The sequence below is a fragment of the Microtus oregoni genome, unplaced genomic scaffold (genome assembly GCF_018167655.1).
Source record: "Microtus oregoni isolate MIOR12 unplaced genomic scaffold, Mior012 000007F_ref0000211, whole genome shotgun sequence".
NCBI lineage: Eukaryota > Metazoa > Chordata > Mammalia > Rodentia > Cricetidae > Microtus > Microtus oregoni.
The window spans coordinates 37,401,515-37,473,603 of NW_024543066.1; the positions used below are offsets into that span (position 1 = coordinate 37,401,515).

At 36.5% G+C, this 72,089-nt stretch overlaps 1 protein-coding gene across 1 annotated transcript; it reads left to right on the top strand.

Moving 5' to 3' along the window:
- The first annotated feature begins 3,237 nt into the window (after positions 1-3,237).
- Positions 3,238-41,201, top strand: Crisp1 (cysteine rich secretory protein 1). The gene is made up of 9 exons (XM_041655115.1): positions 3,238-3,377; positions 4,911-4,972; positions 22,369-22,451; positions 24,343-24,477; positions 27,272-27,362; positions 29,195-29,343; positions 32,964-33,061; positions 34,829-34,917; positions 41,074-41,201. Exons 1-9 carry the CDS (start codon positions 3,238-3,240, stop codon positions 41,199-41,201), a joined length of 975 nt encoding a protein of 324 aa, XP_041511049.1.
- The last annotated feature ends 30,888 nt before the right edge of the window (positions 41,202-72,089 follow it).

The window sequence follows — 72,089 nt, forward strand, 5'->3', positions numbered from 1 at the left end:
ACCTGTAGAAGAATGAAAATAGACCCATATCTCTCACCATGCACAAAACTCAAGTCCAAATGGATTAAAGACCTCAATATCAGTCCGAACACACTGAACCTGATAGAAGAGAAAGTGGGAAATACCCTACAACAGATGGGCACAGGAGATCGCTTCCTATGTATAACCCCAGAAGCACAGGCATTAAGGGCAACATTGAATAAATGGGACCTACTTAAACTGAGAAGCTTCTGTAAAGCAAAGGACACTGTCACTAAGACACAAAGGCAACCTACTAATGGTTTCAAATCTTATATTATGGTCATTGACTCATATAAATTAATTTTTGCAGAGTATCAGATATAGTGTATGTTTGTGAGTTTTGTACCATATAAAAAGTACTGTGTGTGAGTTTCCTGTGATGTTTTCTTTCTTTTCATTTGTTGGGATTTTTGTTTGTTTTCTAAAGAGAGAAGAAGAACCTGGAGTTGTTTAGGTGGGGGAATGAGGAAGATCTAGAAGAACTTGGAGAAGGGACAGAGCATGACAAGAACACATTGTATGAAAAAATTTTCAATTATAAGGAAATAGAAATATAATTTCATTTTAATTGTGACTATCCAATTTTCCTAGCACCTTTAGTTGAAATATGTGATCCTTTCTCAACTATGTGGATTTGTTAGCTTTGTTAAAAGTCTTGTGACCATTGCAACATTTTTCTGAAAGTAGATATTGTGATGATTTCGGTATTGTGGCTTTTATGTGAAATTGCTTTAACTGTCCACTGTTATATGAACTACTTTATGAGTTAAAGAGCAATTTTTTCAATTGCTAGACCAACCTCACTTCTAATTGCTATAACAATTCCATGTTCCAAAAGATGATTTTTAGAATTATGTTCTTTAATATAATCCATCTTCCTAAAACTGGGTCTATATAAGCTAAAAGAAATACTAAATCTTTATAGGACTGAGGGAACTCTTACCAAAAATGACAAGTCTAGTAACTGACTGCCTCGAGTGATATTCTTTTTGACTAAAATACACCAAAAGGCAGTTTATACACAGGGCATTTGTTCTAGCCTTCACTTCTGTGTATTTACCATCAGAATCAGCTCATTAGCATAAATGGAGACTTGAAGACTTGCTTGCTTATGTGTTAATGAGGACTAGAGATTTTAGAGGGGATTTCTAGCCTAAGTCAAGGTTAACAAGCCTTGTTGCCAAGTCTAGTTGGGAATACGAACTGCCACTGTGCCATCACCTCACATCTGCTAGATGCTGACAATAACCCATTCTGGGGCTAAGCATCCTGACGAACAGTACTTTCTTGTGATTTATTTTTGGCATATCTTCAAGTATTCATGAACACTGCCAGAAAAATATCATTTGTTCCTACAGGAATTCTTAGAATAGAAATTAATTATTTCCTTAGTTATGGTTCTTGTATATAGATAAAAAGTAATGGAAAAAGAAATTTTGCAGGAGAATACACCCTTATTACTTGAAGAGCGTTGCAAATCACTGGCTTTAAATTTGCAGTGTTTTGTTCAAATCATCAGACAATAAAATCTTGGAAGAATTACATTAATGAGAGACAAAGGAACAAGTTACTATTCATGAGTGTGCACTATAGATAAAATTATACTTACTATTATAAGCAAACTGATTATATCATTGTTCTTCATTTAACCTTGTATAACAAAAGAGATTCAGGTCCTACTTTGCTAATTTGTAACTAATATGAACTTCAAATCTGGCTCTTCTTTCTTAGATTAGTGTTTTTGTTGATTAGAAGTTTCCTAGAAAATTTCTCACATGTACATAATGCAGGCTCACCACTCTTATCCCCAAACAATCTCCTATTTCCCACACTTCCCAATTACTCTCTAAATCCCTATGTTTTTACTCACATACAAAAGCTACACTCACTCATAATCAGAGAATTCTGGTACCTAAAAAGAACAGGGGGAAACTTCAACCCCCTGAATTAGCCGAATCAGTTGATTTTTTAGGTCAGGAATGTCAAAAACTCTTAATATTATGAAAAGGCAATATAATTTAGATATCTGTTTTCTTTATTTAAAAGGCTGTAAATGAGTGCTATTTAGAAAGTAATAATTCACGGGAGAACTGAAGCTGACGGGGAATTCAATCATATAGCCTAAAGATTCTTAAAAGTTGGCTTAGATTCTTTTCCCCAACAAAAATCTTTTGTAATTCTGTAATTATATGTAGATTTGACTCACTTTTTGGAATTGTACCATAGAAATCTTTCTCTTTTTAGTTTAGCTCAATATTTTATTATTTTCTATGTGTACATATCTGTGTATGAACATCAGCACATGCATTTGAGTGCCCACAGGTGCCAAGAGGGAATCAGGGGTGTCAGAGGAGTTACAGACACCTGTTAGGAGACACCTGAAACTAACATTGGATTCTAGTCTTCTCGAGAACCCGGTTCCTGAAAGCCAATCCCAGATCCTCTTCAAAGGCAGTAAGTAATTAACTAACAACTAAGCCATATCTCCAACCCAAAATTTACGTGTGATTATATTTTTATTACTGTTTTTTTCTGAGTATGAATATGTGTCTGTCTGTGTTAAATATACATGTTCTTACCTGTGGAATCCAGAAGAGGGTATCAGAACTCCTTGATCTGGAGTTGTAGGTAATTGTGAGCCACTAGGTTTGAGTGCTTGCAAAAGAAATTGTGTCCTCTGAAAGAGATTCACGTACTCTAAATTGTGGAGTCATTTCTTCAGTTCCTGGGTAAATGTTTAAATTAAAAACATTTTTCCTAAAGTCTCACACAATGCAAATTATATGCAAACCATTGTCAGACTGTACTCTGTAGGGAATCATGCTAAGCAAAAGGAGTTTGGACTTGTTCAGTGAGCTGTGTTTGTTGGGAGTATCACCCATCTGCAGTTAGCTGAATCCATAGTCGTGGAAACTGTATGTCTGAAATTCCAACTGTATGCATAAACCACACTCTAAATACACACAGCAAGAATACAAATGGAGTTATAAATGTCTACAGATGCAGGAGATCCTAGGAACCTTTGTCTGTAGCCCCACCAGGGAGCAGTAGTTATAGTGCAGTTGGTACTTTGAGTAGCTGCACCATGACCTGTTTCAAAAGGCCAGCACTGTGCTTCTGAAGGAAGAACAAAGGAGAGATGTGGAACAGGAATCCATTAATCAGAGGCTCTTCCATTTTTAGCTGGGTGATAGTTCTTAAGATGAAAATGTTATAATGTGCAACAGGGTAGGGACTCAAGATAGAGTAAAAAAGAAGCCAGTTGACAAGAAGACTGGAGAAACTTTCCCACCAAGACTACAAGTAAGAGACAGAGTATTCTGCAAAATAGACCTGAATCTACAAATAGGGAAGAGGTAAGCACTATGTAAATGACTCATTGAGGGTTAGGAATCTGATAGTTCAAGGTCTTTGAACTTCTAACCATTTCCAGCTCTCTGGCCAACATCTATCTTTGCAAATATTTTCTTAATGAATTGCCTCTATTTCTACCACGAGTGCCTGGCCCAATTCTTCATTTTAAATTGGAAGTATATGAAGGTCTCTACAGGTGCCCTCTTGACTCTAGTCCACACATATAAGGGCAAATCACAATAACTGAATAATTTTAATCTACAGAGGCTCTTCAATCAACTGCACAGTCCATGTAGTATATCAGGTGCACATCCTCATGATAGCAAGGCTGACTAGTACCATTGTTTACTGCAGGTGAACTACAGGACAGCATCCTCAGAGAGTATCATGGGGCAGCATGTTAAAAGTCCAGAAAAACATCAAACTTCAAAACTGGAAGTGCAGTCTTTATTTGATGTATATTATTTTTATATTCTTCTAAAACTGAAAGAACATTCTCGAGCCAAGCACAGCAATATCATGATTCTACCACACAGCTATGCTGTAGATGGAAACAGCTTCAAGAGTTAATAATGAAATGTCATACAAAAACTAGGAAGCCACGAGTTTTGAGTTTCTATTACTTCTGATTCAAGACAAAATTGAAACAGGACACAATGGTGTAAGTTTGTAACCCCATACCAGAACAGAATAATGAGTTTGAAACCAGCCTGAGAGAACAATGAAGATCCTGTCTCAAAGCAAACAGGAGATACGCTCTGTGATAGAACCCTTGCCTACCATGTGTAACCCTTGATTCAATTGTCAGTTGACAAATGAAATGAGCAAAACGTATAATGAAAATAAACAACTATAATAAAATTTAAATGAAGCTATAGTTTTACATATACTTAATGGTTTTTATAGTGGTGCTTTTCTTTCTCCTATTTGAGAATTTCCTTTATGCATATAATACAATTTGATCAAATTCACTACAATCCCTCCCCTTAAATGCCCCCACCACTCTTCCCGACTTCATATGCTTTTTTGCAAACACACTGAGTAGCAATACCGGTACCAGCATGAGTGTAGAGATGTTTTCTGGAGCATGGCAAAGTCAAACAGGATCTGCATCCTTGAAGAAAATTGACTCTTCCCACTTCTCCCCTCCAATGGCCACAATCAATGCTAGGATCTTGGCTAGTTAGGTATGAAGACAGGCCTACAGTGAGCAAAACCATTCCCTGAACAAGGGATGCTGGACTTTATAAAATGGAAAAGTGAGATGAAATGAATACTTTTTTATCTCTCTTTATTTGCTAACTGTGGATGTGGTGTGACCAGCTGCTTCAAGCTCCTTCTATCTTGACTTTTCCTCCATAATGGGTTATATTTTAAACTGTGAGCTAAAATAAACTCTTTATTAAAAAAAATCTGCAGCAGTAAGTTTCATGTCTATTTCATATAAAATTCTTTATTTTAGGCCCATCCCCACCTCAGTCAAGGCATGTTCTAATTTTTAGATTGTCACACTTATTTACTTCCCATTGCACTAGCTTCTTTATGAGGAACTTTTCTCTTGTGGTCCTGAGGATTCTTGTTTCCCATGAGCGGTCAGGTAAGCACAGGTTTCTTTTCAGAGATCACTTAAGATTTGTTTAGAGAATATACCCAGTCTCTAGAGAGAGGTAGTGAAGTAGCTAGAAACCACTGCATGGTGACAAACAGTAAGCATGTCAGAACCTGGATCCGGCTGTAGACAAAGCTTTAATCCTATTGTTTGACTTACCATATATAAAATCAAAGAAAACACAATTTCTCCCACTTGTAATTAAAATTATTCATACTGCTATTGTATTTTCTAAAAGTTTTCCTGACGCTATCTTCATGTGAGGACTCTAGTGTCTGTGGGTCCATAAAACCATTTTGTCAATAACATATTTCTGACTTAAGAGTTTAGGGAGTAAACTTAGAAATTTATACTTCTTAAAAGACATTCAATAGTATTGTCATGTGTCTGAACTTTAACATACCATAACAAAATCTGGATGCAAGGATTAAGATGTTATATGTTTTGGTAAAGTTTGACAGCATCAGTGCTAATGTATGATGTAGACCTTAGGTCTCCTTGTACTACCTACAAGATTACACACATTGAATAATACTTTACTAACCTAAATTATAGAAAATATAAAATCGTTGGCTATTCATTCAAGATATCCTCTTGCTTACCCAAGAGTTTGATTGTCTTTGGCTAACACTGAGCACCAGTGCACACTAACAAATGATCATTGAAATTAATGACCTCGTATTGTACTAGCTTCAGGACAGCTGTTCCAGAATCTTCTAACATGAACTTATTATACTTCTTGCTGCAAAGGTTGACGTGGCCTGTGCCATTGCACCATCTGCTCAGCTCTCACTCACCAGCATCTGCTATTCTTGCCTTGGCACCATCTGCCTGACCATCTCCATCCCCATCTGCACTGTTCAGTGGTACTGCCGAAATTACAACACATTTCACCTTCTCTTAAACAGAAGGATGCCTGAGTCCTGAGTCATTTCTCCTTTTAGACTTTAGGAGCCCTTTGTGAGATATCTATAAGGTTTACTTTAAGAATACCTTCATTCTCATGAGCACAAATTGTATACTATTTGTGACTTTTAAAAATTGGAAAAAGCTCTGTATGGTTGGCTATAGTAAGATACATAGAGTTTCAAATCACCACTATAAAATTACTTGGAATTCAGACAATGTGTTGCTTTAAAAATATTTTGCAATCAGGAAAAGTAGAACAAAGGCATGTGCTTGTCAGCAACATTAGATGTATAAACATGTCTGATGTAAGTTTGCCATATAATTGGTTAACAAACTAATAAGAAACATAATGTGAAAATTATTAAATGTAAAATACCTTTTTTATCCAAATTTGGTAATAGACAGATATATGAAGGGTTAAAATAGAAGACTTGCAGTCATTTGTTGAAAGTCTGTAAAGGTTTACCCTGCTACCTACATTCTTTAGTGACTTTTCTTTATATGCATGCACCAATGAATCCTGCCCTGCAGAAAAGAAGATCTGATGCAAGAAAAGGCTTTGAGTTCAGGAAAATGAAGCATGGGGCAATGAAAAATTGGCAAGGAAAAGGAAAAAGCCAGTGAGACTGAATTGTGTGACAATCTTTACACACTGGATTAGTATACTCAGTTTCTGCTTTTCACCCTCCTAGAAGACCACGCCAAAACTCGCTTCTTCACTGACATTTTTTCTGCAGTCACAAAGAGTGGAAATGCCCAATAATTTCCATTTGAAGTGTTTAGAATGTTAATAGAAAAAGAAATAATGCTTTTAGTACAGATCTAATATAAACTTGTCTCACATGGTTCCTGTAAATAAAAAATTGCAGGCTCACTAACTACACACTTTTATTGGAAGGATCATTGAAAGGCAGAAAAGGAGCCATAATAATCAGAAATAAAGATGAGAATGATGTCTGAGCTCAGTTACACCAAAGCGTAGGGCCACAGGGCTGCTGAAGGCTGGGGTGAAAAGTTGGAAAACATTAGGAAGTATCCAGAGAATGCTTGTCTTGTTAACTAGATTTATCCAAAACCAAATCAATCCTTCACATCTGTATAACAAAAGGCAATCAGAGCAAGAACCACAGAAACTAGAAGCAGAGTTGTTATTTTTTTAAAGTAGTCAGGAATAACACTGTGTAGAGAAAACCTTTTTTCATATAAGAATGTTACAGAGGGAAGGAGAAAAGAATAATCTTCCACATTGTTGGGACTGGAATAGGTCTACAGAGAGACTGTACTGGTAGGCCACAGCCTCATGACGAGACACAGATTAATAGAAATGGGTTGATTTAAGATGTAAGGGCTAGCTAGGAATATGCCTAAACTTTTGGTCAAACAGTGTTGTAATTAATATCATTTAATGTTATTATTTGGAACTCGGTGGCCAGGAAACTAAAGCTCAGTCTCCTTTTACAGATCACAGTTCCAGGCATGAAATTAAAGCTTTGAAATCTTCCTTTGGAAAGGAGAAAGACCTGGAGGATAGTGGTACCAACAATCTGAAAATGCCTTTTTAAAATGTGCTTGCCTGTGTTGAAGTTCTTTAACTAAAAACATTTAAAAGGCAAAATGAAACAAAATAATCAGTTTAATTAGAAATAAATTGGAAAAGGCCTATAGAATAAGGAATGTATTTTTTTCTTACAAGTTGTGAAATGTATTTGTGTTCTGATTGATCTATTACTTTAGAAAGTGTTAAAAATGCTCAAGAACCTTGAAATCATAAAGTAAAGCTATGATCATAAGTTAGGGTCAACTGATTTCTAAAGAAATAATTATAAATTTAGTGTCTTCCAAATTCCACTGCTTGTAAGCCTACATTAGATACAGTCATGGCGTGGGCCTTCCCTGTCACTGATTAGCTACAGTCATCCTGGGAAGATCCCTGTTCTGTGAACTCCATTCATAGTGCTCCTCTCTTATGGGTCTAATTGTTGTTTTCCCTCATTTACACAGCATATTTACTACCACTTTTCTATATTGAGTTAGGCAAATGCATTGTGTTACAGTTGCCTACTCTATTCAATACATTAGTGCACTGTTTTATAACACAGAATATAACACAGAGATGATGGAGTCCAGGGTGCGGGGGGGGGGGGGGTTGCAGGCTTCACCATCCTTATATAAGTGTCCTTTATCATGATCATACAGGAGAACCACTTAGTGATACATTTCTCAGGGGGTCTCTCCTTCACTAAATAATACATGACTGCATTCTGTTAATGAGATTATATGTGTTTATTCTCTTTCTCTTTCTTTCCCACCCTCTCTCTGTCTCTTTCTGTCTGTCTCTGTCTCTCTCACTGTGTGTGTGTGTGTGTGTGTGTGTGTGTGTGTGTGTGTGTGTGTGTTGGCGTGGCATGTGTTGAGAAATCAGAGGACATCTGACAGGAGTCAATCCTCTCTCTTTCCACCACATGTGTTCCTAGAATCTGACTGATCCCTCAGGCTTGTTAGCACACACTTTTACCCACTGAGCCATCTAGCGAGCCATAATGTAATTGCAGCTAACACATTGAGCAGCATTTAACTGAGTTACTGTTGCTAATATTCCAGACTATTTGAATCTGGTTTTTTTTCTTTTCTTTTTTTTTTGTTTGTTTTTTGAGACAGGGTTTCTCTGTGGCTTTGGAGCCTGTCCTGGAACTAGCTCTTCTAGACCAGGCTGGTCTCGAACTCACTGAGATCCGCCTGCCTCTGCCTCCCGAGTGCTGGGATTAAAGGCATGCGCCACCAAAAAAAATCTTTTTAAAAAAATCTTCTCAAACTTGGAAAAAAAATTTTATGGATCCATTCTCTATTCCTAGTGACCTACTTATAAATCAGTTAGACACATCCCCACCACTAAAAATATGTGAAAGAAATATTATTTTATTTAATTATTTTCTGTCTTTTTAAAAAATCATGTGAAGCCCTAGGGGATAATAGACACTAAATTATCTAAAATAAAGGGCCTGTATTATTATTTATCTACTTAAAGTTTCTGAGATTTGAAGTTAGCTGTCAGAACCATAATATTGCTGTGTGTAATATTTCAGTAATTGTAACTACTGTCATCAGAAAGTATTGGGGGAATTCCTTCTAAATTCAGAAGGAATGCAAACAGGCTATGGGCTAAAAGGGCATGATAACATTCTGGATTTTTTTTTTAAATGTACAATTCCTCATCATATATGTCTTTCACTTGCTTCGTTAAAGTTACCACAAGATACTTTATATTATTTGTGAGTTTCACAAATGGTATTGTTCCCTTGATTTCTTTCTCAGCCCATTTATCATTTGTATATAGGAGGGCTACTGATCTTTTTAGTTAATGTTGTACCCAGCCAGTTTGTGGAAGGTGTTTATCAGTTGTAGGAGTTCACTGGTAGAATTTTTGTGGTCACTTTTGTATATCATCTGCAAATAGTGAAAGTTTGATTTCTTCCTTTCCAATTTGTATACCTTGACCTCCTTTTCTTGTCTTATTATTCTACTTAGAACCCCGAGTACTATATTGATTAGATATGGAGGGAGTGGACAGCTTTGTCTTGTTCCTGATTTTAGTATAATCGCTTTGACTTTCTCTCCATTTAGTTTGATGTTGGCTGTCGACTTGTTGTATATTGTCTTTATCATGTTTAGGTATATTTCCTGCTTTCTCCAAGACCTTTATCATGAAGGGGTGTTATATTTTGTCAAAAACTTTTTCAACATATAATGAGATGATCATTTGTTTGTTTTTCCTTTTGATTAGTTAATACGGTGGATTACATTGACAGATTTTCAATGTTGAACTCTCCCTGCATCTCTGGGATAAAGACTACTTGATCATGATGGATGATTTTTTTTTGATATGTTCGTGGATTTAGTTTGCCAGTATTTATGTTTTGGATAGTTCTTGGAATTTTACACAGTACTTTTCACATGCTAAGGAGGAACTTTAAAGGCAAGCTACAGCTCCCAGTCTTAGAAATTTCTATAACTCTGATGCCCTGGCTAATCTCTAACAACTAGGTTGAAACATCTTTCTGCTTTAGCTTTCTATTTGGAAGGAGATACAAGTGTGTGCTGCTAGACTGTGAGGTTTTTCTTTTGTTAATATTTTCTGATCTGCAGCATGACCTGGGAGATGCTTCATGAGTCACGAGTCAAGCATTGTGTGAATATAATTACATCACTACTGATTCATGAACTTTGATTGTTTGGTTAGTTTTGTTTCAGGCTGTGCTGAAGGAGATGATTTAAAGTTGATATTATGCAGAATCTCTTTATTTTGTTTTTTATTTGAATTAAAATTTGCTCCCAATGACTTTACATTTGCATTTTCAAAGAAAACTTCACTCTACACAAAATAACTTTTGAAACTACCAGAAATTGAATGTTAAAATGATCTGGTATTCCAAGTTGCCATCTCTGCTTCTAAATTCTTTGGAATTTCTGAACCAGAAAATGCCATTGGACCTATTGTATGTAAAAGAATCACAGGCACACAGCAAGAACTTAGAGTTATACGGATTGTGTTTTTTTTTTAAAAAAAAAAATCAGTAATGACCAAAACCTAAGGAATGAGTTTAAAAGAGAGTTATACAATCTACACCACTTCTAGGTATATGCGTACTCTATGTGAGAAAAACACAAAGATCTATGCATATCACAGCATCCAGGAATATAATGAGCCAGTTACCTATCTGAAGATTATACATACACTCATGTACATACATACAAACAGACAGACATAAAGAAGAAAGAAATAATACTCTTTAGTGCTTAAAGAAAACTGTAGCCTGGGAGCATTATATTAAGTAAAATAATCCAAAGTGAAAGACAAAATAGTACAAGTTTTCTCTAATTTATGTATCACAGAGCTTATAGAGATATGTAAAACAATTTTTATTCATGGTCTGAAATAGGAGGGATGCTAAAGAGAGAAGTTTCTACTAGAAACTTCCTATATACATATACGTAAAAATAGTTTAAAATTGAGTTACTCTAAAACAGGGTAATGATAACCATTCTAGACACCACAGGAAAACAAATTAAAGACCGAGGACCAGAAATGGCTTTCCTTAGGTATTCATCTGGATGCTTTACTGGATGGCTTTTCATTGCTCTATAAGCTTCTATGTATAATTCTGGAAAAATAGTATTGAACAAACTATTTTTTTTTTTTGGTGTTTTTCAAGACAAGGTTTCTCTTAGCTTTGGAACCTGTCCTAGAACTACCTCTTGTAGACCAGGCTTGCCTTGAACTCACAAAGATCCGCCTGCCTCGGCCTCCCAAGTGCTGGGAATAAAGGCATGCGCCACAACCACCCGGTTTAAACAAACTCTTAATAACTTATTTTATACCCATAGATTAGGGCATCTCCTAATCCTTATCAGAGAAGTTTCTTTTGACAGTAGATTGTGATTAACACAAAGACTCACAATCCATTAAGGGGCCAGAAACAAGAGACCACAGAATGTTCAGCCCTAAACAGAACATCTGTATCATATCCCTTACCCCCAAGTCTCGGGCAGACAATAGGAAGAGAATAACAGCCAAAAGTGGTCAATGACAAAAGGAAACAGTGCTTTCTAGACACAGGAAGTCTCAAATGTGAAGCTTTCACATGAGTGGAAAGGTGGTAGCGTTCATCAAATCTGTGCAAACTCAAGACAGATGAAATCCCAGTATGGAGAAGGAAGATGAGCATAAAATCACATGCCTAACTAATAAGCTAACGGTGATTGCTGAGGAAGAGAGAGTCTATCTTTCCTGAAACTTCCAGTTCCTGATAGATTGACCATGCTCGAGTGAAGGCCACATGTCCAAGGGTTTATGCACAGTGTCAATTGTCCTTGATGAGCTTAATTTAAAGAAAAGTGAGAGAGTACACAAATTGAGTAAGAAGGGAATTCCCAGACAATGTATCTGGGAAGCATAGACTCAAATATGCCTAAAACACATTGTTGAAAATTCTCAAAGAACTCATAAAATGAAAAATAATAAATCTAGAATATATATATGACTTTTGATAATGACTAAAAGTTATGTATCATATTGATATCATTCACTACTTTAGATTAGTTGCCATTCACTAGATTTCCAGATTCTTAGGTCTAAGAACAAGAAACCTGACAATTGTTTACAGATAATTCTTAGGAATTGTACTGGTTTAGTTACTTAGTATTGGAGAGTCTCCTCCAATAACCACGATTTCATTAGTTTTGAAGTTATCTTGGTGTTCAGTATTAAACATCTAACTGGACTCAAGAGAAACATTTTGTGTGTACATATATAGGAGCATTGGAATCTCACAAGAGGAGATACTAACAATGTCAAATCCTGTCCTATGAGTCTTTTCAGCTAGAAAGTATGCAATTATTTTTGAAAAAAAAAACATTTTCTTTCATACTTAGCAAACAGATATTTGATTTTTGATTCATTTTGTATTATGCATTTATGCTTTCTAAAGTTTTGGTAGCTGATTTCTGAGTGAATGACTGATTTTAAAGTTTCTTTTAAATGCATTTATTTTAAGGAACAGGATGTGTTCACAAACACATTAGTCTTTATTTATCTCCCAAGGGAATTTTGGGATGGCTCCAATTTAAAATACTCTATCATGTTGTTGCATCATATGTTAGGCCAATGTGTCTTTATTCTTTGTTTCAGGAGAAAAGTCACTGCAGATCCCTCCCTACTATGCTAAAAATCTTAAGCAGAAAGAGAACAATTTATGGAAATAGAAGGGAGATGAGCAGAAGCAGCCAACTGGCACCATGTTTGGGGCTTGCATGCAAATCAGGTTCCTCTGTGCTTTCCAACACTTCGCAAAATCTTTTGAAACCATATTTAAAGCTGGATAGCAACTCTATATGAAGTCATCAGTGATATAAATACAGACAGCACTGTGTTGGGGAGAGCAATGCCAGGGATTGACAGGACCAACAGATAAAATGAAGGCAATTAAGTTTCCACAAACAGTTGACTTGGTGTTGAAACAACACTCTTCTTGTAGACAGCAGTGTAGTAAGAAATAAATGACAATCATTCATTTCCAATACATAAACGAGACTGGTCTACTGAAAAAAAAAAGAATTCTTTTCCAGTTTTCTTCTTTCAACATGTACAAATAAATTCTTCAGTAATCTGTGGTCGAGCAAAGGTTCTTGTCTACAAAGGGTTACACAACTTTAAATAACTTTTGATACTTTATCAACTTAGTATCATTCCCTCAAACTCTTCTGGCTACAGGTTTGCAAGTTTTGAAAAATACTTTTTTTGTTTGTTGCAGACTGTTTCCCAGGGATTCATTATAAATCCCTTACCAAGGACAGGAAATTAAATTCTACTTTAGAAGCATCAGTTTTTCTGTTAAATTTTATTTAACTCCCATGTGAGCACAAAATAATCTTCTACTACTTACATTTTATTTTCTCCCCTTCTAGAAACTCAAGTGACCTTACTTTTAAAAAGATGTGAAGAAATATTTTTTATTAAATAATGTTTTCAAATATACAAGGGAAAAAATATTATAAAGTAATGGGAGAAATCGTTCAATATAATTTTATACAAAGGTGTATATATAAATGGACATATATATATATATATTTGTGAATAAATATTATAAGCATGAAACATTATAGGTGATAGATATAAGGTAGTAAAATATGTAGGTATTAGGAAAAAAAACGTTGATTGATGGTCTGTAGATGATAGCTATGTTCCTTTCCAAAGCATCTGATTTTCATCATATGCATGTTAAATTATACATGGGCAAAAGAGAGTAAATAGGAGAAATTCCCTAAAATTCATTTGAGAGCACAGTTTGTTTTATTTGTATGCACTTATAACGAGCTCAAACAATTCATAATGCCCTCCTTTGATGTTTCTGAAAATAATAAAAGAAATTAAAACAATCGTAAGAGAAACTAAAAGTATCAGCCCCAGAGTGAGTTTTCTATTTCATGTGTGGTTTCTGTCTATTGGTGGGAACTGGCATTCTTTGTTTTCCAAAAATCTGTTTACTTCTTTGCCATAAACTCGAGAGATGTCTGGAGGCATAGTGTTTATTTATTGAATGTACAATACAAACCTACTTAAATTTCCAGAATTCTCAAGGCAGTTTGTTATCACTATATACTTCTGATTGTATGTCTGCCAAAACCTTGTCTTCTTGTAGATTTTTTTTCTGTAATAATTGAGATCTTATGTTAGTAGTTTTACTTACATCCTGAGAAACTCTAAACCTGTCTGGAATAATATAGTATCATCTCATAAATGCTTTGTAAGCACAACACTTCGGCCACTAAAAAACCAATATCGGTAGGTTGCATAGTTTGTATGTTTGTTTATGCTAAGCAGAGACATGCAGAAAAGAATCACTTCACATTAGTATTTTAATAGATTGGAGAAATGACTCAGTAGGTAAAGTCCTTTACAGACACACATCAGGAGCATAGTTCAATTCGATAACCAACACCCAAATAAAAAATTGGAACTGCTGGCACACTCTTTCAATCCTTGCATAGGGAAAAATTGATACAAGATGACTCCTGAAATTTGCTGACCAGTTAATATAAAAAAGAAATCCATATTTAAAAAATGAGGTTTTGAGTGATTGAGGAAGGTGCCTTACATTGATCATTAATCTCTGGTCTCCACACACATGTAAACATGAGTGCACACACGAGAACACAAGTGTACACATACATATTCATATCACACACACATACATGCGTATATTTAAATAAATATCTTTGAGCTACAGAAAGAAACTAACAAAGTACTTTCATTTTCGTTACCACTACTGAGCTTTTCAGGATTCTTGCTATTCCTCTTTGATTCTGCCTGATGATTCGCTGGATTTCTTCTGTGTCTGTTGTTATGTCCCCCTTTTCATTTCTGATTTTGCTAATTTGGATATTCTCTCTCTGCCTTTTGGTTAGTTTGGATAAAGGTTTGTCTATTTTGTTGATTTTTCTCAAAGAACCAACTCTTTGTCTCATTGATTCGACATATTGTTTTCTTTGTTTTTATTTTGTTGATTTCAGCCCTCAATTTGATTGTTTATTGCCATCTAATTCTCTTGGGTGAATTTGTTTCTTTTGGTTCTAAAGTTTTCAAATGTTTTGTTAATTCACTAGTGTGGGATTTTTTTCAGATTCTTTATGTATGTATTTAGTGCTATGAACTTTCCTCTTTACCCTGCTTTCATTGTGTCCCATAAATTTAGGTATGTTATGTGGGCAATTTCATTGAATTTTAGGAAGTCTTTAATTTTCCCTTTATTTCTTCCTTGACCCATTTATGATTCAGCCAAGTCTTACAACTAAGTCTTACAGTGTCTTCTCAGTGTAAGAATTTAATACTGGTAAATCATCTCTTGGTGATGTTGTCTAAGTCATTGTATAATACAGAAACATACCCTTCATCATGATTTGTAATCCGCAGGCTATGACTTTGCTCTGAACATGTTGTACTCATGAAACACTTGTTCATGCAGTTCCTGGATCTGTTGAAGTCATTCCCCTCATACTGACTGCCTCACTGAGTTGATGTTCTTTGTGAAGTGTCACTTAAAACCGTAGTATGCAGTGCAGACAAAGACGTGGTTCTTAGTAGCACACGGTTTTAAGAGCTACGTGAACCTGGGTAAGTTCTACACCACACATATTTTTAGTTCACTTAATTGTAAAGGAAATGCATATGTAACAGTTCAGTAGCATTGCTATAAAATAGAGTGCATGCAAAGTCTGCTAATATTGTTGTGATCTAAAAGCAAAGGTCTGCCATTTCCACACTTTCAAGAGGATTTTTGATCAATATATTTTGTACAAGATAATGTTACTTGTTGAGTTCACTCTCATGAACTATCATGGGAAGGAATCAGAAGAGAGACTTGTCATGTGGGACTAATTATCACAAGTTATAAAAAATCTGATAGTGCTGATTTAAACATCTTTACTTAAGTTTTAAGTTTTGCACATGTATATATTTTATGTTAAGTAGATTCCCCTCATACCTCCATTCCCTTCTTCTCTATCTTTTCTCCTTTATTTTCTTTTGTTACATTGGGCATTTTATTCCTCCCTATATGTCATGTATCCCTATATAATTTTGTGTTTATATTTAATCAAGGCACCATAAGTAAGTGAGAGAAGATATGAGACATTTGTCCTTATGAGATTGTGTTAGCTCACTTAAAATGATTATCTCCAGTTGAATTCATTCTCAAGTGAAAGACAAGATTGTGTTCATCTTAATGGATAAAAAAATGACTTATATACTTTTCTATCTTTATGTGTGCAAACAGCAGATAGAGGACATTTTTAAACCATTACTCTGTTGTTAGAAATCTAAGTTGATTCTATAATGTAGCTATTGTGAGGAATGCTGCAGTAAACATTGTCATGTGTCTCTTTGATGTGGAGTTGACTTGGAGGGTTTTTTTTTGGGGGGGAGGGGGTAAACCTGTTGTTAGATCTTTGAGATCCCTCCATACAGTCTTCCATAGAGGCTGAACTAGTTTGCATTCCAACTAGCATTGTAAAGCATCCAACTAAGGAATAAGTGGCGTCTGGGACACCTTTTATTTTATCTGAATCTGTTTGAAGCTGCCAACAATACAGCCAGCCAGCAGAAGAGTGTAACACTCCAACAAGTAGAAGTCCTACATATGTTTTACATCCGCTGTTTCCCTTGGGGACTCATTGTGTGAGTCCTTTTTGCTTTACCCAAGTAAAGCAACCTACAGAAGCAATTGCGGACTCGGGGGAGGAGGGCTGTTTTTAGCTGTCCAAACACCTCTCTGAGGCTGTTTTGATTGCTAGTCTCTGATCTTTCTCCCACTGTTCAATATCTTCATGTGAGATCTGGGATCCTGTAAAATCACATAACTGTGTGTCCCACTTGCCTACACACTTCCTCATCAGTGTCTCTCGTCTGTGCCCTTCTTCCTTTCTCATTCCCCTTGCGGTTTTTCTCTCTGTTCTACTTTTTTCCCCATTATGTGTGCCATTCTCCTGTGCTCTGATTCGGGAAAACATTACCTTCAGCATATATTTCATAGTGTACATGATGAGTGCATACTCATTTCTTCAGTGAGTGACCTTTAGTACAGAATTTAATAAATTAATCTAATGCAAAAATTAAAAAGGAAAAGCAAAAGGAGGACAATTTATTTAAAAAGTAATGATGAGATACTCATAAAATAAGTTTGGATTTATGTAAAACAAATGTAATCTGCAATAAGTCATGCAGTATTCATTTTTAAATTCATGGCACATTAAACATATTTTTGTTTAAGACATAAGATAGAGTTCAAATTCCTTATTTTATATTTTATATTCAAATGACGTTTCCTTATTCAATTTCATTTTAGACTTTATAATAAATCAGATGATAATTTCTGTAAATTTAAATTTACATATCATAATATTTCCTTGATGGTTTTTTTTGTATCTTATGTCACCAATGTCCTCCACGCCCCATTTTGCCACATTTTAATATGCTTTAATATCTATAAGGATAAGATTTCAAGTTTTCCTATTCTTCAATATTATCAAAGATGAATCACTGTCCAGAGGAAAAATACTTTCATGATTTGTCTACTCAGATAACCAGCAATTATCAAACACTCATATACACAGAGATACACAAACACAGCATTAGCTATAATAAGTGAAAACAAAACTAGACATCTACTTTTAAAACTTTAGTTAAATAAAATATACCGCTTTAAAATGGGCATCTATACCACATGTCCTCTTTCTAAGGCTTAGAGATCACTGAAGTAGGTGAAATAATTATAAGAACCAGGAGCATTGGGTGACTACAAGAATATTGTTTTCAGAATACAGCAGAGTGATTGTAGATATGAAATTACAACGACTGTAACAGACTGCACAGTCTTAGGTATTAGCAGCAAATCCAAGGCAGACAAAATCCCATTATGGACACAGAAAGTGGGCACAAAGGCCCATTCATTGTTGAGGCACTGTTGGCCAGTGATGGCTGCTGAAAAGGCACAGTCAGTCTTTTTTAAGGATGTGATCTCTGATCCAAGAATGGCAACACAAATCATATTTTATGAAATTAAATACAAACAATCAAAACAAAAATATGGGAGAAGTTGGGAAAGGAGGTAAATGTGATCAAAATACGGTGCATGAAATTCTCAAAAAACGAATAAAAAAAAACTGTGATCTATTTTGAAAACTTTCAAAGAACATAGATAATTCACACAAAACAAAAAGAAAAGTATAATCAGGTAATTATAACAACAGACAAAATATTGAGCAAAGACTAAACAAAAGACAGTACCTAATGTCTGCTAAAACATTAAATGTACTCAGTATTATTATTGACAGGATAAATATAAGTTAAAATTTTAATGATACATCAATATGTAAAATAAAAGATAATAACAAAAGCTTTAAAGTAGCAAGTACAAATAGAGGGTGAGGACAAGATGCATGGATGGCTCTTTTGAAAAGCATGAATTTGTTAAAAATTGAACTACTCTGGAAAATCATTTAAATTTCCTAAAGGAAAACACAAGTATTTCAATAGCCCAATAGTTTCTGTCTAAGGTAGACAGTACAGCTCTAAAAAGGGAATATAGTTTATACCAAAACATATATGAATAGCATGTTCATAAACACTATTGTTAAAATCCTAACTGAAATATATCAAAGTCTGTGAATAACAAAAAGGATATATATGTGTATATATATATACATATATATACATATATATGTACATGTATATATATACACATATATATCCTTTTATGATAGATAGATTGTGGACATCTGCATAACTATTAACAAGCACAAACTTCCTCATATGCACCATGAATGATTTACATAAGCTTAACAGTAGGTGTAGAAACTAGCACTGAAATATTTTATATATTTATGTCAGCAGCAGAAAGCTTATATTGATTATATTGACCAGTACCACCTATAGCCATGAAAATCAAGATGCTCTTTTATTTGGGGGCTATAGATTAAATGAGGTGTGAGGGACGTACATGGGTATTGGAAAGACTCAATGTTTGCATTGATTGCTCTAGAGGTAATACGTTTGTACACATACACACAAAGTGATCATTGGACCCCGGAGATTTGATTGCATTCCAGTAGTCTGTTGACTACTGCAGAGGTTAACATATTCACCGTGGAAAAGAAGATCAAATGTGAAATGTAGGCAGTTTGGTTATTGAGCCAAGGCAAGGAAGAGCTTGTTCTCCATTAACATTCACTAGGAAAGGTCATGGTCTAACAATTCCTGGACGGGAAAACTGTTCCAAAGGCTTACCACAGGGCACTGCTTGATCTTCCTCAACCTTTTCCCACATCCTTAATCTTTCCTCCCACGAAATATTAACTTTTAATTGTTCGTGTGAACCATCTGTCCAAGCTGAAAGTTTGGAAAATAAGTTTATATAACCAGTTTCTCAAGACTGAGGTATTATTATTTATTTTTTAAGAGTATTGACTGAAAGTTGCATGTTTGGAGTAAAATAAATGATTCAAAGGGAACTGCTGAGTTTTTTTTCTCCTTTGTCTCTGTTTTATCTGAGTTCAGACAACTAACTGGCATCTCAGATGAAAGGTCAACATGGTTTTGAGGTTTGAAGGATCTCTCAACACACACTGGATGTTCAGCCGTGACTAGTCTGTGGGTTTCATTATGTCCCAGTGATTCTGTGAACAAGGCTCAGTCCTGAGACCATTTCCTCCTCCAAGCCTCATTCCGTCATGCTCTCTGATCCCCTCTTTAGGTCAGCATCCTTGCTGATGTCAGGCTTTGCTTGCTGCAGAAACCTCAAGCTTTTGTCTGCCGCTTTCCACTCCTTCACTCTCTCCATTGACTCCTGATTTTGAGTTGTGTCGACAAGCACAGCCCAAGAGACCAGAGTCTGCAATCCCTTATGCTCATACCTTGACTAACAGCAATCCTTGGGTTCCATTTTCATCCTAAAATCCTTAATGCACCGCTGATGCTTGCATATCAAATAGTATCTTCCTGTTTGAACTTAGTCATTTCAAGCACTATTTGAGCTTTAACCAACTTACTGACTTTGTACTTTCAAATCTCTAAGGAATATTAGTATGAATGGAGACGTTCTGCCTGTCCACAACGCTAAAGCCAAAGTGGACGTTGGGGTATGAGATGTCTTTCATAGCAGGTTTTCTTCTTTCAGTCCAGTTACCTTAATCTTTGCTAATCTAAACTTCTGGGTATGAGCTAAATATACTAAAGTAACTAAAATCCTAAGAGAAACTAGTCATCCCATAATCACTTTCAAGATGTCAGGGTAAGTGTATTTGTGGTTTATGTCTGTTTTTCACGGGTTTATCCCATAGTGTTCAATCCCTCATGCATGTTGCATGAAACAATTGTTTTCATCCATTTGTGACAGCTTTCTTTGTATCTGAAATGCTTACCTGAGCATTCATGCATACATATGCTTCCGTTAATCACTATGTGAGAATATATGTTTCCCAACACCATCTCATTGTTAATTAAAGACAATTTATAGAATATGATATGCCTTCTCATTTGAGTTATGAGACAAGGTAGCAGATTGTTACAGTCTGTGCTCAAAATCTGCCCATATGGGTTAGATGTCAGTTAAAGATTTTGGTTGTTTCTTTTGATTCAGTCTGCTCCTTTTGTTTAAGTACATGTGTTTGCAGTTTTCAGTAGACCGTCATTACAGTGAAGTTGTGGTGGTGGGGTTTTTTTTGTCCCTTTTTTTTAGTGTTCTAGACACCATGCTCTATCTCCAGTCTGTTTCTGTGGGCTGAGTGCACCAGCAGTTACAATCTAGACACTAGTACATTCTGACAATAGACTAGCAGGTAACTATAAAAGAAATATCTGTTAAGTACTAATTGATTTAAGGAATAAAGGGCCATTGTGTATATTATCAGGTTAATTGTTACAGGTATGAGTAGAGAAGCACAGGATGGGTGAAGAGTCACTAGTGTCAGACTGTCAGATGGGAAGCAGAGGAAAGGGGCGTTCATGGACAAAGGAATAATAGAAGGAAAGAAAATATGGGGTGGATATCTTGGAGATTTGTATTAATGACAAAATAAAGAGAGGAGAGAAAGATGTGTATTAGATGTCACAAATCCAGTCTGTCTTTAGGTCTTGGGGGATGTAACACTAAGATGAATGGGCATGGAAAAGGGGAAACATGAAAAAGGAAGGAAGGAAGAGAAAAGGAAAGAAAAGGAGGGCCAGAGATAGAGTGAGAATGGGAGTAAGAGTGGAACAGTAAGATGTTACAGTGCAAGGTACGGGCTGATCTCCTGTTCTGTTCAGATAAGAAGCAGCTGTTTGTGGTGGAGCTGGTTGGCACTAAAAGATAATAGAATGGCTGGCCTCTTCTTAGCATATGTGTTGCGTTGTCTCACTGGCCTGGTCTGAGTATCTTCTGAGTTAATTGTTATAGGCCTTCCTTTTGTCTTGTGGGTCCCCAAGTCTTCTTATGTGTACATGGTTGATTGTGAGGATGTATTAAACTTTGGAGAAAATAGAGATCAAGGAAGTGGGGTGGATGAAAAGGCAGAAAAAGATTAGATTTTTTTTATTTTATTTTTTTATGGCATTGCTCAATTAAGCATGCTTTTGGTGGACATGGGACATCTGAGAGCAATGACTGAACAACTATGTGACTGGAATAAATGCTCTTCTTTACCATTTAATTCTTCAAAAATTGGTGAAGTTGCTTTTCAGAAATAGAAATTTCTGTAAAAGATAAATAGTATGTTTTCAGAAATAAATTTAATTGGTTGCAAGAAAAAAGTGTCATCACACTCTTAAAACATGTATGCATCATATCTTAGAATTAATTCTCTGTATCAGATCAGAGTAGAGATCCATTCATACTGATTTAAGGCACAAAGACCAGTATCCTTAGCAAAGTGACAGACTTGTACAGAATATCTTTAAATTACACACACACATTAGTAGTAGCAGGATCACCTCCCTCCTGTGTGGTCTTCCAAACAAGGTATGACTGATAAACTCATCTTGTGCTCTGCTACTAAAGTTGTCTCGTGACTTTTTCCTTTTACAATTAAGCACCTCTGGGATTAATTTAACAAATGAATACAACATGGGATAATTTCTTCAGTTTGTTGATTAGCAACCCAAATCCCATCTGCTACCTTAATTGCCTATTAACACAGAGTTGACCATATTCAGAGTCTGGGAGTTAAGAAGTTTACATGTTTGACTCCATATCATTCAAATCCGTTGTGTATTATTTTTTGAGTAGTCTCCTAGGCTAAGATATAACATTAAGATTTTTTTCCTCAAGTCTAATTCAAAAAAAAACAAGCAATGTGTATAAAGTGGTTTAAGAGTGGTTCAAGTTTTCTTAGAAAATACTGTTACAAATCCTGAGAATAATCTAAATATCTTTTATTTATCTTTCCAGGAATGATGGTGAAATACTTCTTGTTGTTTGCTGCTGCTGTGGCTGCTACTGTCTTTGTTCCTGATCTGGCTCCGGGTACCAGAGTATGTGAAGATTGTATATTACAGAACTATATTTTAGATAAGGTTACCAAACATCCCGTTGATGAACTGTTGTTATATATATATTGTTATGAGAAGGTTTCTACAGTTATTCACCTATTTCACATAATATGAAGCTAAAAAACGTTCTTTTTTTTTTAATACATCAAGGATGGAACCAAAGAATAGAAGGACTAAGCAAACAGTCATATTTACATGACTCTTAAAATTCAGCCTTCACTTTCACTCCTTGGGCCCAAGTCTATGTTCTTTCTCAAAAATAATAAAAAGAAAAAGTGAATATAGAAAGGCAGGCAGCAAAGAAAAGGTAAAAGAGAAGGAGGGAAGGAGGAAGGAAAATGATGGAAGCATAGATAAGAACTTCTTTACAATCTACCCACCTTTCCAAGACTAACTAGAAGAAAATAAACTAAGAAGAACTGCTATTGTCACTTTTTCTCCCAGATAATCATGTCTTCAACTGAGCTTTTATCATTTGTGATTCTGAGAATGCTACACATCAAAATTAAAAATGAAACTGAGAAGTACAATTACAAAGATGTGTGAGAGACTCAGCAATGGAATATGATGTCTGGATCTGATTGCTTATAAAAGTAATACTTCAGTGCTAGTGATATAGCTCAGTGATAGAATATTTACCTCTATGTGTGACGTCCAAAGTTCAACCACAGAACTACAAAAGGATGGCAATGACGCTCACCCCCACAGTGACACACTTCCTCCAACAAGGCCATACCTACTATAATAAAGCCACACTTCCTAATAGTGCCACTAAGTATGGGCTTATGGGAGTCAGTGACATTCAAACTACTACAGAGGGTCAGTTGCCATAAAAGTAAATGAAACAAAGTATCAGGAAAATAGACATTGCTTTATTCATTTATTATAGAGGTTTCAAATGTTTGGAGGTGACCCGAAAGAGGCAAATGTAATATGTTTCATTAAAATAAAATGCTCAAGGGAATAAGGAATATTTTAATGATATTTGTGGATTCTTGTGAGTCTCCAGACCTTTCTTTGGTGTAGACCATAGCTGATTGCAATGAGAGAGGAACACATTTTGTAAGTAGGCTCCTGAGAAAGGAGGTAGTGTCTGCAATACACAGAAATGTCTTCTCTTGACGCAAATGACAATTCTGGATTCTGACCATTCCTAAATTTATCTCAATAGTCCTGTGGTAGCCAAGAAAGAAACATAGCACTCAAATTATACAGCATTATTTTTAATAACTGATAAAAAATGTCTGAAGTATGAGTGTTATAAACCACACATATAAAAAGATACCCTTTATGACTACTTATACTAATATAGGCTCTTTGGAAAACATTTTTCTTTATTATTTAATTAGAAAATAAAAGGAATAACTTTTATAAAAAGGAGTTACGCATTCTAAGCTGCAAAGTGAGTGAATTTCACTTATACTTTTTAATTCATGTGCTTGTAGACACTGGTGATCTTACATATAAACAAAACGATATAGAGCCGGAGTGAAAAGAACACTTAGCCACACTCTCAAAATACACTCTCAGTTTTGGTTCTTACACACACGCTCACTTTGACAATGGTGGAAGTGCACATGGTTCATCTGGGGAGTATAGGTACTGCTTTTAGTTGCTGTATGGAGAATGAGCTCAGGCAGTCAGTGAACAAGTAGTGCCAAACCACAGCCAATAACAAGAACTTCTATAGGACTTGAAAGTGTGAATCATAAATTTGAAAATCTCTAGGAACAGCATAGTTTTGTACTGTTTTCAAGACGAGAACTTAGAAATCCTTGAAGCATGACTATTAATAGTTCCTGAACTCTGAACATTATTGTTTATTCACTGTAAGTTCTAATTGATGTGATACTAATTAATAATTTTCTGTTAGCACCACAAACATCATAGAGCTCTCTATAATAAACTGATCACGGAATCACAAACCGATCCACAAGAAGAAATTGTCAATGCTCACAATGCTTTCAGGAGGAAAGTGTCTCCACCTGCCAAGAACATGCTGAAGATGGTAAGTCCAAAGTCACCGGGGATGGCAGAGACACTGACGGTGCTCACTACATTGTTATATATAGTCCTGTGAACTGTGACCACGCCAAATGCTTGATCATCACCGCAAATCTGTGACATAACAGGAGGAGAAACTGAGTTCAAGCAAATATAAATAACTTCTCCAGAGTCATCCTTGCTACAGGATAGAGCCACAATCTGACTCAGCCCAGCTGCACTCCTGGGCACCTTCAGACATGTGACATGTATTTTAGAATTGGGATGTCCAAATTCAAAGCTAGTTGAGCCGCCCCCCAACACACACACACACACACACACACACACACACACACACACACTAGTTAAACAAACATTCAAAAAAAATCTACTAGCGAATTTTACTGAACTCCATGGAAATTTAGGAGCCTGGCTTTGCAGTGCAAAATCTGGCGGGTTCTATGACAAGAGAACTTTAGGGAACTCGTCCAGTATCCTTGGACCCAGGACATTCAAGAATAAAGTTCAGATAGAGTGCAGGCCCTAGAAAAGCAATCCTTCACCTGTGGTTCATAAATCAGATTTCCTCGTATCAGATATTTACATTATGATTCAGAACAGTACCAAATTACAGTTATGAAGTAGTAACACAATAATTTTATGTTTGGGGGTCACCACAGCAAGAGGACCAATATTAAAGGGTGACAGCCTTAGGAAGGTTGAGAACCGCTGTTCTAGAAGCTGATCCAGATCAACAGTAGCCTCTTGTAAATGATGGAGGATGAGCAACAGGAGACGGGAGATGTGGGTTTTGAAAATTCATCTCTGGACCACTTTAAAAATTAACAGTATTACTTGTGAAACAACACAATTTTAAAAACATCAGTAGGTATTCATGTTGGTTTAACATTAAAAACGGCATTTGTTACTGCTAATAAATGTTCTTCAGCCAATCACATGTGAGTTCAAATCTACTGTGCTTCAGAAAAGGGAATCTTATAATTTCTTAAACTACTTTAATAAAGTTTCCACCTACAGTTGAATACATTTTAAAGAGTCTCAAATATAATTTATCTTATTTCAATTCCTTATTGTAAAAGGGTTATCCATCCCCCAGGGACCTTAGCTATTTTAAGTTATCCAAATTCTTTTCTCCCAAAATGAAAAAAAAAATAACTACAGCTAAGAAGGCCTCTGGATTGAGAAGTCTTATTAAAAAAAAAGTTATTCTTTTGGCCTTCTCAAGTTGCTCAGTTAGACACAGACATGAAAGACTTTCTTACTTAAAGTATGGGAAATCCTGTGCTTTGAACTAACTCGATCTGAAGAGTAATTCTATGAAATAGCCACTAGATGGGAGTATACGCACACAGTTAATCATTCCCCGAATTTGAAGCAGATTGGCCTCTACTCTGAAGAGGGTTTGCAATAAAGCTAATGTTGTTCCCTACATTGCTATAAAGTCCAGGGACCATGGTTTATTACTAAAACTCTGCTCATCACAGCAAACCCAAACACAGACGCAGAGGAAACTGAGTTCAAAAAATTGTAGATGTCCTTACATTTTTAGAGGATTTAACTCAAAAGTCTGTGGTTAAAACACCCTGTAATTGTGATTGACAGCGTGTCACAGGAGCAGACTATGAAAATGCTGGTAGTGAGATTTTCAGAATGTCACAGCTACTCCCACCCAGCTGTTTCTGAGCTGTATGTAATAAAATGTTTCACCTTAGTACATACTATCCTTATCCCACCGACATGAAGCGTTCTGAGCCCACGAGGGTAATTGGCTCAAATTCTCTATCGTGTGATCCTTCAAAGCTTTAAAACTCTGTGCTTCCTCTTACCTCACATATAGAGACAGCATTACTGCCTGATTTTAGCTGCTGCAAGGAAGAATAGGAATAACACAGTAATAGGTTCTAGTGACATCAACTGCTCCTTCGTTTTCATCATAATTTGAGGCAGAGATGGGTAACTGCTTTGTTCACAGAGATAATTTGTTTGGCGAGCACATACAGTGAGACTCAGAATAGAACAACTTTGGTGTAAGGATCATCACACTAAGTCTGCTGTATAAAGCTTTTGGCATGACTTCATCATCTTTACAGCAACTGAGATTCAAAGGCGAAAATGACATGCTTAGAGTTGTGCCCGCTTGTTTCTCTGTGATAAAAACACTGACCCAAAGGAACATGTGGGGGAAAGAGGTGATCTGGCCTAGTACTCCAGATCACAACACGTCATTGAGAAAAGACAGGCCATGGAATGAATCAGAGGCCATAGAAGATAGCCTTTTACTGGTTTACCTTTCATGGTTTCCCCAGCCTGCTTTCTGATGACACACAGGATCACATATTAGAAGTTATCCATTATTAATCACGAAATGCTCCCCAATGACTTGCTCATGGGGCCAAGATGATGGAAGCACTCCCTCAGGTAAGGTTCCCCCTTTACAGGTGATTCTAGTTTGTCTCAAGTTGACACAGACTAACCAAGCAACAGCAAAGTAGCTGAGCAATTACTGGGATAGCTTTCTAATTATTGATCTGCCTTTCTGAAATTATTCAGCCATACTCTAAGAAATGTGCTGTGATCTGAATGTTATGAGCTAACTATGAACTTGCGGTTTCCCAGGAATCTAAAAGGAAGTGCACATTTATCTCCTTTGTGTTCCTTCTAGATTGTTTAATACAAACGAAACTATGCAAGAGGTCAGTTTCTCCAAGAGACGGTGTCACAAGCCCTGTATTTTTAAAAGTTGGTGAATGCTAATTTCAGTTGGTTTCCGGACTTTCCTCTTCTTTCTTGCCTCACAGAGTTGGAGTCCCGCAGCTGCAGCAAATGCGAGAATCCTGGCGCGCTACTGTGACACGTCCACGAGCGACCCACTTGAGAGAAGACTTAACAGTATGTATGCGTCTCTATTGCACGACTTGTATTAACCAGCGTTTCCAACCCTGGGGAAACTCCTGAAGAAAGCACTTAAAAATGAGGAGGTTGGTTTTTATTGGACGACTCCCAAAGGTTCAGCCCATGATTTTTAGTTGGAGCGATTTGGGACTGAACTGAGACCAAATAACATGCTGGAGTTACAGTAGAGAAAGCTGCTCACCTCAATTGCAACCAAACAAGATAGAACAGAAAGAATTAAGTTAGGAAGTATACACTTGGCATGAATGCCTTGAAAGACCCAACCCTGCTGTTTAGGCTCCATGTCTCAAAGCTTCTACAACCTCACAAAACTACCTGCATCCAAAGAACAAGTCCTCAACACGTGAGACTTTGTCATGCATGTTAGACACAAACTACCTTTAAATAAACAAACAAAAATTTGAATGAAGAAAAAGCTCCCCCAAAACCTCACAGATGCAAGCAATTTGACAATAGTAAGTTAACAGACTCACTCTACACTGACACCTGTCCTTGACGGTGGATTGTAGCCTGATTTACCATATCATTCTTTATCATTTTTAACATGTGGAGATCCTTGGGTTTAGAATTTATGTTCTGATCAACAGGAGAAAGGAATGATGACCAGCACTGTTTAAGGATTCCATGCATCTGGATACCTAGGAGTTTTCCTTCCAATGTTATCTCAGTTGTTTATAACATCAGAATGGGGATTTACTTGGCTTTAGAACATTAACACAGCTAAGTACTGAGTTATAGGCAACTATAGAACTACCCAGAGGAACAATTTGGAGTGTTCAAAAGTGGACTTGGTCTTGTCAAATAAATTAAATAATTATGATACAATTTTTAGTGCATTGTACAGAATTATATAAAACTGTATGCATTGCTTTCTTCCCAACTAACATTTAAAAGTACGACTTTATGTCTAAAGATTATTGGAACTCTTATGCTAAGGTGTTGAGCAGTTTGTTGGCAATGGGGGGATCTTTGTATTCTTGAGAAAGGCAGAATATTTCTCAATACCATAACCCACCCAGAGAATGCACGGCAATTGGAACCAATATTTTTTTTGAGATTGTGAGCCCTCTTTGTAACTGCTTGCAAAAGAGCTCATGCAGACTTTTCCCACCCTTCTTTGCCTGACAAGAGACAGAGATTTACATATCTGTAGTCTTTGTGTGGTTTTAGTAAATGCCTTTAATCCCAGCACTTAAGAAGCAGAAGCAGGTAGATCTCTGTGAGTTCGAGGCCAGCCTGGCCTACAAAGAAGTTCTATGACAGCCAGGATTGTTATACAGAGAATCCCTGTCTCAAACAAATCAACACACACACACACACACACACACACACACAGAGAGAGAGAGAGAGAGAGAGAGAGAGAGACATAGACAGAGAGAGAGAACAGAGAGAAAGAGAGAGCAGTTATCATTTAAAGCTTTCTCATCATCTATTACCAATTTTTCTTGAGCACCACATGCTCATGCAACAAGAATGAAGATTTTTCAGCAGAGAAACAACTATAATTTTCAATTATAAATTGGTGCCTAGATGATCATTAAAACATTTGTGAAAGAAAATGAGGAAAAAATGTATTCTATTTTTAAAGATTATTATAGCTGGGTGTGGTGCTGCATGCCTTTAATCTCAGCACTCAAAAGGTAGAGGCAAGTGGATCTCTGTGAGTTCAAGGCCAGCCTGGTCTACCAAGTGAACTCTGGAACAGCCAGAACTACACAGAGAAAACCCTGTCTCCGAAAAACCAGAAATATAGAGAGAAAAAAAGAAAAAAGAAAACAACATTATATAGTCATTTCCTTCCTTTTCAGATACATTTTGTGGAGAAAATATGCACTTGGGACGTTACCCCTACTCCTGGTCAAAAGTAGTAGAAATGTGGTACAATGAATCCAAATACTTCACATATGGAGAATGGCCATCTTCAGACGATGACTTTGAAACAAGTCATTACACTCAGGTAATCTATAACCTTTCAGATACAACCATAAGTGGATGTACATGTGGGTCAAAGATAAGTACTGGTTCTCCTCTCAGGCTAAGGGAAATGGCCCTTGAAATCCGAACAATACAATTGCCTGAACGTGACCAGAACAATGAAAACACCATTTACTGTGTCACTGCAGGCAGAGGAAATTCCATGTGGTCCCACCTCTTAGGTGACAAGTGCCAGCTGATCTCTGGTTGCTGAGAAAAAGACAGTGTCAGCCCCTATACATGTCTACATATGAGCCATGCCAAATGAACTTAGTAGACTGAATATACAATGGGTACATATCTAGATATTTATGTAACAATAATGATTATTAAAGAATATGTAACAGGGGCTGGAGAGATGGCTCAGTGGTTAAGAGCATTGCCTGCTCTTCCAAAGGTTCTGAGTTCAATTCCCAGCAACCACATGGTGACTCGCAACCATCTGTAATGAGGTCTGGTGGCCTCTTCTGGCCTGTAGACATACATGCAGATAGACTATTGTATACATAATAAATAAATATTTTTTAAAAAAGAATATGTAACAATAATTGTTATTAAAGAAGGAATGAGGGGTTCATGAAGGAACTTGAAGTGGGGGCAGAAATGATATAGATATGGATCTCATGTCTGATGTTTGCAGCACACATATTTTGTTTATTTTTTATGATTTAATAAAACTAAATGGCAAGCACTACAACTGTAAGTGGACAACACGCTTGCCGGAGTCTTTATATGGATTCTGGAAATCGGAACTCTGAGCTTCATGTAGAAAAGGCATATGTTTTGTCTACTGAACAATTTCCCAACTCAGTTAACTTAGCTTTTTTGTTTGTTTGCTCATTTTCTTTGTTGTTTGTTTTGGTTTGGTCTGGTTTGGGTTTTGGTTTTGGGAGACAGGGTGTGTGTGTGTGTGTGTGTGTGTGTGTGTGTGTGTGTGTAGCCTTGGCTAACTCTGCAAGCTAGACTAGTCTTAAATTCATCAAGATCTGCCTTCTTCTGCCTCTTGAGTGTTGGGATTAAAGGCGTGTACCACCGCCTGGTTTCCATCTGGAGTCATTTCTGACATAAAGAAGACATTTGAGTTCATGCTATTGTGCTCTGCTTTTCCCAGTAAACTTGAGGGCTGTGAGTAACGTCTGTGTTAGCCCATAGAAAGAGCATTTTCGCCCAGATGAAAGAGCACATTTTTTTTTTCTATTAAGATTTGGGCTGGCACATGCCAGCTGGAGGCACTCCTTGTTAGAAATCAGAAACTGCTTAACGGAATGAGATAATGCACCTGCTTGAGCTTCCTCCCAAGGGCAGGGCAGGGAGGTGGACTGCACTGTTCTTTGCTCTGCCCTTTTGCTTGCAATTGATATAAATGCTATCTGAGAAATAAACTCGGGCTCTTTGATATTAACTTTCAGTCCTTCCAGTGTATCTTATGTTTCTGTCTTCATTTCTCTTAATCTAGCATTTCCTCAGGCTCAGCATCTCTTCCCAGGGTGTCTCCAGCTGATTTTTGCCAGAGGGTCTCCGATATAATTTAAATGTATTTATTTACTTCTTAAAAAACAAAACTGAAAACAAAACAATCTTTATCATTTTACATACCAATCGCAGTTCCTACTATTTCTCCTTCTTCCAGTCTCCCGAGCTTCCCTCCACCTTACCCCCATCCACTCTTCAGAGAGGACAAGGCAGATGCCGAGATCCACGGTGAACCACTTGGCTGAACTCCCAAAGTTCAAATAGAGGAAGGAGTGATAATATGAGCAAAGGAGTCAAAGATAGGGATGCCCTGTCTTTTTAACCTGAGGACTTCAGATATGAGAGAAAAATCTGAAACAGGACTTCATTAGATGGCCTTTGTTCACTCAATATCAAGATCCACAGCTCTATTTCCCTGAAAATGGCACGTTTTATTGTTCCATATGGCTGAACAAAACTCTCTATTAGATCTAATACATTCATCTATTGATAGCTACCTATGCTAACTTGGCTGTTGTAAATGAAACAGCAGTAAACTTACGTGTGCACATGTCTCTGTTTTAAGCTGATTTTGATTTCTTCCTACTACACCCAGAAAGGATAAAGCTGGGCCCTATGGAAGTTCTACTTCTAATACTTTAGGTAGCTCCGTACTGATTTCCACAGAGGAGGCCTGCTGTATGTTTCTACCAGCACTAGGTAAGAGACTTCTCTTCCCACATCATCAACGTTTGTCCTTTTAATTTTCCTAGAAGTCAGTTATTTTGACAGTAGTGATAGTGATGTGAAATCTTCCTGACATGTTGATTAAATTTCTCTAATGGCTAAATACGTTGAGCATTTTTTTGCCCAAAGATCTATTGGACATTCATATTTCTTCCTCCTCCCCAAAACCGCTTCCCATTTCCCTCCCCCTCCCCCGATCAAGTCCCCCTCCCTCATCTGCTCAAAGAGCAATCATGGTTCCCTGACCTGTGGGAAGCCCAAGGACCGCCCACCTCTATCCAGGTCTCATAAGGTGAGCATCCAAACTGCCTAGGATCCCACAAAGCCAGTACGTGCAGTAGGATCAAAAACCCATTGCCATTGTTCTTGAGTTCTCTGTATTTCTCATTGTCCGCTATGTTCAGCTAGTCCGGATTTATCCCATGCTTTTTCAGACCTAGGCCAGCTGGCCTTGGTGAGTTCCCAATAGAACATCCCCATTGTCTCAGTGTGTGGGTGCACGCCTCGTGGTCCTGAGTTCCTTGCTCGTGCTCCGTCTCCTTCTGCTCCTGATTTGGACCTTGAGATTTCTGTCCGGTGCTCCCATGTGGGTCTCTGTCTCTGTCTCCTTTCATCGCCTGATGAAGGTTAATATTTATGAGGATGCCTATGTGTTTTGCTTTTGGATTCACCTTCTTATTTAGCTTCTCTAGGAACATGAATTATAAGCTCAATGTCCTTTATTTATGGCTAGAAACCAAATATGAGGGAGTACATCCCATGTTCCTCTTTTTGGGTCTGGCTTACCTCACTCAGAATAGTGTTTTCTATTTCCATCCATTTGTATGCAAAATTCAAGAAGTCCTTGTTTTTTACTGCTGAGTAATACTCTAATATGTATATATTCCATACTTTCTTCATCCATTCTTCCGTTGAAGGGCATCTAGGTTGTTTCCAGGTTCTGGCTATTACAAACAATGCTGCCATGAACATAGTTGAGCATATAATTTTGTTGTATGATAGGGCCTCTCTTGGGTATATTCTCTTGGGTATATTGCTGGATCCAGGGGTAGGTTGATCCCGAATTTCCTGAGAAACCGAAACACTGCTTTCCAGAGTGGTTGCACAAGTTTGCATTCCCACCAGCAATGGGTGAGTGTACCCCTTTCTCCACAACCTCTCCAGCAAAGGCTATCATTGGTGACTTTTATTTTAGCCATTCTGGCAGGTGTAAGATGGTATCTTAAAGTTGTCTTGTTTTGCATTTCCCTGATCGCTAAGGAAGTTGAGCATGACCTTAAGTGTCTTTTGGCCATTTGAAGTTCTTCTGTTGAGAATTCTCTGTTCAGCTCAATGCCCCACGAGTGCTGGAATTAAAGATGTACATCATTAATACCAGCATAAAGTTATCTCTTATCTTTACAGATGGTCTGGGCCTCTTCTTACCTCATTGGCTGTGATGTCGCATCATGTCGCAGACAAAAGGCACCTATATATCTCTATGTGTGTCACTATTGTCATGAGTATGTAATACCAGTTTATTATTGCTTTTAAATATATTAACTTCTTAAAATCTTGTCTAATGTTTCAAGCATCATAAATTAGTGTTCTGATAGTTCTTTTTCAGTTAGGTTGTCAGCAAAATGTCATAAATACACCTACAGCCCTTCATTTTTCATCATGATTTTACAAATAAACTTAGGAAAAAACACAAACATTCAGACAATTTATCGGTATTCACTGGAAAGGTGTCCCACAGGGAAGTGAATTTGAGCTGTAGGCAAAAAAAGCAAGGATATTCAGAGGCACCCAGACCCCTGCGTACAATCTTCTGGTCCCAGTGTTAACCTATGCATTTCTCTTAGAAATGAAATTTACATGGCACAGGAGAGTGATTAGGAGAACTTGCTTCTCATGCAGTACCCAAAAACTGAAGTCTTAGGACTGCCCATAACTCTAGCTTCGGGGGATTCTATGGACTCTTCTATCTTCCACTGACCATGTTCATACAAACAAACAAACAAACATTGCATTCATATATCCATTGCATACATACAAACATTATACTCACATACATGCACACACAATCACAAAACTAAAATAAATCATTTTTTAAAGTGAATTTGTGTATTCTAAATGCTGCTATCATAGGTACTAGGGACAAATTGTAGAACATATAACTCAGTAACTTCAGTGAGGAGATGCACAAGCTTATCTTCTCAAACGCTGTTATACAGCAGGGTCCATAATGGTAATGATGACTATGAAGGCCTACTGCTGTGACTCTAAAGGAGAACAGTAGGAGACGAAGGTTCTTCAAGTCTGGGCAAACACCTAGGATATTTGACTTTGACTGAGAATTTGAAATGACTGTTGCTGATAAAAGATGATAACAGCTCCTCATGCTTCTTTTATCTGTATTATTATTTAGACCAAAACTGTGGTATCTAAGTAGAGCATGTATGTGAAAAGAACAGTGAGACACCTAGTATGTCCTTGAGCATGAGCCTTAAAAGGTGGACCTTATTTACATTTAAAATAGAACTTACTATACCCTGGTATATTCATAGATTACAAAGTAGAGATATATACATCATTGTGTCTTGATGTAACTTTATAAGTGGCACTAATTAAGAACTACATATTATCAAAACAACATTTCGATATTGATAAGTAAGAATTTTTTTTCATTTTCTGAAGTTTCAACAATTACACAACTATTAATTTCCTTCTATACTGTTTCCTACACCCAGTACTTTCTTTAGTTTTATCCATGCTTAATGCTTTTGTGATTTTTATAGAGAGTGTATCTATAAGACACAATAAGAAGTGGCATGCTTTTCATCACTGGTTAAAATGAGATTTAACAAAAAGATCCAATGCAAATAAATTGTGTATTTTTTCCTTAACACTATTAAGGACCATACATCTTCCAAAACACTTTCCCAAGTTCTTGTGAAAATTAAAACAAAACAAACAAAACAAAACAAAATACAAGACAGCACCTTAAAGCGCCACTTTCAAGTCTTGACTGTACAAATGTCCTGAGTCCTGTGAGCACACAACTGTTCAGAGATAAAGAAACAACAACTACAAATAAACAGAACTGCGGATGGTTTATTGCAAAGGCAATACTCATGCATAAATTTATCGTAAATATTAACTCTGTTTATTTACAAACATGCTTAAATGAATTATCTATTGATTAGCAGTTAACAGTGAACATAAGTTTATAAATATTTTCCAGTGATAGTTTTCATTATACCTCCACTTCCTTTTCTTTTGTAAAGGAGAAATAATCCCGACTTGCTAAATATGCCTTATAAGGAAGGCTCGCCATGTGGAGACTGTCCAAATCACTGTGAAGATGGACTATGCAGTGAGTTGTTTTTGATCTTCAACTTGGGTTGCTTAAAGTTGGCATATTGATCATATTGATATGGTGACCATGTATGCTTTAGGTTATGCTTAACTATAATCTATATTTCTATAATTTTCAGCTCAGTATTACCACAGATATATCTACATTGTTTCTACTTTTTTTTCTTTCATATCCAGTGTAAGCAAATCTCTTTGACCTCATTATTGGAGTGAATGAAAAATTGGAATACCTTGCTATGAAACTCAGGGTACCTTCCAACAATTTAAAATTATGTGGTAGAGTGACCCTAATATTTATGTGTGATTGCTGTCCCTAGACAATTCCTTGGATACCTTATTGTTGACCACAAATTATGCATATTGCTTTCAGTTTACCAGTCTCTCCAAAATGCTTGCTGCCCCCAACTTGCCTGAATACACATCAGGGTGGAATTTTCTTTAGGCTGAACCTTATTCTTTTTTATTTGCTGGGAAGTTATCTGATGCAACATTCTATAACAATTTTTCCTTCAGTGCCTGTGTAAATTCTGATTTTTTTCTAATTAACATATGAAAGTTGAATATGTAGAAGTTATGGTCATATTCTGACAGGTAAATATTATACATTTTTAGATCAGGGTAGTCATATCTGTTATTTTTCAAAAATGTGTGATTTTGGAACATTGTTCACCATTCCACTTTTTAAAAAGTATGCAGTATGCTATCATGTATAGACACCAATAACACATTTACCTCTCTCGGTTCTGTTTAATTGCTACTACTTAACAGCCACTAATCGGCACGTCTCTTCACTCTCAAGTTGCTAGCCTCTTTAATCTATTATTGTTAAAAATGTCCACAAATACATAAATACAACCCTGAGTCCATTTCTGAAGGTCGTGTGCTTTCAAGGCTGACCACCCTGCATCGAACACTCACTAAGCCATCTCATCCCTCTGAGACACTAATTCTCGTTCTCTGAGTAGTCATTTGTTGTCTGGAGTTCTTCGTCTAGTGGTGGGACCCAGAGAATGGCATTTCACAAATATTGATTCTTCCAATACAAGGCACAGGTTTTCTTCCTGCTTTGTGTGCTTTTATTTCATAACAGATATGTCACTACTTTGAGTGAATTAATTGCTGTATAATTTTATGTGTTTTATGAGTGAAATTGTTTTCTTAATTTTTATTTCACTCATTGCTGTTACATACATTATGCTCCATATTTTAAATGCTGCTTTGATTTACTGCAACCAGTTTATTGAACTAATTTAAATTTTCTTAATTTTGGCAGGCTCTCTGTCCATTTCTTTGTATAAGACAATGTCATCTTCTGACCGTGACAATTTGGCTAGCTATTTTTCCAATTTAGAAAAAACATTCATTTCATTATCTTGCCTCACTGCTTCAGTTAGGATTTCTACCAATGTGTTCAACAAAAGGCATGACAGTGATCATTCTTGTAATGTTCCACATCTCAGAGAGAAATCATCTACCTTTGATATTCAGCATGATGTTAGTTATTGGCTCATTATAAATGGCTTTATTACAGAAAGAGCTTACTTCTATATGTACATTACTCAGGTGGCATTTCAATCATGAAAGAAGATTGAACGAAGATGTCAAAAATACATACTAGGAAAAGGCAACATTTTCAACAAACTGTGCTCAGGAAATTGTATGTTCACATTAAAATAATGAAATTAGTTTCGTATCTATCATCCGACAGAAAAATCAACTCCAAATGGATCAAATAGAGCAATGTGAGACCTGAAACACTGAAATTACAGAGAAGGCATAATCAATGCCTTCCAGGATGTAGGTGAGATGAAGGCCCCTGTGACTAAGACTCCATTCACTTATAAAATAAGGTCATCAACTGACAAATGGTGAGAGTACTGAATAGCTGCTGCATGGTAAAGAATCTGATTGAGTGATTTCCATCATGGAGTTGTCAACACAGCCACTTCCCAGAATCAAGACAATGAAAAGAAATCCAAAAGCAAGACAGTTCATTGTTGTATGTACTTGTGATAGAGCTTCACTACTCAGAATATACAAAGACCAACAAAACAAGAGTCAAGAAAGCAAATGACTCAATTAAAAATAGATGATGTCACTGAAAAAAAAATTCTCAAAAGAAAAAAAATTTAAAAAGGGAAAATGTTTCCTTTTTGAAATGTTCAACACCCTTAGAAAGTGAGGAAATGCAAATAAGAGGTATACTAAGATCTGCTTTTACCACAGTCAGAATGATGAGATCAAGAAAATAAGTGATAACGAATATCGATGAGGGTGAAGGGCAATGGGAAAACCCGGTCACTGTTAGTGAAAGTGGAAGCTGGTATAGTAACTATTAAAACTAGTGTGGAGAATTCTCAAAAAAAAAAATTAAAACAGATCTATCTTGCCATTCAACTAGAATACTTCTTAGCATAGGCCCACCGGAGCTGACACCCTTCTTCAAGAGAACTTACCAGCAATGATCATTCCCATTCTATTCACAAATCTAGAAAAAGGAAACAGCATAAATGCTCTTCAACAGATTAATGGATGATTAAATTACACTACATCTATACACAATGGAATTCCGTTCAGCTGGTGAAAAACATGAAGTCAAGATATTTTCAAGGAAATAGATCAAACTGGAAAATATGATATTGACCGAGGTAACCCAGGCCCAGAAAGCAAATGCCACATCTTCTCTCTTATTGTGGATCTTACCTCTAAATTTTTGGACGCAAGTATGTAACCTAGAGTAACCTGCAGAAACCAGGAAAATAAGGAGAGACCACGGTGTAGTGTTGGAGCTTTAGAAAAGGGTATAGTAGGGTTCAGACCCTCTGAGAGGGAAAATGGAAAAAAGTAGAAAAGAGACTATAATTAGGAATAGGAAAGGGAAAGAAATTCATACAGAGAAGGAGGAATGGGTGACATATAACACTAAGGATGTCCAAGAACACCATAAGGAAACATATTTTATGTCATATATTAGTTTATGCTTATTTTTACAGCAAAAAATGTGAAATGGAAAAATAAACATATTTATCCTGCTCATTTTTTTTTTTTTTTTTTGGTTTTTCAAGACAGGGTTTCTCTGTGGTTTTTGGATCCTGTCTTGGAACTAGCTCTGTAGACCAGGCTGGTCTCGAACTCACAGAGATCTGCCTGCCTCTGCCTCCCGAGTGCTGGGATTAAAGGCGTGCACCACCATCGCCTGGCCTGCTCATTTATTTTTACAGACCTTTAACAGTTTTGAAAATGCAGTTTCCTGAGGCTACCTTTTTTTCAAACTTTCCTGTCAGCTCCTAGCTGGAGTCAAGCGAAATGAAGAGAGTAGAACCCATGCTCCCTCCATTCAAATGGACCTACACCTTCTAATAGGAGGAAATGCATACATGATACTATAAACCATAAATACCCATGGATTTGGTTATTGGCCTTGAACATAACCTACTACTGTCACTTTTATAATCCAATTATAATCATTTCTAGCTAGATTCTCAGCACTGATCCTCACTGCTCAACTAAGAAGCCTCTTTCTTCAGGAGATGAAGATTATTACAGAGTCCCACAACTGGTCAAACTGAGAAGAACAACTTATCTTTGGGTGCACATCCCCATTTGATGCATCTATAACACACTCCCTATACCTAAAGCTAAGAAAGAATCACAGAGGAGGGAGACAAAAGAAGTATAAAAGCTGAGGGACCAGGACATCTTTGTAGCTATAATGTATTCTGTAAGCCATTGAGAAACTACATACCCATGAAAAACCAACAATCAAGTCACCACAAGCAGTGCACAGTGAGAAAACCAGATCCAACTCGCATAGGCTCCACCTCCAGACAAAGAGATACAGACAATTGCTGTTTGCTTAAAAAGGAAGAATCAGTTTCTTCAAGAATGAGCTTTTGGATAGGTTATCTAAGCCTTGATATAGATATAACATTTAAATAACATGTCATCAATTAACTATTGAGATAGAGAAATACTGATAGATATGGATGATAAAGAGGAAAGAGTATAAATACATAACGTAAGTTTGAAATTTTTAAATATTTTAAATTACAAAATTTAATCCATGATAAATCATAATACTGATAGGAGTAACATGATTCCTTGATTTCTTTCTCATTCAATTGGCTATTTCTAAACAGTTTACATAATTTTCACTTATTCCATAACTTCCAAAGCATTGTTACTAATTACTAGTTTTATGTGGAGTGCTTTCCTCTTCTTTTTTTTTAATTTATTTATTTATTAAGGATTTCTGCCTCCTCCCCGCAACCGCTTCCCATTTCCCTCACCCTCCCCCGATCAAGTCCCCCTCCCTCATCTGCTCAAAGAGCAATCAGGGTTCCCTGACCTGTGGGAAGCCCAAGGACCGCCCACCTCTATCCAGGTCTCCTAAGGTGAGCATCCAAACTGCCTAGGCTCCCACAAAGCCAGTACGTGCAGTAGGATCAAAAACCCATTGCCATTGTTCTTGAGTTCTCTGTATTTCTCATTGTCCGCTATGTTCAGCTAGTCCAGATTTATCCCATGCTTTTTCAGACCCAGTCCAGCTGGCCTTGGTGAGTTCCCGATAGAACATCCCCATTGTCTCAGTGTGTGGGTGCACCCCTCGTGGTCCTGAGTTCCTTGCTCGTGCTCCGTCTCCTTCTGCTCCTGATTTGGACCTTGAGATTTCTGTCCGGTGCTCCCATGTGGGTCTCTGTCTCCTTTCATCGCCTGATGAAGATTAATATTTATGAGGATGCCTGTGTGTTTGTCTTTGGATTCACCTTCTTATTTAGCTTCTCTAGGAACATGAATTATAAGCTCAATGTCCTTTATTTATGGCTAGAAACCAAATATGAGTGAGTACATCCCATGGTCCTCTTTTTGGGTCTGGCTTACCTCCCTCAAGATAGTGTTTTCTATTTCCTTCCATTTGTATGCAAAATTCAAGAAGTCCTTGTTTTTTACTGCTGAGTAATACTCTAATATGTATATATTCCATACTTTCTTCATCCATTCTTCCGTTGAAGGGCATCTAGGTTGTTTCCAGGTTCTGGCTATTACAAACAATGAGACAACTTTAAGATACCATCTTACACCTGTCAGAATGGCTAAAATAGAAAACACCAATGATAGCCTTTGCTGCAGAGGTTGTGGAGAAAGGGGTACACTCACCCATTGCTGGTTGGAATGCAAACTTGTGCAACCACTCTGGAAAGCAGTGTTTCGGTTTCTCAGGAAATTCGGGATCAACCTACCCCTGGATCCAGCAATACCACTCTTGGGAATATACCCAAGAGAGGCCCTATCATACAACAAAAGTATATGCTCAACTATGTTCATGCTTTCCTCTTCTTAGACATTATTACTTTATCTAGAGTAAGAGTGAATGGTGTCTTTTCCACATCAGAGCACTGGTGGAGGAAGGTCATAATGGCAAGGCTAACACAGAGCTAAAGGCTCAGTTCATGAGCAATGACATTGTAGGAGGGGCTGGTTCTCTCTGATTCTGACATTTTCTGTGTTGAGTCTCATATAGGATTCCAGGTCTATGACCGGAGCTTAGAGAGGATCTCCTTATTCTGTATTTCTTCATATTGGGAAGGGAGTTATGATGGCAATTCTTTCATTAATTTGAAATTCTTTTTCTATTATGCTATAAAATAGGTGAGATCTCTCTGCTGATGAATTTCTCGAGAGAACAGTTTCAGTTTTGCCACTGAAACTGATATGTCTTTAGAGAGACTTGGCTGGAAGCCTTTTTTGTGTCCTCTTGACCACCTAAATCCTTCAAGGATAAATTACAAAACCATTTTTTAAAATGACTGAAATTTATTGCTTTATTTTCTGTAATGGCATTATTGGTCTCAAAATGGCAAAGTAATTGAAAAGATTATTCATTTCTGGTTTTTTGAGGTGTAGTGTAACCAGGTTTAAAAATTGAGATTGAATAAAACTGCTTTGTGTCATGAGAAGAATTGGTCCGTTATTTCAAAAGAATTTGATTCAACTCAATTCTTTTGCATTCACATCTAATCAGCTCACCTTAAGCAAGTTAATCCTTTACTATATAGAATATTTGTCTTTGCCTCTTGGGAAGATAATGCCTTTCCTCAATGGTTGCCACTGTTTTAAACACAATGTTGTGTACTGTTCTACTTTTTTTTTCCAGCAAACCCCTGCCGTTACTACGACGAATACAATAACTGTGATAAGCAAGTGACCCTTATTGGATGCTCACATTCTTCAGTTCTAAAATTCTGCAAGGCTACCTGTCTGTGTAAAACAGAAATAAAATAATCTTCTACTATTTCCTACTGTGCTGTGAACACAAAGGATGTTTTCAGGATCATTGATTTCACATTAATGTACCACAAGATCGTCACTGAATTTCAGTTGCTTTTGTATCAGGCTCAAGAGGCTAAATTTTAATCATCCTTTATAGGCATCAGTGTATGTTCATTAAGATCATGCTCCATGTTATCCCTTTCCCCATTCCATCCTATAGTAAAAACGGTTTTAAATATCTGTGTTGTTTTTCTGTTTTTGTTTGTTTGTTTGTTTTGGGGGGTTGAGGCATGGTTTCTCTGTGCAACAGCCCTGGCTATCCTGGAATTAACTCTGTAGACCAGGTTGGCCACAAACTCGATGAGATCCATCTACCTCTATTTTCCAAGTACTGGGATTACTGCCGCAACCACCACTGGGCCCTTCCTTGATATTTAACTAAAGGGCAAGTCAAATATTTGCCCCAAATTTAATACATGTGATTTTGGTTGACACAATCCAACTAATAATTTAATTGAGTTCTTTATCGGTAACATAAAATAAGTATTTTTATAATCAACTCAGTTTTCCAACTCTCCCATTTTTTTCTGCTTTCCTTTTCAATTTCTTTTTTCTTTTAAATCCAGCATTAAAACCATTTGCCATCCTAACATGAACCAAGTCTCCACTTGAACTGTAGGTATTACTCAGCTAAGAATGGTATAAAAGCCTCACTGACTCATTCCTGTCTCGGCATGCATGTCTGTGAAGTGAGGGAAGTGAGAGCCAGTCTGTCTATCTTTGGGTACCTTGACCTTCACTTCCACTTCTCCAGGGTCCCTCTATTTTCTCACCTCATCCTGAACATCCAGTTCTGAGATTTTTGTGTTTCTTACATCATAACTGAATGCATATAACACCATGCTGTCAAATTATTTGAATACCCTAAACATTGTTTTATTTGACCTTATTCTATTACTTCACTAGAAAAAAAATATATCTTATAAATTGTTCTGTATACAAATATCTTCAAACAAAGAAAACTGAAAATGGAACACAACAGATGATGATGTTGTGATATGTTCCTCCTATATTTCCTTATTTAGAACCCACAAACCTTCCTGGTTTCAAATGGGATACAAAAGCTTGTGAGTCTGAATATCAAAGAAATATTACAAGTAGCATAGCTACATACAAAGTCTGATATTTGGCACTTTTAGTTTTGCTGGGATAATTTTTTTTCTTTCAAAAATTTACTTTTTCCTTCTGAAAATGTCTCTCAAGCAACGGTCCTCAAGTCTGTGTTATTTTTTAATACACTTTGTAAGTGGAAATGAAGATAATCCATGTTTAATTTCAGAGATGGAAATTTTTTGCAATCCCAAGTGAGCTTTAGTGGACAAATATTCCTGCAAAATGTGAGGCAAATGCTAGGCTACTTTTCTCTACACTTGTAGGATCACAGGTCATGCTGGGCTTTTGTGTACTCAGCAGTGCAGCGTTGACCCTAGTCGGTGCTATGGTGTGTGTCGGGAAAACACTGCCATCCCGGGTTGCCAACATCGAATACATGTATATTTATGAATGCAACAATGGTTATTAAAAAATAAAAGAATTATACTAGGGATAAATATCAAAGTAAGACATTTTTTTGGTCACAGAAAAGAACAAAGACATAGTGTGTGGGGGGGGGGGGTGTAGAAGACAGAAACTATGGATAAAACTGAAAATATATCATGTTTCAGATTCTTGATTTAGAGCAGTTCAGTAGCATGATGTCCTCACAGTTTATGTGTAGTCAAAAACAATGGGGTCTTTCAAATGTCTAGATTGAATACTGATTCACAGTGTTGTTAATTAATTCTACACTTGCATTATTTTTCAACATAGACACTACTACTTCACTACAAAGGAACCACTTCTACAATCACATATTATTCTGAGTTCACTCTTCCAAATTCTCTATTATAATGGGGATGTAGCCCACCTCCAACTCTAAATGAGCCTTCAGTGTTTGTTTATCTCTGTGGGAGAGAAGAGGAGAAAACAGCAAGGGAAGTTCCCTACTGTGATGTCAATTATCTCAATGAGGGGCCAGTTTTCAGGTTTTCTTTAACAAAAGTTCAGGATTCCCAACCACTTAAATCACAGCAATTTTCCAGGCAAGTTAAGCACAAGACCACAAGATGGCAGACTGTATATACTGTATTTAGTAATCCTAACAAAGACTTCATCTGTCTTGGCTTTTATTTATTCCACGTGCTGATGGTGTTTTGGTCATTCATTTGTCTAAACATGTATGAAAAAAAAAGCCTGTTTTATTTTAAAATTTTGCAAATATCAAAGTTTCTTTAAACAGATAAAATGAATGTATTTAAAAAATTGAGAATTTATTTAGTAGAAAATATTTCAAAGCAGTTTGTATATTCCACAAATAAACAAAACCCAGCAATGTGTGAAAAGATTTGGAAGTTATTTTGATTCAGAAGTCAATTGCATCTGCATTCCAAGATCGGGATCTTTGATCTGAGAGTCGCTCTTCCATGGTAGCATTTTTATTTCTTCCAACATACTTGGCATGTTATTGATGACATATTATTTCTAGTATAGAAAAGGTTGGAGATGAGGTTTATCTTCATGTTACTGTGAAGGAAGTTTAACCAGCTTCCTCCAGGGAACACCAAAACAAAACCTAACTTAAATCAAGATCATCCTCTTTGGATCTTTAGATGCAATGATGTAATGTACCAGCAGAGGGCTCAGTCGCGTTTCTTATTTATTTATTTATTTATTTATTTATTTATTTTTTATTGTTGAAACAATTTCCGCCTCCTCCCCGCCTCCCATTTCCCTCCTCCTCCTCCCATTCCTCTCCCCCTCCCCCCCACTCCATTCCCCCTCCCTCTCTAGTCTGAATCATTCGCGTTTCTTAAACTGTCATAACAAAGTAGGAACCTGAACTTTTGTTCCCATACTTATTTTCATTTTTTTTTTATTAACACTTTGTAGAAAGGACTAGTACAGACTTTTTCCATCTGGAAGCACTGAGATATTAATTCAATGCCTGTGGTTTTGAAAGAGTAACTGAAACCTTTGCCTGCCCTCACTTTTAAGCTTCTCTTTCAACATCATAACCCACTAGTCACGACCCTTGCTAGAAAGCCAAGTCCATTGGTCAGAGACTTTTTTTTGAGAATTCTCCGGTACATATTTAAAGGTAATGTACTGGGTGATGTCTTAGCAGAGGTCGCATTGTAGTCAAGTGCAATCGGAATTAGGTCACTATTCTTCAGAGATTCCCTCTCCCCCTTTCACCTCAAAACATTTTTGGTGTTTCAGTCTGTCATTATATTAATTGTGGTGTGTGGTGTGTGTGAATGTGTGGTGTGTATATGCATGTGTGTGGTATGTATACGTGTATGTGTGTGCATTTGAATATATGTGTTTAAGTATGTGTGTATGTATATGTGTATACGTGTGTATGAGTAACTTGTGTTTTCTTACTCTGTTTTCGTTCCTTGACTTTATCTGCATCATTAGAATATTTTAAAAGTTTCCATTTTAATTTAATTTGTAAGGTTTTTGAGTGTATATCCTTGTATACTTTTCTTAATCTCTCTTTACATAGTGTGATGGATAGTTTTGTGTAAACTTGACACAAGCTAAAGTCAACTGAGAGGAGGGAACCACAATTTAAAAAAATGTGTCCATATGATCATGATGTAGGCAAGTCTGAAGAGTATTTTCTTAATTTGTTGATTGATATGCGGTGCCTTCCCTGGTTGGTCCTGGCTTCTATTAGAAAGCAGGCTAAGCAAGCCAGAGGAGCAAGCCAGTAAACAGCACCACTCCATGGCTTTGCATCACCTCTACCTTGGGGTCTCTGCCATATTTGAGTTCCTGTCCTGACTTCTTTCAACAAGAAACACTGATAAGAAATGTTGAGCCTAACAAACTCTTCCCTCCCAAGTTGTGTTAAACATAGTGTGTCATCACTTTCATCACAGCAATAGTAACACTAAATAGGACTTCAACACCTCACATGTGTGTGTGTGTGTTCAGAGCAAAAAGTTCTACTTTTGTTTAAGCTTTGTTTGCCTGCAAAAATCCTAAACGACCTATATAAGGTTGCTCTGCTCTTTGTTTACCTGACATGTTTTGAATTCTCTCATGTGCTCAGACGATTTCAGTCTGTTTTAATGAGTTTATAACTAAGTATCATTTGAGAATAAGTTATTTGTCATTCTCTTCCTCATGGATCATGTGAATGGATATGGCTTTAATGTTTGCAAGAAGGTAGAGAGCCATCTGGCCTACGCATTAATTTATAAATAAACAGAGTTACTACTTGCAAAATTGAGGCCTTCAGGGGAATGAATATTTTGAAAACAGGGATTTTTCAATGGGTTTCTTTAAGTAGGGTCTAACCCATAGCATCAGTGGTAGTGTGGGGAATGAAAAGAGAAAAAGTGGAGGAAGAATCCCAAATCTTACCTTCTTCCTCTTCCCTTCAATAGAGAAATGCAGTTCTGCTTGCCATTGTAAGACAACGGGACTGAAGTTATTAAAACTGTGTGTAAAACAAAGATTTACTAATTGTTTCTTAAATGTTTTGAGTATTTTTCTGGGGAAGCCAAAATCTGACTAGTGTTCCTTGATTACCAATTCAAAAAGAGTTGATAATAAAAGCAGAAAACACAACAATGACATAACAAAACCCAGTAATTCACAATTTTACTAAGAATGGGACTTAAGTATTAAACAATAAAGAGTGTATACTGTAACAGATTATAAAATATTTTCACTTGAGAAAATTCATAGATCTCTCAACGCCGGGAGAGCCAGCATTGGGGTGAGTTTCTGGCCCCGCGGCACCAGCCTGGGACGGGGAGCTCAGAGGTTCCTTGGCCCCCTATCCTTCTTGGGCTCTCTGCAGGGCCTCTACTCCCTGTATACCGCCTCTTTCTTCCTAGCCCACCCAGCTTCTATCCAGAACCCTCCCCACTTCGGCCCCACTGCCCTCTTTCGGCACATAACATCACCCAGCCCAGCCTGTCTGGGCACTGGGTCCGAATCCTCGGGGCACCCAAGCGGGTGGGAGTTCCTTTGTTTCTATGGCCTGCCTGCACCAAGCAGGGTAGGTGCATTGTTTGTGAGCTGCCCAACAAGCAGGGATGCCTGATCTCTCGGCACCAGGAGAGCCAGCGTTGGGTAGGCAAGGAGACCTGATCCGGTAAAAGAAGATCCATAAGGGAACATTTGGAAGAAGAGATGGGCAGACGCCAAGGCAAGAATTCGCCCAACAAGATGAAAAGCAACATGAAGCCACCAGAGACCAGAGACCTCACAACGGAAGGACATGAAAACCTTAATCAAGAAGAAGTAGAAAAGATTGACTTCATGAAAGTGATTGACGTCCTTAAACAGCATGTAAAAAACGCCCTTATAGAAATGGATGAGAAATATAACAGAAAGTTTGAAGAATTGAATAAATCAGTGATTGATACCCTAGAAAACCAAGGAAAAACAATCAAACAGATAATGGAAACAGTTCAAGACATGAAAACTGAAATGGAGGCAAAGAAGAAAACACAAACAGAGGGCCGGCTGGACATGGAAAATTTAAGTAAACAAACAGAGCCTACAGAAACAAGCATAACCAACAGAATACAAGAGTTAGAAGAAAGAATCTCAGATTCTGAAGATACCATAGAGAAAATAAACACACTGATCAAAGAAAACAGCAAGTCCAAAAAACTTTCATCACAAAACATTCAGGAAATATGGGGCAAAATACAAAGACCAAACCTAAGAATAATAGGAGTAGAAGAAGGAGAAGAAGTGCAGCTCAGTGGTCCAGAAAATATATTTAATAAAATTATAGAAGAAAACTTTCCCAACCTAAAGAAAGATATACCTATGAAGGTTCAAGAAGCATACAGAACACCGAATAGGCTGGATCAAAAAAAAAATATCCCCTCGCCATATAATTATCAAAACACAAAGCATACAGAATAAGGAAAGAATATTAAGAGCTGCAAAGGAAAAAGGCCAAATTACTTATAAAGGTAAACCTATCAGACTTACATCTGACTTCTCCATGGAAACCATGAAAGCCAGAAGGTCCTGGATAGATGTACTGCAGAAACTGAGAGACCATGGATGCAAGCCCAGATTACTATACCCAGCCAAGCTTTCGTTCACTATAAATGGAGAAAATAAAATTTTCCAGGATAAAAACAAATTTAAACAATACGCAGCCACAAATCCAGCCTTACAGAAAGTAATAGAAGGAAAATCACTAACCAAGGAGTCCAACAATGACCACAATAACTCAGACATCTAGAGACCTTTCACCAACACAAATCAAAGAAGGGAAACACACAAACTCTACGACTAAAAAAATGACCGGAGTTAACAACCACTGGTCATTAATATCACTTAATGTCAATGGACTCAACTCACCTATAAAAAGGCACAGGCTAAGAGATTGGATAAAAATACAGGATCCAACATTCTGCTGTTTACAAGAAACACACCTCAACCACAAAGACAGGCACCTACTCAGAGTAAAGGGCTGGGAAAAGGCTTATCAAGCAAATGGACCAAAGAAACAAGCAGGTGTGGCCATACTAATCTCTAACAAAGTAGACTTCAAACTTAAATCAATCAGAAGAGATGGAGAGGGGCATTTTATACTCATAACAGGAACAGTTCATCAGGATGAAGTCTCAATCCTGAACATCTATGCCCCTATTATAAAAGCACCCACGTACATAAAAGAAACATTGCTAAAACTCAAGGCAGCCATCAAACCGCACACACTAATAGTAGGAGACTTCAACACTCCTCTCTCACCAATGGACAGGTCAATCAGACAGAAACCTAACAGAGAAATAAGAGAGTTAATGGAGGTAATGAATCAAATGGACTTAACAGACATCTATAGAACATTCCACCCAAATAGGAAAGAATATACCTTCTTCTCTGCAGCTCATGGAACTTTCTCAAAAATCGACCACATAGTCGGTAACAAAGCAAACATCCACAGTTACAAAAAAATATTAGTAACCACCTGTGTCTTATCAGATCACCATGGATTAAAGTTAGAATTCAACAACAATGCTACCCCCAGAAAGCCTACAAATTCATGGAAACTGAACAGTCAACTATTGAACCATAGCTGGATTAAGGAAGAAATTAAGAAAGAAATTAAAGTCTTCCTGGAATTCAATGAAAATAAAAAAACAACATACTCAAACTTATGGGACACTATGAAAGCAGTCCTAAGAGGAAAGTTCATAGCACTAAGTGCCCACTTAAAGAAAACAGAGAAAGCTCACATTGGAGACTTAACAGCCCACCTGAAAGCTCAAGAAAAAAAAAAAAAGAAGCAGACTCACCTAGGAGGAGTAGAAGACTGGAAATAATCAAACTGAGGGCTGAAATCAACAAAATAGAAACACAGAAAACAATCCAAAGAATCAATGAAACAAAAAGCTGCTTCCTGGAGAAAATCAACAGGATTGACAAACCCCATTCCAAACTAATCAAACGGCAGAGAGAGAATTTGCAAATTAATAAGATCAGAAATGAAAAGGGGGACATAACCACAGACACAGAGGAAACTCAAAGAATCATTAGATCTTACTACAAAAGCCTATATGCCACAAAACTGGAAAATGTAAAGGAAATGTACACTTTTTTAGATAAATACCATATACCAAAGTTAAACCAGGACCAGGTGAACAATCTAAATAGACCTGTTAGTCGCGAAGAATTAGAAGCTGTTATCAAAAACCTCCCTACCAAAAGAAGCCCAGGACCAGATGGTTTCAATGCGGAATTCTACCAGAACTTCCAAGAAGACCTAATACCTATACTCCTTAATGTATTTCACAATATAGAAACAGAAGAGGCATTGCCAAATTACTTTTATGAAACTACAGTTACTCTGATACCAAAACCGCACAAAGATTCAACCAAGAAAGAGAATTATAGACCAATCTAACTCATGAACATTGATGCAAAAATCCTCAACAAAATACTGGCAAACCGAATCCAAGAAAACATTAGAAAAATTATCCATTATGGTCAAGTAGGCTTCATCCCAGGGATGCAGGGCTGGTTCAACATACGAAAATCTATCAATGTAATCCATCATATAAATAAACTGAAAGAAAAAAACCATATGATCATTTCATTAGATGCTGAAAAAGCATTTGACAAAATTCAACATCCCTTTATGATAAAAGTATTGGAGAGATTAGGGATATAAGGGTCATACCTAAATATAATAAAAGCTATATACAGCAAGCTGACAGCTAACATCAAATTAAATGGAGAGAAACTCAAAGCCATCCCTCTAAACTCAGGAACACGACAAGGCTGTCCACTCTCGCCATACCGCTTCAATATAGTGCTTAAAGTTCTAGCAATAGCAATAAGACAACATAAGGGGATCAAGGGGATTCAAATTGGAAAGGAAGAAGTGAAACTTTCGTTATTTGCAGATGATATGATAGTGTACATAAGCGACCCCCAAAACTCCACCAAAGAACTTTTACAGCTGATAAACACCTTTAGTAATGTGGCAGGATACAAGATCAACTCCAAAAAATCATCACCCTCTTATACACAAAGGATATGTAAGCAGAGAGGGAAATCAGAGAAGCTTCACCTTTCACGATAGCCACAAACAGCATAAAATATCTTGGGGTAACTCTAACCAAGGAAGTGAAAGACCTATTTGACAAGAACTTTAAGGCATTGAAGAAAGAAACTGAGGAGTATACCAGAAAATGGAAGGACCTCCCTTGCTCTTGGATTGGGAGGATCAACATAGTAAAAATGGCAATTCTACCAAAGGCAATTCATAGATTCAATGCAATCCCCATCAAGGTCCCATCAAAATTCTTCACAGATCTTGAGAGGACAATAATCAACTTTGTATGGAAAAACAAAAAACCCAGGATAGCCAAAACAATCCTATACAATAAAGGATTGTATGGAGGCATTACCATCCCTGACATCAACCTCTATTACAGAGATACAGTGATGAAAACAGTGTGGTACTGGCATAAAAGCAGAGACGTCGACCAATGGAATCGTATAGAAGACCCGAATATTAACCCACAAACCTATGAACACCTCATTTTTGATAAAGGAGCCACAAGTATACAATGGAAGAAAGAAAGCATCTTCAACAAATGGTGCTGGCACAACTGGATGTCAACCTGTAGAAGAATGAAAATAGACCCATATCTATCACCATGCACAAAACTCAAGTCCAAATGGATTAAAGACCCCACTATCAGTCAGAACACACTGAACCTGACAGAAGAGAAAGTGGAAAGTACCCTACAACAGATGGGCACAGGAGATCGCTTCCTATGTGTAACCCCAACAGCACAGACATTAAGGGCAACAGTGAATAAATGGGACCTACTAAAACTGAGAAGCTTCTGTAAAGCAAAGGACACTGTCACCAAGACAAAAAGGCAACCTACTGACTGGGAGAAGATCTTCACCAACCCTGCAACAGACAAAGGTCTGATCTCCAAAATATATAGAGAACTCAGGAAACTAGACTTTAAAATGCTAATTAACCCAATTAAAAAATGGGGCACTGAACTGAACAGAGAATTCTCAGCAGAGGAAGTTCGAATGGCCAAAAGACACTTAAGGTCATGCTCAACCTCCTTAGCGATCAGGGAAATGCAAATCAAAACAACTTTGAGATATCAACTTACACATGTCAGAATGGCTAAAATAAAAAACTCCAATGATGGCCTTTGCTGGAGAGGCTGTGGAGGAAAGGGGTACCCTCATCCATTGCTGGTGGGAATGCAATCTTGTGCAACCACTTTGGAAATCGGTGTTTCGGTTTCTCAGGAAATTCGGCATCAACCTACCCCTGGACCCAGCAATACCACTCCTGGGAATATACCCAAGAGATGCCCTATCATATGACAAGAGCATTTGTTCAACTATGTTCATAGCAGTATTATTTGTAATAGCTAGAACCTGGAAACAACCTAGATGCCCTTCAATGGAAGAATGGATGAAGAAAGTGTGGAATATCTACACATTAGAGTACTACGCTGCGGTAAAAAACAATGACTTCTCGAATTTTGCATGCAAATGGATGGAAATAGAAAACTATCCTGAGTCAGGTCACCCAGACCCAAAAAGATGAATTTTTGATGTACTCACTCATAATTGGTTTCTAGCCATAAATAAAGGTCACGGAGTCTACAATTGGTGATCCTAAAGATGCTAAGTAAGAAGGTGAACCAAAGGAAAAACATATAGTTGTCCTCTTGGCTATGGGAAGTAGACAAAATTGCCGGGGAGAAAATTGGGATCTTGGGGGTGGGGTGGGATGGGGGTAAGGGGAGATGGGGAGAGAAAAGGGAGAAGGGGAGAATGGGGGGAACTTGGGGAAAAAGGATGATTGGGATTAAGGAAGGTTGGATAGGGGAGCACGGAAGCACAATTCTTAGTTAAGGGAGCCACCTTAGGGTTGGCAAGAGACTTGAACCTAGAGTAGCTCCCAGGTGCCCAAGCCGAGGTCCCCAGTTAATTCCTTGGGTAGCTGAGGATAGGGAACCTGAAATGACCCTATCCTAGAGCAATACTGACGAATATCTTGCATATCATCATAGAACCTTCATCTGGTGATGGATGGAGATAGAGACAGAGACCCACACTGGAGCACTGGACTGAGCTCCCAAGGTCCCAATGAGGAGCCGAAGGAGGGAGAACATGAGCAAAGAAGTTGGGACCACGAGGGGTGCACCCACCCACTGAGACAGTGGAGCTGATCTATTGGGAGCTCACCAAGGCCAGCTGGACTGTGACTGAAAAAGCATGGGATAAAACTGAACTCTCTGAATATGGCGAACAATGAGGGCTGATGAGAAGCCAAGGACAATGGCACGGGGTTTTGATCCTATGTAATGTGCTGGCTTTGTGGGAGCCTAGCCAGTTTGGATGTTCACCTTCCTAGATATATACGGAGGGGGGAGGACCTAGGACTTACCAGAGGGCAGGGAACCCTGACTGCTCTTTGGACTGGAGAGGGAGGGGGAGAGGAGTGGGGGGAGGGGGAGAAGGGTGGGAGGAGGGGGAGGGAAATGGGAAGCTGGGAGGAGGTGGAAACTTGTTTTTTTTCTCCTTTTCTCAATCAAAAAAATAAAATTAAAAAAAACAACAAATAAAAAGAAAATTCATATATCTCATGTTTTTAGATAAAGCAGAATAACAAAGAATTACATTAAAACAGTGCTATAGATGAGCCTGCTATTATTGAACTGGAATGCTGTGAGGCTGAGTTGTATTTAGGTAAAAGGTAAAAGAATTGTGCAAACTAAAGTGTGTGAGTTGCACTGTAGAATGAGATGTACCTGGTGTAGTTTAATTCTACAGATAAAAATTTTGCTTTATATTTATTCACAGAAAAGGCACTGTTAATAGATTTATACTCTTTGATTTAATTTTCCCTTCTTTCCTGTTATAAACCTATATGAAAATGTCTATGCTCAGAAAATTTAAGATTGTGTTTGACACTGAGGACTAAATTACAAAATTAAAATTTGATTTTGCTGTCTTCTACTCTATAATAACACTTAGTAGTTCATACTCTGCCCTGCCAAATTGAAAAAGCACAAGTAATCTAAAAAATCATTACATCATGGCAAATCATTTTCTAAGAACTGGGCACAAGATATGGCAAGATCCCACTATCCAAAGCTTCCTGAGAAGCAATATAAGGTTATAATGCCTGCATCTGCTATGAAGGCTTCTGTGATAAGAGTGTCAAAGAGGTCTCCTCTCTGAGGAAGACATGAAAACGTTCAAAGCTTTCTTTCAAACGCTCTATGAGATATGCATAGTTAATGTTGAAGGGGAAATAACCCCACCAGACCTACCAAAAAAATTATCATTGTTGGTGGTGAGTATGCCAGATATTTTGAAATAAAAGAGTGAAGGCTGTTCCATTTACAAAGGCTTGTCTTCAAGAACAAATGATATCAGCTTCTTATATGAACATCGTAGGTGCTTAAATGAATTGAATAAATATGAACATTCCATTCAGAGTTACTTTTCTTTTCAACATGGAGAAGGGACATGGGTTTGTCAAGTACAGGAAAGCAAAACACTGACTGTGGTTTCTAAGATTCAGTCAAAGATGGGGGAGGTTCCCATGGGAACTGGGTGCTCTCTAGAGACGTCCAGGCAGATGATAGCTGTTGGAGTATATAGAGTTATTAGCTTGAGTGTCTTAGCCATTACTGATTTGCCTTTGCTTTAGGGATAACTTCATACACATAGCTTGTGTTTAGTTCAGGATAAACCAAGAAGGTCACAAAAACAACAAAAAGCCATGAAATATTAATTTATTGAGAAAATAGATGATTATTCCCCAGAGAGGAAGGGAAATAAAAGATCATGAGATGCAAGTGTGATCAATAATCTGCCATATACTTGTATGAAATCATCAAAAAATAGTTCAAAATGAATAAAGAACCCGAATGACATTTGTAATTACAATGTTCATAGTCTGAAGTATAAAGCAAAGCATTTCCATTCAAGTTAGATTGGACTACATGTTTGAAGAATGGGAGATTCATGACAATTTTACCGGAATTCTGCCATGAAATAATACGTGCATTTCAAGCAGTGGTTCTCAATCTTTTGGTCAAATTCCTTTGGGGGTTTTCAAAGACACTTTCATAGGTTTTGCTTATCAGATATTATTCATATCAGATATTTACATTATGATTCCTTACAGTAGCAGAACTACAGCTGTGAAGTAACATAGAAAATAACTTTATATTTGGGGTTCACTACCACGTGAGGAAATGTATTAAAGGATTGGAGCATTAGGAAGGATGAGAACCACTGACTTAAGGATAGAAAGGTTAAGATATGAGTTCTGAAGTGTTGCTAATTCTCAGATGCCTGCTCCATCGACAACTTGTTCAGAACACCTTTTCACTGACCCTAGGCAGAGAGACTGCTTAACTTTGTTTATTTTATTTATTTACAGTATCCATTCTGCTTGTATTTGGGTGCTTAACTAAACAGTATAAAAGACTTGAAAGAGAACATAGTAATGGACACAGTGATGGGTTAGTGTTAGATTTAGGATACCAGGAGGCTCCTCGTTAACATTATTTTAAACCCAACACAGTACTAAGATCAAGAATTCCTCCATCTCATTAATTAAGGTGGAAATCCTTTGAGGCATATTATTTTCAGATATGTTACATTTGTTTATGCTGCACTTGACTAACTGTGAAACTCTGATTCTTTGCCTGTCTACAACACCTGAAGGTCCTAATAAAAAGATGACCAGCCTATAGCAAGGCAGAAGCAAGGAAAGGTGAGACTGGCAGGCAGACATTATAAAAGAGAAATGAGGAGGAGAAGGAGGATCAAGAGAGAACAAAGAGAGGAGGATATTAGGGACCAGCCACTGAGCCACTCAATCAGCCACAGAATAAGATAGAAAGTAAGATATATAGAAGTAAGAGAACAGTAAAAGCCCAGATGCAAATGGTACACAGGTTAATTTAAAGTAAGAAAAGTTGGCAAGAAACAAGTCAAGCTAAGACTCAACATTCATAAGTAAAAATAGGTCTCCATGTGTGATTTATTTTGGAGCTTGGTGCAGGCCTGCAAAAGAATAAAAAAAAAATACACAACAGAAATCAAAGTGTATTGTATGTGCCTAACTCTGGTTCTTTGTAGCCATGCTCCTGAACCTTATCGGATATCTTTTAGCTTGTAATAACAAGGTTTTCTCTTGGCAGCAACTATTTGCGACACAAATTGCACGGCTTTATTCATATCATTTCCTAGGCCTCTTGAATTTGCTACTTCTTCAGGATTTATCAGCTTCAAAGACTCCATGGTTTTTTCTTCATCATCGCAGTGAATCCTCTTCAACTGAGCCCTAATCTCTTCCTTGTCTGCCAGAGATATGCCAGGTTCTTTGGGGATCTGTGAAAAAGCCTAAGGTGGAGATAACATTATGAGAATTACAGGAAGAAACGTAAGGCCTAGCCACTTGTATTTGCACACGATGTAATAAGATGGGGAAGGCTGGGAACTCATGACAATCCCTAGGTTTTACAGAAAATACATGCCTCTTTGTCATCTACATTAAAAGAGTTTTACTTAGGGCAAGGACGTGCTTCTCATTTAGTACTCTACCAGGAATATTTTACAGATTTAAATCACATTCCTCAGGACTTTTCAACAACTAACTTTCAGATATTAACACACAAAAAAATCTTTCAGTCTATTTTGAGAAAAAAAAATTGATTTGCTGAAATGATACCTTCTCAGTTTGTTCAGGTTAGTTGTAGAAATGCTATTTATGAACAATTAGCTCTGGTTCAAATTTATACAATATTTTGTGGATGTGTGTATGTGAACATCAAGAGCAATGGTAGAACAATACTTGTGAGTTGTAGGAAAGAGATGTAAGATTGAATTTACAGCAGTATGGTAGCCTATGACTAAGCAATGTTACATGCACATGTAAACAATGTACTATTATTATATATTTTTTCTGATACTTGGAGTGAGTTATTAATTTAACCATAACAAAATATTATATTTTTAAGAGTCTCAAATCTAGCCTCATAGACCTCACTATACAGTACACAATTTTCTACTCTGTATATATCTTTCTCTTACTTTGCTTTTCCAGAAAGAGGAGCTATTTGTCATTGTTTAAAAAAAGCACAACACATTTACCAGTACCTTGTAGGAAAAAATGCACATGGTAAACACTTAGTAAACATTTATTATTATAAATTGGATAAAAAAAAAGCACAGTGTTTTTTTTTTATCTAAACCAAAGTGGTTATTCCCATTCTATTTGTTTTTTTTAATATTAAACAATCTTTATTTTTTTTTAGTTGTTGCAAAAAACAAAAATTTCCCATTTCCCTCCCCCTCCTCACACACATCGCCCCCTCCCCCCACTCTCCACCCCCTCCTTCTCCAGTCCAAAGAGCAGTCAGGGTTCCCTGCCCGGTGGGCAGTCCAAGGTCCTCCCCCCTCCATCCAGGTCTAGGAAGGTGAACATCCAAACAGGCTAGGCTCCCACAAAGCCAGTTCATGCAGTAGGATCAAAACCCAGTGCCATTGTCCTTGGCTTCTCATCAGCCCTCGTTGTCCCCCATATTCAGAGAGTCCGGTTTTATCCCATGCTTTTTCAATCACAGTCCAGCTGGCCTTGGTGAGCTCCCAATAGATCAGTTCCACTGTCACAGTGGGTGGGTGAACCCCTCGTGGTCCTGACTTCCTTGCTCATGTTCTCCCTACTTCTGCTCCTCATTTTGATCTTAAGAGCTCAGTCAGGTGCTCCAATTTGGGTCTCTGTCTCTATCTCGATCTATTTGTTTTATACTTGGCTCTGAGTATAGTAAAAATAGGATGGGAATAACAGCTTTGGTTTAATTTCTCTGTTTTGAAATGTATTTCTTTTATACTTGGCTTTGAGTATAATAAAAATACATTTCAAAACAGAGAAATTAGTTTTTTAGTAAAAAAGGTAAGGGTAAATTTCTGTTTCTTATGCAATCTTGTCTTGTATATAAAAATTCTTCAGAAGGAATGTAAATTCTCCATAATGAATATTGTTGGAGTATTCATTATGAGGCCTAAAGATTTAAAAAATTATTGGGAATAATATAGAAGTATAGCATCTTAAAAGTTCATGTTGAGTAGAATATATGTCATCAAACTTGTATAAGAAGCATCGGTATGATACAGAAGATGGAGGTGTTACTTATCTTGATATTGAGGAAGACTTGATATGTCTTAGAAGTAAAAGGATAATTTTGGACATTGGTTCTCAGATTATACATTATTTGAGATCAAGTTCTTTGTACATTCCTGGGATTTTCTATCTGGGCTCATATTTCTCAGAGTGAACATTCCAGACAAGTTTCATGTCAGAACTCAACTTTTCAAGCTATACTGACTGACATGCATCCCAATCTCCTTAATGAATGTCCATTTTGATATTTGGTAAAGACCATGTACTTGTGCATTTCCCTTTTAAGTGTCCTGTTCCCATATGTCACAGGTACCTACTATGGCGGTATATTATTTGTGTTTTAATAAATAACACTTGCCTGAATTCAGAGGGCAAAACAGCCACACTAGTCAGCCACATGGGCTAGGGAGTGGTGGTACAGACTTTTAATCCCAGGATTCTGTTCACAGAAGCAGACAGATCACTTAAATTCAAGGCTACCCTGGGCTATACAAGATTGATTCAGAAATACATCCAGGTGGCAGTGGTTCACACTTTTAATTACAGTGTTTGGGTGTCACACACCTTTAATGCAGCACTGGGGAGATAGAGATAAGAGAGAAATGGTGGGGCAGAGAGGGGAATATACAGGGGAAGAGATAGGAACTCACTGATGTGTAGAGTCTCAAGTTGTTGGATAGAATTGCATCATCACCCCTTTGTTTGTCTGAGCCTTTTGGTAGAGCTAAGATCTTTTAGTGACTTGGCTACTTTGCTTTTCTGATCTTCTGCTTTGACCAAAATAACTCTTTGGGTTTGTGTTATTCTGGCTATATTTGTGTCCAATGTTTGGGGTATGCATTCACAAAAGAGGTATTTACCTGTGACTTTAAAACTACTGGTATAAGTGGGAGTTATGCATGGTAGCACTCAGAGAGTACTGCCCAGCTGGCTAGGTTTTTACCTTCTTTTCTGGCATTTCTCCTTAACCCCCTCCCCTTGGGCTGCTGAAAAACTAGGTAGCTGTCAGGAAATTCAGTCAGTCTTTTACTGTTCTCCACAGTAGTAATAAGCCTTACATCTTTATTAACAGAGTTGGCAAATTTGGAAAGACAATTCTGAATTCTTACAGGGAGGAAAAATATAAAGAGAGAATATTTTCTACCTTAAAAATGGGAAAAACAATTGCAATAGAGGAATTTAAGTTTCTGTATGATAATATATTAGACAGTTTGAAAAGTAAATAATTAAATGAAAGGATATCTAATTTTGATGGGATTTATATAGTGTCAATTATAAATATCATCACCATTATCATTTTAGACTCATCACTAAAAACCTTCCTTAGTATGAGTGCTAAGTACAGGCCTTATAAAAACTTAATTACACAAATCACAGAGATATTGAAACCAGACTAGGAATTTAATGGAAAATTAATTTAGCATTGCATTCTAATAAAAGAGAGGAACAGTGTGAGGTTTTCAAACAGCCGAACAATATATCAAATAATCTTACAGGAATTGCCAAAGAAAAGAGCACTAAGTCCTGAGTGGAATCCTGTGCAAATGGTAGATTTAAGGGAATTTAAGAAAGCAATAGTCTCGTATAGTATGCATTCACCTTTTGTGAAGAAAATGTTAAGTTCATGGTCACTTTCCCACAGACTTGTGCCTAAAGACTGGATAGAGTTGGTTAAAGCTGCTTTAGAGATTAATCCACAATGTCAATGAAGTACCTGGTTTAGAAAAAAGGCTATGACTATTAAATAATAGAATAAAAAATAAACAGTAGAATAAAAAATGTAAAGCTCAAAAGATAAAATACTTGAAAAAAAGAGATTATGCTTCTGTAGAAAGACAGTCTCTTAATATAAGTGGAATTCTGACTTTAGGCCAAGCAGCAGATTTGAATGCTGTATGACATACAAACGTCAAATAGGACCCCTAAAAATACTTCACAAATTTCTTACAAAGATTGATATTAACAGGAAATAGAATGATACCAAAATCAAAAGCTATGTAATCAATAATTGTATCTCTAGCCTTTGAAAATTGATAATTAGCCTATAAAAGGCAAGATCAGCACTTTTGGAGGAATATAACTGAAATATATTTAATATTGAAGCTCGTGGACATGGTGATAAATGTACAGGAGAGGTGATTTCCAGAGATTTTAAGAAAAATTGAAATGTCAAGTGTTTCAATTGTGGCAAACAAGGTCACCTTAATAGGTATTGTAAACAGGACATTCCTAGAAAAATGTTTTCTGTAAGCATAATCTATTCAAAAAACACCTCATTTGTGGATTACGAAGAAGGTCTGTCAAATGCAGGCAATGGTCTAATGAATGTAGATCAACAAGTGATACCCAAGGTAATCATTTGCCATTGTCAAACTCCTTGAAGGTCCTCTTGCAGGCCACTGGCCAAATCCAGCTCAGTCATTTCCTGCCATCATAGAGGATACTCCTTCCCAGAGCAATTAAAGAACCTAATGCCTTTTGTAAGAAATCATACTGCTCTAGATAATTGAACAGCTATAGAGGAGAGAACAAAAGATTCAGGAAAAACTATAAAGTGAGTATTTTGGCAAACTTTTATAAATGAACAAAGACAAATATTACAAGTATGAAGAAATGCTATTGTCATGGAAGGTCTGGTAGATACAGCTGTGGAGGTGTGGCATCCAAATTGGCCTCTTCAGGATATAAATGTTCAGTTTTAGGGATAACAACTTATCTCATATAAAGCACAGCATGAGATAGATTGAATGTATATGGTCAGAATGACAGAGAAAAATATCAAAACAATATTTGGCTAACATAGCAATAAATTTGTGGGGACATTGCTATAAGCCACTACATTCTGAAGTAATGGTTCAGCCATCTTTTCAGGAGCAACTTATCAGAACCAAGGTATCTGGTAATGGCTAAACCAAAAGACAAGACTATTTTGGTATTATTGCTTTGTGAATAAATATTGCTGTCCTTTGCTGTGAATTTTTTTTTTGCTGTAGCTAACTCCATTTCTGTTACATATTTGGGGATTAATTCCCACAGTTTACAGCCATTTCATGAAAACAATTTCCCACTGCCAGGCTTTGCTCCTCTCTCCTAGGAAAGTGCAGAGATCTGCCTTCTTGCAATTATCTTTATCAGCATGAGTTTGGTCAGTACTTATGCAAGAGCATACCACTTAAGATATTCACAGATTTCCAAAAACCTAGAATTCCTACCTGCCCAAGCTGCTGCTTTGGTTTTACCCCACAACAACCATGATCAGTATGGTTGATAGCAACATAGTCCAAAACGGATAATTTAGAGGCCTGGGTATCTTCTTCGCTTAGAGCAGTAAGTTTAGCTCTGGACCTAGGCTAATAGAAAACTATAGTTTCTGGTGTATGTGCTATCTGATCAAGAGCCATCAGTTTCTTCTATGTTGCCTAGTAACCTCTCAGCCTCTATGCATACTGGGCAAAAAGTAGTGTGCCGAATTAAACAATCCATGCCCTATTCACAATTCTACTGAAAATAAACTCCTTAGCTCTTTACTAACCACCCCAAAATGAAGTGTAGCACACTAGCCCTTTGCCTCTAGAATTCCCCAATGATTTAATTCCTTTATTAACTAACTTTTCCCATTAATGAGTTCACCATACATGTGGTATCCACTCCCATGAATCTCTCTCTCTCTCTCTCTCTGTCTTTTCTCTCTCTCTCTCTCTCTCTCTCTCTCTCTCTCTCTCTCTCTCTCTGTGTGTGTGTGTGTGTGTGTGTGTGTGTGTTTGTTCATGTGTATGTGTGTGTATGTCTTTGTGTGTATATGAAAATGTTTATCTGATATTTTATGGGGCAAAAGAATTCTGGCCCTGAAACTTGCTAGGGCTGGGGAATTGCTGGTTTTCAGGGTATATATAACATGTTGTAATGAGGGGGAAAAGAAAAAACATGTATACCTAAGAATAATGTAGAACTAGAAGAACAAGTAATGGGTAGAACAATAAGAAATAATGGACTGAAAAGAGAAGAATAAAGATACAAGGACAGACAATTCCTTTGTGAGTAGATTAGATTTCTTATCTCTCAGATCTTTACCCTCAGATTTCGAGCCTTCTTTTAGCTCTCTGTGGCATTTTTCACTGAACTCTGAAAGGAAGTCTTATGGGCATAAACCTTCTAAGGCTCCTCTGGATGTGATTTGTTACAGAAATGGAACACTCAGAAATAGAATACTCAGAATAGAAATACTCAAAAATAGAATTCTTTAGAAACAAACCATAAATTAATATATGTTTCTGGAAAAATATTGCAAGATATTATGAAGAACAGTCACCAACCATTCAGGCAATACAAGAACAGGGCACAACAGTTGCAGCTATTTAAAAGGCATCAAGAACCCCACCGTTAAATGGGCTGACTGACTAACTCATATGGGTTGCAAAATGGGCTTTAAGAACAGAGAAACTTCAGATTTAGAACAGCTGGTATAGGACCAATTAAGTGAACAGCATATTGAAAAATAAACCACACCTTAGAAATCTCCTGTATTTGTTGTTAAACAGAAATCTGAAAAATGGAGAATGGTAACATATCCAAGAGCTGATAATAAGATAATCCAGCCAATGGGCTCTCTACAGCCTGGAATTCCCTTGCCTTCTCCTTTCCCTAAGAGATGTTCTATTTTAGTTGCTGATCTAAAAGATTATTTATTTACTATACCTTTACAAGAAAAAGATAGAAAAATTTTCTTCACAGTATCTATTTAAAATTTCTCAGCCTGTTAAGAGATATCAATAGAAGAATCTCCCAAAGAGAATGTTTAATAGCCCCACCCTGTGCCAATAATTTTATGGCATCCATTGGAAATGATTGTATCAAGAATAATAAAACCTGAGTCTGATATTGGGATACAAACTTAAAGCAAAGAAATCAGCCACTAGAGAATTCTTGCCTCTACTAGTCGGGCGAGCACAGATGAAGCATATAAAGCAACCAAAGCAGAATAAGTGGCCTAAGTCTATTTCTCTCATGTGATATTCCCTCTAGTACTTGGATTAAAGGTGTTTGACTCCATAGTACTGGGATTAAAATTGTAGGCCACTAGCACTTGGATTTGTTTCTACATTGATTTTGAGTAGCCAAAAGTAACCTTGAACTCACTGAGATCCATCTGCCTCTGTCTCCAAAATTTTGGAATTAAAAGTGTCTACCACCTCTGCATGACATCCAATGACTTAACTTTTCCCATGGCTTTCAGGCTAGATTTATTAATTAAAATACAAATAATATACCACTATAAATGATACATAAACAATTTCCTCAATCTAAAATTTAATATTACATGGTTAATATTTTATTAACTGTTTTAACTGTAGATAATTTAGAAAGGAATATTTGAAGAAGTTAAGAAATATTTACCTTTTTGATATTGTTATTAAGTTCAGCTGCCTCCTGAAAAAATAAAAAGAAGAGATTCATTTAAAAATTTAGGCTATAAAATTGGTTAACCAAAAATTAGAAACAAAAAGTGAAAATTAGGAGAGATTGATTCCAGATTCTTAATGACTTCTATAGATTGCTAGGAGACATTTTCAATCTACAGCCCACTATTAGGATTAAATTTGTTGAACTGATTAATTTAAGCAAAACCTTGGATGGTGACAAGGATTTAAATAGCTTCAGGAAATTATTACCTGAAGCGGATAGAGACATGACTTTGATTGAAGAGAAATTACAGAAGGCACATGTGGATCTTGTGGTTCTAAATCTTAACTGCATTCTGGTCACATTACATTGCAATCATTAACTTTACAGGAGTTATCATGCAGAGGGAAAATATTATCTTAGGATGAATCATTTTGTCACACTTGACTTTATAATTTATTCAGTTACAAGATACAATTAAAAATAAAATCATCTCATATACACAACTGACATTGGATCCCTGTTGGGTCTGCCAAGTCCTCTAGCAAAAGGTAGCACAGAAATCGAATATTTTTTATTGGAAATGTGCTGAAGACCTCAGAATTTCATAAACATCTTCATGTCATAAAAAAAGTTTTAAAAAGACTTTACATAATGTAGCAACAAGCCAAGAAATTTATGAGGAAATGTCCTACTTGTTCTTTATACAAATAAACATAAGTGCCTGCAGGAAGTAACCAAAAGGGAACTCAAAAGAATGCTATCTGAGAGATGGATATGCCCTATTTTGTAGAATTTAGAAAACTAAAATATGTATACCACACCAAAGATACCTATTCAGGTTTTTAGTGGGCAACTGCTTTGAGTTTGGAAAAGGCTCTTTAAGTAATTGCATATTTGCTAGAAGCTATTGCCATCATGAATATGACTCTAAAAATAAAGACAAAGATCCTGAATATGTCTCTAAGAAAATAATTCTTTTGTATTTTATAAAACAAAGCATATTACAGTTATAATCTAGACTCCTACAGGGCAGGCAGTTATAGAAAGGACAAATCAAACTCTGAAGGATGTGTTAAAAAAACCAAAAGGGATGATAAATATCTCAAGAAATAGATTGTGAAATGCTTTATTAACTTTAAATTTTCTAAATGCTAATGAAAATGAAATCACAGAAGCAGAGAGACATAGAGTAATAAAAATTTGGATTAATTCAACTGATATATTTAAAATGCACTGAATGAAAACAAGGACATATGACATGTTAGGGAAGGGTTTTGTTTCTGCAGGAGAAGAAATGCTATGGAAACCATCAAAACTGATAAAGACTCATGTTGAAGAGAAAACTCTTGATTACAAGAGATGATAGTTCATAAAAGAATAAGACCATTTAATCTAAACTAACTTACAAAACTTGTAAATGCTTTTCATTTGGTCTGAAATAACTTGTCAAATGAGAACTTCCCCAAATTAAGATTGGGGAAGGTTTGGGTTTTATCTTTACTAGAGAATAAAAGTATCAAACTAAGGAATTAAAAGAGCACTGTACAATTTGACTTCTACAAAAAAGGACAACTCATCCAGACAAAATGCCTCAAGAAAAAGTATAAATTGGCCTACTTGTATATTACATTACCAACAGGATAAAAATTCTTAAATCTTCACTTCAGACACATAATGCAAATGATGTTTTTATAGACTAAGCCCAAGTAAAGATTAAAGCCAGCTTTGAAGTTGGGGTATAGCTCTCTCCTTCTCTAAACACAAGCATGCTTACAAAAGGAAAATTCAAAATCTGTATTTCATATCAGAGGGGCCACTTTTTATAGGACAGATCAAGGACAAAAATTTAATATTACTAATATTATAATCCTTTGGTTTTATACTGATTCTATAACAACTTTTCTTAAGGTATAAATTTTATAAGATTAATTCATGTGTATGTATACATTTATACTTTAACCTTTTTGTCATGATATTATTGTTCACATCCAGTAATAAACTACTAATTCTATAATAAGATTTCATATACCTGCCTGTACATGACTTCATGTTTGAGACTCCATCAGCTTTTTGCAGTGAACCAGGGGTATGTCTAACAGTGACTTATGAAGTCTTCATTAGTAGGACAGGGCCCCACAGTGATGATTTCTCCAGGACTATAATGATACCACTAAACTGAAACACCACCTAAAGATCAGCTTCTTGACTGCAAACTGCTGAGAACAATTTTGAGGCTGGTAGCTGAGATGATCCGACCTAATAGACTACTCTAGTCTGAATTTGAGAAAAGCCCTGCAATTTTGTGTTATTCAGACACTGTACAGCTATCTCTCATAGGTCTTGAATATTAACCCATTTTTTTCTTTCAGGAACTCCTAAAGATAACCTCACCCCAGATATCAGAAAGTAAATTTATGTAAAAATATGACAATCACATTTCAAAAAAAAAGTAAGTGTTATGGGTATGTGTCATTGTTTAGAGAGGTTGGTTACAAGATATTATTGGTTATGTCCAAAACAAAAGTTGAGGAAAGGAGATTAGATTCAGATTTCTTCTTTCAAAAAGAAAAATAGGAAGATACAGATATAATAGGATAAAAGGGTAGATTATAGAATGTTCTCTGAGAAGGAAAAAGGAAGGACATAGATATGATCAGATAAAATGTTAGATTACTGAATCTGCCATTAGAAACAACTACTAGTTTTAAATGTTTACATTGGATTGGACCTTTGCATATTGCATACAAATTTTGTGTATTGATACAAATTTGAGATTGCTCTTTTCGAACTTAACTGCACAATTCCTCAAGTTAACAACTTAATACAATATTTTTTGTCCTTGAAAATTATTATTACCAACTATTTAGAATAATAAAAAAAATACAGATTAATACTTAATCAGATATCATAATCAAACTTGTAGCCACATTAGGTATGTCTTAAAGAACAAACAAAGATATGTTTTAGATAGACGGATAATCATCAGACATTTCAGAGATCTAGAGAATATGGCATTTAAAATTTTTACTAATATAAATCCTTTCCTCATGACAACGAGACGTGTCTCCTCCTGCCACCACTAATCTCTTTCAGAGGAGATAATGTACACTGAACAAACATGGAATTTATGATTTTTTGGCAAAAGTCGAGTACTGGGAAAGAAATTACCCTTATTTTAACTGTTGATAGAATGCTGTCCTAATTGGACAAGCAGAACACAAAAGATTGTGGCTGCCAAAAAATTTCATGACTAGGCTGATCAACCATTCAGAATAATCTACTTTACTTGTTTTGTCAAATATCCTATGCCTGTAGATTGAATATGGATGCTCCAACACTGCAGAGAAACTTTCAGGGATTGTTTAGTCAGTCCGATATTTCTACTCATATACTTTGGAAGTTGCTTGCTAGCACTTCCTGCTTACTCAGTTAACATTATTTCCTTTTTAGTTCTCAGAGGTAGCTGACAACTAAATGGTGATAGCTTTTCTTACTTACCAGGCTAAGAAAAGAGTCTCACTAAGGAGCTCTAAAGTGCAAAAGGCTGAGAGACATCCAAAGATAGTTTTGAATGATACTGCACATTATGATAGAAAGTAAATTACTTAAAGGCTGTGGACTCACCAACATATGATAGATATGGTGCATTTTTCTCTGAATTTTTCAAATGCTCATGGACTAGACGTTGTTGATATATTTATTATCTATATACATTATATATAGTTGTTGTATTTATTGTATATTTCTTCTAATATTTATAGCCTACTTTTTACATTTTAAACATAAGAGGTGAAGTATGGTAGTATATTATTTGTCTTTTAATAAATAAAGCTGGCCTGAAGATCACAGAGCAAAGCAGCTACACTAGTCAGCCATACAGGCCAGAAAGTGGTGCTACACACCTTTAATATAAGGACTCGGGAGACAGAGGAAGACAGATCTTTGTAAGCTCAATGATATCCTGGGCAAGACAAGATTGATCCAGAAACACATCCAAGTGTTGGTAGTACACATTTTTAGTCCCAGGGTTTGGGAGTCACACACATATAATTCCAGCATTAGGAAAGCAGAGATAGGAGCAATACGGCTGAGCAGAGAGAGGAACATAAAAGGGTGGAGACAGGAACTCACTGCAGAGTAGAATCTAAAGTTGGTGGAGAACACTGAAGAATCGTCTCTTTTTCTGAAACTTGGAAAAGATAAAAATCTCTCTAGTGGCTTACATGTTTTACTTTTTTGATCTTCAGCTTAACCTGCCATTTCTGTCACTGGATATTTAATTGTTCATGTTACATTTGGTGCCCTATGTTTGGTGTATAAATTCATGAAAAAGCTATTTGACTGTGACTTTATAGACACCAATATTGGCTGAAATTACACACAGCAGGAATCACTGGACTACACCTCTTCCTCAGGCTGCTGACAAATTAGGTAGCTGCCTTGAAATTCAGTCAGACTTTTACTATTCTATGCAGTAGAAATAAACCTCACATTTTTTATCAACATTGTCAGTAAATCTGCTAAGGCAATTGTTAATTCTTACAGGAAGGGATTATTTAAAGAAGAGAGTATTTCCCATCTTTTAAATGGGAAAAATCATTATAATGAAGAATTTTTGGTCTCTTTATGATAATATGCGAGACAGTTTGAAAATGGAACAATTAAAAGAGAGGATAACTAATTTAGATGGGATTTATGTGGTATCAATTGTAAACATTATTAGCATTATTATCTTTGCTTTATTACTAAAATTGTTGTTTGATATGAGTATTAAGATGCAGACATAAGAGAACTTCATTAAATAGCTCAGACATATCTCCAAACCCAACAGGGAAGTTTAATGGAGAACAATTTTCAACATTGCATTCTAAGAATAGAGAGGAACAGTCTAAGATTTTCACAGAAGCTAACTTAATGTATTTATTAATCTTACAGAAAATGCTAAATGACAGCAGCACTGAAAATTCTGAATGAAATCGTGTGCCAAAGGTAGACTTAGGATGTTCAAAAGAGCAATAGTTTCATATGACACACATTTACCTTTTGTGGAAAGAATGTTAAATTCATGGTCAGTTTGTTACAGACTTTTTCCTAAAAATTGGATAGAACTGGTTAAAGCTGTTTTAGAGGCTGCTCCACAAAGACAATGGAGTACCTGGTTCAAAAAAGAGGCTAAGACTATTGAAAAATGGAGTAAGCTAGAGGAATGAAAATCTCCCAAGATAAAATACTTAGAGAAGGAGATTATGCCCCTGTAGAAATGCAGTCTCTATTATGGTTGAATCCTGACTTTAGGCTATTCAGCAGCTTTGAAACCTTAGGACAAAATTGAAGAAATAGGAAAAAAGACTAGTTGTTTACTAAAACCTTCACAACTTTCTTACAAACATTGACCTCAGCAGGAAAAAGAATGGTACCAAATTCAGGATCTAGATAAATAATAATTAAATCTATCTCTTTTGAAAAGGATAATTATTAATGCAAAAGGATTATTAGGCCATGAAAAGCAAGATCAATGCCTGTTTAGGAATGAATCAAAGATACAATTAATATTGAATCTCATGTACCTGATGATACTTGTATAGGAGAAGTGATTTATAGAGATTTGAAAAAAAATGGAAATATCAAATGTTTCATTTGTGGCAGGCAACATCACCTTTAAACAAGACATGCCTAAAAATATTGCCCTTTCTAAGCATAATCCATCCATAACACCCCTTTTTTTTTCTGGATTATGTAGAAGGTGTGTCAAAGGCAGGCATTAGACTAATGAATGTAGGTCAACAAAGGATAATCAAGGTAATATGTAGTGGCATTTAACTTGCATTTTAATAAGTAAACTTTGTCTGACAATCAGAAAGATAAAATAGTCACACTGGCTAGTCTTACAGACTAGGTAGCAACAATTCACACTAAACATACCATCTTACCATAAAAACCAGGCAGTAGTGGTACATGCCTTTAATTCCAGAGTTATAGAGAATTATAAAATGTGGGGAGACAGCTCTCAGACACAGTCTCATTGTGATATTCATAGAGGCAGGACTGCCAGTTAAGACTGAGGTCAAGATAAGTGATTGTAGCTAACTTCTTTGCTTTTTAGGTCTTCAGATTGAACCCAAATTGTCTCTCTGAGGTTTTATTAATCGTGTTTCATTTGATACCAAACATGGGGCAGAAGTTTACATAAAAATTCCTGTGGCTACCAGGACAAGTCAGAGATGGGCCTAAACATAGCCACATGGATTTGGGAGATAATCTAGTGTTCCCATCTCCTATCCATGTCTTACCTTTTATATAAAGATGAAAAACATACAGAGAATGTTACTATGGTCTCTCTGAATTGTTTGACTGCTGAGAAAGGAATAACAGTTTCTAAAAGACATTTGATTGTAAATGCTGCTGAATTAATCCAACATATGTATTTGGAAAATGCCTTGACTTTGAAATTTAAGTCAAAAGGTATGTTACTTTAGAGAAGAGGGTTTTTTTTTTTTCCAAAGGAAATGAGAGTCTCTGGATTCAAAAAAAAAAAAGTAAGGTTTGATCAGTTGTACATTCGTTCTTGGTTGAGAAAAATAAGGTATAATTAAGAAAGATCCCCTGGAAAACTTTTGTTAGGAGTGGATGGCCCAGATAAGCCAATGTTTTAGAGTACCTCTAATGCAGTTTCCTCTGAATTCTATGTCCAGAACACCCTCAAGACTGCTGGATGAGATGATCCAGACTCACTTTAGTCAGGAATTAACCATATTCCTAAATTTTCTTTAGGTCCCCATGAGATTATCACTGTCTCCAGTCAGTAGTAGGTGGCCTAGAAAACTATGCCCACATTCTCAGAAAATAGACTATGGATATCTTTTTTGTTTAGTGTGATGGTTACAAGTTGATATGGCTAATGAAAGAAAAATGACAAACAAAGGAAATTAGATTCAAGATTCTTATTCTGAAAAGTAAAAAAGGGGATATAAATATGATGTAATAAAAGGATAGATTATTGGATAGACTCTGAGAAGAAAAAAGTGATATAGATATGGTAAGATAAAAGGTAGATTATTGAGTCTACTTTTAAAAGGCAACTGCTAGTTTTAAATGTTTTACATTTGATTGGACTTTTGTATACCATATACTAATTTTTATATTGTTATAAATTTGAGATTGCTTTTCTTAGAACATACTATGCTGTAGGAGCTCCTTCCACTCCTTCAGCCAATAGCCTCTAAGATACCAGCCCACTTGGAGTGGTCTCTTCTGCTTTAAAAATCAGCAGTAGCTGTGTGCTCATTCTTTTGCTTCTGTTTCCCACTTCCAGCTGCTAGACCCTGTTCCTGGTCACACACAGGGCTGTTGTCTAGGACAGTGATCTGTTAGTTTTCCTCTTAAATAAATAACCCTTTTATTAATCATAATTCTAAACTTGTGTGGAATTGTTTTGTGACATACCCCTTCAATACTATACATACATTTCTACTCTTGTTCAAGGTACTATATCTAAATAACTAATGTAGCAATGCAATGTAAAATTCTATTCCTGTTTATTGTAATAATGATAAATAGGCTTATAGTGAATCACCTAGTATAATCGAATTTGAAGTCACATTAGGTATGTTTTCAAAGTCAAACAAAGATATAATTTATACAGGTCATCTTCAAACACTCCAGAGATCTACAGAATATGAAATTTAAGATGTGTTGATAACCTGTGCTCTTCTTTTCTATGCCAATGAGACATTCTTGTTCATGGCGGTACCAATTTACTTCAGAGTTGATAATGTGTATTGTAAAAACTCCATGTGGAGTTTATTTTCTTGTGGCAAAAGGAAGCCTCTGGGCAAGACTATGTCCTTGCCTGAACTGTTGACAACATACTGTCCTAAATAGACAAGCAGGACCAAAATATCCTGCTTCACTGAAAAGTCTTTTGGATAAACTAGGCCTGTAGGCCAAAGGTGGATGCCCCAACCTTACAGAAGACATTTTGGTGTCTGTCTAGGAAGTCACCTGTTTCTATCATTACTTGCAGTTTTTGGAAGTTGCTTGTTTGCACTTCCTCCATACACAGTTAGTCTTATTTCCTTCATGGTTCTCTGAGGTGGTAGAATATTGGATAGTTATAGCCTCATTTGTTTACAAGACTCAGAAAAGAAATTCACTAACCAAATGTAAAATATATAAGTTTGAGAGCTATCAAAAGATGGTTTTGGATGATATTTTAAGTTGTATTAGAAAGTAAATGAGGTACAAAATTTTAGACTCACAAAGAGAGGATAGAGGTGGAGTATTTTCTCTGAATTTGTTATATGCAAAGGGGATGGACATTGCTGATGAACTTGCATGTATGCATCATTTAGAGTTATTGTATTTACTGTACATATTTTTGTATATTAGTTATAGCCTTTTTATTTAAGACAAAAAGGGAAAATATAGTGGCATTTCACTTGTATTTTAACAAATAAAACTCACATGAGGATCAGAAAAGTTAAACTGCCCACACTAGCAAGCCCTACATACAAGGCAGCAATAACACACGCCTTTAAACACAGTAGGCACCAAATTTGCCATAGAAACCAGGACATAGTAGTAAATGCTTTTAATCTGAGCTCTAGAGAGGATTATAAAATGTGAGGACAGTCTCATTCTAAGATTCATGGAGGCAGAATAGCAAATTGTAGCTGAGGTCAAGGTATGAGCCAGTGGCTTACTGCCTTGATTTTTGAATCTTTAGAATAAACCCCAAATTTTCTCTCTTAATTTTTATAAATTGTGCTTCAGTAATTCTTTGAATCAGTAAACTCCTTGATGGGTCTCTCACCAGCCAATATGCCTAATCCAGTTCAGTTGTTTCTTGCCATCACATAAGAAACAGCTTCACAGAAGAATCAAAAAAGCTATTAGCTATCATAAGAAACCATACTGTTCTAGAAAATGGAGCAGTTATAGATAAGAGAATAGAAAATTCATCATAAACCATAATAATAACTAACAAAGACTAAAATTATAAATACAAAGAAATGAGATTGTCATTGAAGGTCTGGTAGATAGAGGTGCAATTGTAACAATAATTCATCAGAAGATTGGCATCCAAATTGGCCTCTACAGGGCATAAATATTCAGTTTTGGGGGATGAAAAATTTATCTCTGGTAAAGTAGAGTGTGACATGGATCAAATGTATGAGGCCAGAAGCACAGAAAGAAATATAAAAATTGTATTTGGATAACATAATGATAAATTTGTGTAGACATGATTTGTTAGAGCAATGGAAGACTCAGATTAATATTCCCCAAATTTTAGAAACATAACATAAATTAACATATGTTTCTGAGAAAAATATTACAAGATATTATAAAGAACAGTTACCAAACATTCAGGTTGTACAAAAACATCTTCTACTATTTCAAACAGACTAACAGACTTTATAATGGTTGACTGACAAACCTCTATAGATTGTGCAATGAACTTTAGCAATAGAGAACCTGCAGACTTTAGAACAGTTGTTACAGGAACAACTAGGAACTCAGCATATTGAAGAATCATCCAGTCCCTGGAATTCTCCTGTATTTGGTGTTAAAAAGAAATCTGGGAAATGGAGAATGGTAACAGATCTAAAACTTGTTAATGAGGTGATTCAGCCAATGAGCTCTCTACAGTCTAGAATTCCTTTGGCATCTTTTTTGTTTAAGAGATACTCTATCATATTTGTTGGTTTAAAAGTTGT

Coding starts and splice junctions, on each gene's coding strand:
- Crisp1 (XM_041655115.1), top strand. CDS start 3,238: ATGTGCAACAGGGTAGGGACTCAAGATAGAGTAAAAAAGAAGCCAGTT. Junction 22,452..24,342: donor ATCTGGCTCCGGGTACCAGA/GTATGTGAAGAT, acceptor ATTTTCTGTTAG/CACCACAAACATCATAGAGC. Junction 27,363..29,194: donor ACTTGAGAGAAGACTTAACA/GTATGTATGCGT, acceptor CTTCCTTTTCAG/ATACATTTTGTGGAGAAAAT.